The sequence below is a fragment of the Vulpes vulpes genome, chromosome 7, assembly GCF_048418805.1.
Source record: "Vulpes vulpes isolate BD-2025 chromosome 7, VulVul3, whole genome shotgun sequence".
Lineage (NCBI taxonomy): Eukaryota > Metazoa > Chordata > Mammalia > Carnivora > Canidae > Vulpes > Vulpes vulpes.
The window spans coordinates 49,921,237-49,982,722 of NC_132786.1; the positions used below are offsets into that span (position 1 = coordinate 49,921,237).

Consider the following 61,486-nt stretch of genomic DNA (forward strand, 5'->3'; position numbering starts at 1 on the left):
CTCATGTTAATAAGCTACAAAAGAAAAATCACATGATCATCTTAATAGATATAGAGAAAAGATTTGACAAAATCCATTATCCTGATAGAAACTCTCAGCACACTAGAAATAGAAGGGATCTTCCTTAACCTGATAAATGGAATCTATGAAAACCCTACAGCTAACATCATAAGGTCAGAAGATTGAATGCTTTCCTTCTGAGACCATGAATAAGTCATGGAAGTCTGTTTTCACCACTTCTATTCTAATATCATTGTACTTGAGCTTCCTAATTAGTGCAATAAAGCAAGAAAAAAAAAAGAAAAAGGAGGCAGATTAGAATGGAAGAAGTAAATATGCCTTTATTCTCAGACAGCATGGTCATCCATGTAGATAACCTGATGGAATCCACAAAAAGCCACTGGAATGAACAGATGAGTTTTGCAGGATGTGGGATCAATATACAGAAGTCATCTAAATTTTTACATAGCAGCAATGAACAACTGGAAATTTAAATAAAAATATAGTAGTGATAGCATCAAAAATATGAAATACTTAGGAATAAATCTGAAGAGATGTGGGAGACCTGTAAACTGAAAACTACAAAACAATGCTGAGTAGAATTAGAGAAGATTTAAATAAATAAAATGATATACTATGTTCCTGGGTCCAGAGACCCATTTAGGATGTCAGTTCTCCAAATTGATCTGTAGGTTCAACATAATTCTAATAAAATTATAGCAGACTTTTGGTACAAATTTAAAAAGGGGTTCTAAATTTCATAGAGAAATGCAAAGAGTTAATATAGCAAGAATAACCTTGAAAAAGAACAAGAGTTGAAGTACTAACACTACCTGATTTCAAGACTTATTATAAAGCTACATAGTCATATTGGCATAAAGAGAGACGAAAGATCAGTGGAACAGAGTAGAAAGACAAGAAACAGACCCACACAAAAACGGATTTTTTTGACAGAGGTTCAAAGGCAATTCAGTGAAGAATTGATAATTTTTTCAGTAAATCATGCTCAGACAACTGGATATCTTCATGTGAAAGAATAAATTTGGCCCCTTCCTTACCTCATACCATATACAAAAATTAACTCAAAAGGGATGATAGCTGTAAATTTAAAACCTAAGAACTATAAAACTTCTAGAAGTGAATATGAGATAAAACATTTGTGACTTTGGGCTACGTAAAGATTTTTGAGATATTATAGCAAAAGCACAATCCATAAAACTAGTTGATAAATTGAAATTCATCAAAATTTAAAACTTCTGGTCTTCCAAAGACACTGTTAAAAGAGTGAATAGGTCAGCTACACACTGGGAAAAATATTTGTCAATCATTTATCTAACAGAGGGATTATATCCCAAATATATATTTTTAAACCCTCAAAACTCAATAATAAAAGAAACAACCCAGTTAAAAAAAATCGGCAAAGGAGCTAAAAAGATACTTGAAGATACATGGATGGCAGACAGGCCCATGATGAAAAAATGCTCACTGTCAATAGTCACCAGCAGGAATGCCAATTAAAGTCACAATGAGATAGCACTGCACATGTCACAATGGCTAAAATTAAAAAGACTGATCACATTAGGTGTTGGCAAGGATGTGGAGCAGTGGGGACTCGCACGTGCTGCCGGTGGGAATACATAATATTACAGCCACTTTGTTAGTCCAGCAGTTTCTTAAAAAGCGAAGCATAACCTACTATCTCATTCAGTCATTCTATCTCTAGGTATATACCCAAGAGAAATAAAAGCATATGTCCACCCAAAGTCTTATATGGACCAGGGCTCCAGTGTTCCCAGTAGCGTTATTTGGAATAGCCCCAAACTGGAAACCCAAACACCCATCAACATGTGAATGGATAAACTGAGCTACATCCGTACAGTGAAATAATACTCAGCTCTGAAAGGAAATGAGCTATTGATACTTGCAACAACATGGGTGAATCTCGGAATAATTATTCTGGGTGAAAGAAATCAGTCAGAAAAGTATAGGTACTGTGTGGTTCCATTTATATAAAATTCTAGGAGGTGAAAACTAATGTAGAGTGATAGAAAACAGATGAGCAGTTGCCTGGGGATGAGAGTGACTTGGGAGAGAAAGGACCACAAAGATGGAGGAGGAAACTCTTGAGGATGATGGATATGTTTATTATCTTGATTTTGGTGATGGTTTCATAGGAATATGCATATGTCCCAAAGTTATAAGGTTATACAGTTTAAATATGTATGGTTGATGGCATGATAATTCTATCTCAACGCTGTTTTTAAAAATGCTTGTCCTGACCCACATGACAATAATCTGGAGGGTCATGACTGTTGGGACGCTTTGTCCTACTGTGTGCAGGGCTGTGGTAGAGAGTGGCTCTGTCACCCAGCTTCCCTCCATCTACCCTCTCCACTCCCTGGCTCCCCCAAAGCTGTCTTTCAGTCCTGCTAACCCCACACAAAAGCCTCTTCATTTCATTCTCCTCTTTACCTGGAGCTTCTCAACAGAATATTCTCTATCTCCTGCCAATGCTCTCAGATCTTTAACCTCTCACTGAATCAGTTTACAGTTACCAGTAATCTCCTCACCGTCAAACCCAAAGCCTTTCCTGCAGCCCCATTGCTATATGTGTATGTATATACTGTGGGTGAAATTCATACTGTCCATGAAATCGCAGATTGTGTCCTGTGTTCAGGTTTTCCCCAGGGACTGGTCTTGGGGCTGCATGATGCCTTCTGCCTCATGTCATTCTATGCTGTGGTTCATAAGAATATTGGCAGACTGTGCTGCTCTTTGTTCCACAGGAGGTTGATTATTGCTATAAATACAGATCTTAATTACCGTCCAATCTTGGCCTCTGAGGATTTAATGTTTGTGTTTCTCACTGTTTAAGAACAACACCAAAGGTTTATGAATGTAGTAATTAGCTGATAAATTTTTATTGGGGTCATAATGAGACCAATGTACAGGGAGTGAGTCATGTGACAGATGGGTGAGCTCTCATATTCCAGCACCACTGTGTGTAGACTCCTCCTTGTACATTTCTTAAAGGTAATTGTGTTCTGTGCTAGTGTTTGCAACTTGGGGAATGTGGAAAGTTCTCAGAATGTGTTTCAAGAAAAGGTAGCTATTATAGGGTATTTATTTCTATGGAAGGTTGACCTTTTCTTTTTTTAAGATTTTATTTATTTGTTTGACAGAGAGCACAAGCAGGGGGAGCAGCAGAGGGAGAGGGAGAAGCCGATTCCCTACAGGGCAGGGAGCCCAATGTGGGGCTCCATCCCATGACCCTGGGTTCATGACCTGAGCCGAAGGCAGACGCTTAACCAACTGAGCCACCCAGGCACCCCAAGGCTGACCCTTTTGATAAAGTAGGTGACATATCCAAGGTATGTCTTCTTTTTCTAATGTAAGGTCTCTCCAGCATCTGTGTTCTTTACTCTCTACTGAGTTGCTCTAGAGGGGGTGTTGATTTATACTCCTTTTACCTGAAAGAGCAAGAGCTCTTGGATAACTTCCTGCCTGAGCCCTTTAGAGCATCTCCTGGATGGTAGCCACTGACAGGAGGGTGTATTTCTGATTAATTGACTAGTGACTAATAATTCTGACCCCACGGAGTGACCAACACATGAGACTTTGCTCTCTGCAATGAGCTGTGGATTTCTTGTTAGAATGTTTAACCACTTCGTGTTGTGATGGTAATCAGATGAAAGGACATATGGAAAAGGACTCTAGATATTTCAGGTAGGAGCATAAATGCAAATGCAAGACTCTGCTGTGGTAGCCAGGATGCCTCTAGCCTAACCCCAAATCTCAGAAAGCAGGCCTTCCATTGTGAATTCAGGGCTAAACAGAGTCATCAGGATATCCAATAGAACTTCTGTACTATGGAATGGATGGAATCTTTAGTGAAGAAGGAAGAAAAGGAACAAAGTTCTCCTCCTCCACTTCCAAGGTATTTTCCTCCTCTACCCTGATCCTGCTCTTCTCCTGGGTGCATATATGTGGGCAGGGGATTACGTGAATTGCTTTTGTAGCTGTCAGGCTTGAGAAACTGTGGCTGATGCTTTGACAGGTGACCAGGAGGAGATCCTTCTTCATGGGAACTCACATGCTGTGATCGATCCCAAGCTGCACCTTGATGAGCTAAGTGCTTGAAGGAAACAGGAGGTGCAAACTATTTCATTTCCTCATTCTACTCTCAGGATTCCATGTTCACAGGGGGTGTCCTTGTGCGCACTCCTCCTTTCCTTAACTCTTTCTCCCCTAAACTCCATCTTTCTCCTCCAGGTTGTCTTCTTTAGGCCTTCCTCAAACCAGCATGCATACCTCTCCCTCCCTGGAAAGTTCCACCCCTCTGCACAAATTAAAGGAGCATACTACCCACTATTACCTTGTGACTTGCACTCTCTGCCAGTACAGGCTTTGGCTAGATCTTAGTGAGAATTTTCCACTGTACTGTTTCTGCTGGCAGGGAAAGCATATGGGTGCCCCAGTCCCATACGTGGGAAAAATAGAAAATTTGTCTCTAATTTGTCTTCTTTCCATCTACAATTGCTGAGGCTGATTTCCTTTTTAATTTACCTAGTGGAAAACACATTTTACCAACATATGTAATTTTCCTCCAAACATCAACATACTAGTCTTACATGAAACATTTCATGTTCTTCCTATGAATATAGCTTTGACTCTACTTCTTGCAGAAATAAAATTCCTGACATTATGTTGCCAAAGGAGTGCTTGCCTCCTTCCTGGGATTAATTTCACTGCAAATGCTGAGCCATCCAGGTTGAGTGGGTGGTGAGGGTGGCCTCTGATAATTCCATGATACTTGTAAGACTTGGTATTCCTTATGTTTGCAAGATCCTTGGTTCTAGACTGTAACTGGGCCCAGAGAAGAGGGAACTAAGGAGTGGCAATTAAGGACTGGTTCTGGACTAAGTTTAAGGGAAGGTATCCTTGAACATCCTACATTGCCTACCTCAAGATATTTAGAGTGACACACAGATATAGTTTTCAGGGAGCAACCAGGAAGCGAAAGTGACAGATAGCATCAGGGAGAGTTAATTATAAGGAAGAGCCTCAACATTTGGGAACTGCCGAACAAATACCTTAAGGGTAATAAACTACACTACATGCCAGGATGCCTTAAACATTTATTTTAATTGCTGGATTTACTCCCTAGGTGCTGAGAAAGTTTCACTAGTTCAATATCAGAAGGTTTATCTTTACTGCTTTTAAAGTTTTTAATAGGATTCAGTTTATATTCCAACATCAACAGAACATTTTTTCTTACATCAGGGCTCTATATTCTTGTTGTTTCTGTGTTTTGATTTTTTTAAGCAACTAACATTAGTTACATGGTGACTTCCATGGAAGGGTAACAGGTTGAATGCACCTCTTGCATCCCTTTCTCCTGATAGCTCCCTGAAACCACAATAGAAGAGACTTTTCCTGGCAAGGGGAAAATGGGAAAGGAAAAAATCAAAGCAAATGTTTGGAATCTGGAAAGCAAATAAACAAGTGCTGATTTAGCTGGTATAAGGAAGCTGAATCCTGAATCAGCAGTGAAGAAAGTGGATTGACACAGAAATTCTCTAAAAAGGCTGTGACCCAGTAACACTGAGCATCTCTGGAAATGGGAGTCATGGGAGAGGTCTAAAGAAGGAGGATTTGTTGAAAGCTTTTTAAGGAGCAATTTGATCCCCAGACCAACTTCTCCAATTTATGCAGACACTTGGCCTCCCCCACACTCAAATTAGAGGATTATTCTCTGCAGTCGAAAACAGAAGATCTCTGGGTTGGAAGAGAGTAGGCAGGAATGGAGGTGGGAGACAGACTATAGTCTTATTGGCTTCTGATACCCAAGTCCTCCCCATCTCCTTGGCTCCCAGAATACTGGCAGCCAGGCCATTGTCTTTCAAGTAGGAGACTGGAAAGTCCTCTGGAGAATCTGATGAGCCCAAGAAGAAAATCTTACATATATTGTTTATGATTTCCCCAGTGAAACAGCTCAGCGAGGTGACCTTTGAGTGAGGTTCGCTCTTGAAAAGCCCCAGCCACAAACTTATTCTTATGAGCATATGACCAAGATTCACACATGAGGAAACCCTAACGTGAAAGATCCAGACTAAGACAAATCGACATTAAAAAAGCAACATGAGAAAACCAGAGACAGTCAAAGAAAAGAAGCTCGAAAAGAAAGAAAAACCTATCAGTAGTATCTTTGGTGAGACAAGAAGAAATAATTCAACCTTGAAACAGCAACAGAATGGTAGATAAACGGAACTTTAAGAGAATGGAGTTTTAAGCATTCAGAAACAAAAGAGAAATTTTGAAAAACTTAATAAATTGGAGGATAAAATTGAAGAACTCTCCCTGTTAATAGAGTGAATGACGTAAAAGAGAAAAAAAGTAAAAAGTTAGAGGATGAATCCACAAGGTTTAGTATCTAAATAACAGGAGTTTTGGAAAGAGAGAAAAGAAAAAATGGAGTGCAAAAAAAGCCCACAAAGGTTCAAATTAAAATGTCATCAGTTTTCTCAACAGTAGTACGAGGGGCTGGAAGGTGAGAAAGCGCTGTCATCGACACTTGGGAGGAAAAACCACTCCTGCCTTAGAATCACAGAACAGCAATTACATGAGAATTGACTAAAGACATTTTAGAAAGGCAGTGTTTCAAAAATTGTATTTCCCTTGTGCCTTTACCAGGAATCTACCAAAGGGTATGCTTCACCAAAACAAGGGAGAAAACCAAGCACCAAAACCAAGCACCAAAACAAGGGAGAAAAACCAAGAAACCAATCTATTTCCCAAGATCAGGAATCAGGAGATCCAAACAAGAGAAGTGAAAGGAATCCTTAGGAAAATAGTGAAAGGCAATCCCTGGATGACAGTTCCACCCCAGTTGTTGAGAACAAACAATCCAGACGGAATCATGGCAGAGAATCTGGGAAGCATTTCTTGAAGATCAGATTGATAAAATATGGGATGCTCTAAATGTCTCCAGAGGACGTTTACATAATTGAATGAGAGTTTGTGTTTCAATTCGTGGTAAATGCTATGACTACTACTATACTAAATCTCCAGGGAAATTAAAAAAAAAAAAAGTTGTTCAGTTTAGTCAAAGTCATTGTAGTTTACTACACTTAGTTCAGAGCAGCATTTACATGGTCATAATGATATGAATTATAGTTACTGAAAAGATCTAACAAAAAGTGATGACATAACAGTATTGGAAGGATAAGGGGATAGGAAGAGTGAGATAAAAGATAAGCAGGAGAAAAACAGAAGTTGATTCATATGCACACCACATGGACACATGGGAGACAACCCAAAGACAAATGAGTAACTCCCACAGTGGCTTAAGAATTCCAACTTAAGGGGTGCCCAGGTGGCTCAGTCGGTTAAGTGTCTTCCTTCAGCTCAGGTCATGATCTCAGGGTCCTGGGATTGAGCCCCATATCAGGCTCCCTGCTCAGCGAGGAGTCTGCTTCTCCCTCTCCCTCTGTCCCCCACCCCCCCCAAAATAAATAAATAAATAAATAAATAAATAAATAAATAAATAAATAAAATCTTAAAAGAATTCCAACTTAAATGCCATTTTCATCGGGAAAGGGGAGGAGAACGTAGACCTCTTAGGAAAGGGGAGAGGAAATTATTTTTAGGAAAGATGAATGGGCCCTTGGAAGAATAGATAGGAGGTGTGATAGTTCATGACAAAGTTTGTCAGGGTGTGGGGTTGACTTCTAGGCTCCTCTCCTGTGACAAAAGTCAGTTCTCTCTGGTTAATGACACTCCTATGAGGGGATTCATGACAATTGAGTTTCTTCTGGAGGATCTGTCTTTAGGCAGATGAGGGGAGTTCAGAGAAAGCCTCTCTCTGCATTTGCCTACAGCTCAAAATCACCATTATACCAAAGCATCAGCCTTGGGGTGGCGTGTCCCAGGCTCCTATAGTCCTATCTGCAGTGACATATCCTGCTACCCTTCAAAAGCCATCTAAGCATGTTATTTAGAGGTGGAGAGGTCAGTATAAAAAGTATCAGCTCAGAAGCTTAAAAGTGGTTCTTCTAGAGAAGAGGTAGTGGAGGAACTATTATCCTAACAAATGTTAAAGAACTGTTTGGCTTTTTAAAATTCACGTTGTATTACTTTAATAAAAAGTAAGGTGAAAAATACAAACAAACAAACAAAAAAGACGAAAAGAAAAGAAAAAGAAAAATGAAAATCAAAGGCCCACGGGATAGGCCTCTCTGAACTGGTCAAAAAAACCAAGTGATAAATACTTTATAGCGTGATTCCAGTCGACACTGTTCGAGGCACTTTGAACTCAGAGCTAGAAAGTTCCACCTTTAAGTGAGAAAGGAGTCTCAGCACTAGCTCTGTGCTAGACCCAGACGGAGGGGGAGCAGCACCCCGACCCCGCAGAGGTGGGAGACGGCACATGCCTCCGGATGGCAGATTCCATCTTTATCGATGATTAAACACCAGCTGGCACCTGGAATTTCAGTTTTTTAATGTTTATATGCAGGGATGCTGAGAGAGAAATTTTGAGAACTGCGAAAAGTTGATTGAACGATTAAGCAGACATGAAAAGATGAGCTGATTTTGAAACCCATATGTTTACAACTTCAGAGTTGAAACTTTCAGATGTGGAACCAAGCCCAAAATAACGTAAAGCAAATATTGAGTAAGAGAGCATAACTTGAGAACTTCAAAGTGGTTTATCTGGCAGTTACCTACCCCCATGGATTTTAGTTTATGGTTGCTTTAATTCTGATCTTCTCCTATTGTTAATATATATTCCCAGGTGTGAAAGCATTGAACAGAAGCTGAAGAGTTAAAAAAAATAAAAAATAAAAATAAAAATAAAAGAAGCTGAAGAGTTAATAAGTAAACCTGTTAAAAGAGGCTCTCAGGGAAGGGGTGGGTGGAGTGGGGTGGAGGACAAACATATCACATTCCCAAACTCCAAACAAGTCCAAGAATTCACAGCTAGATATGGAGCATACACCTGAGCTGCTGTGAGAGCTGATTGCGAACATTTTCAAGAGAACAGGGAATGAATTGATTCCTGAGCTTTTTCTTTCTCTTTCTTTCTGTCTTTGCCAAAGCCCTATTTTGGTTTCATGTAGGCTTTCCCATAATCTGTTCAGACTTTAATTTCATGGTATAATTAATCTTTCCAGCTTTGGTAACCGCCCAGCTGCATTTTGAGCTGGCTGGTCAATAAACCAAATGCCGTCCAAGCTTCTCATTTGTCCTGCCATAATCTAAAACCCTGAAGAGATTAAGTGTAAAATTAATCCTGTACTCAGTCACATGATCTCGGGGGATGTTTCCCCCCTTTGAATAGTATTGCAATCGGCGTTTCAGTTATGAAAACCAAATGTGTAATTTGTGCAAACGTAATCACAATAGTTTTTTGAATGTAAGTGAGATTGGGGTCTGGGTGGCTCTGTTGGTGGAGCGTCTGACTCTTGACTTCAGCTCCAGTAGTGATCTCGGCATTCTGATCTCGGGGTCGTGGGATCAAGCCCTGCATCAGCCTCTGCACTCAGAGCACTAAGTCTGCTTATCCCTCTTCGTCTGCTCCTTCCTCCTCTCTCTCTCTCTCTCTCTGTCTCTTTCTCTTCCCTCCCTCTCAGATAAATAAATAAAATATTTTTTTAAAAAGACGTGAAATTTTCTAGTTGACAGGCAACCCATTTTCTAAGGTTTCTTTTTAAACGTACGTATGGTAAAATTCACTCTTTTTTTATTGTACCATGAGTTTTAACACACGCGCCCCCACAGCACACAGGACATGGACCAGGTCTAACATCCCAAGCTCCCTCGTGAGGCCTCACCGTATAATCCCCAGAAACCACCAAGTCTATTCTCCATCCCTCAGTTTCATTTTTTCTGGAACGCCATGTAAATGAAATCCAGAATGCAGCCTTTTGTGCCTATCTTCTTTCACTTAGCATGACGTATTTGAGACTCATCCATGTTATCATGTGGATCACATATGGGTGTGCATGCATGTGTGTGTATAAATACGTGTGTGAATAGACTTTGCATTTTGAAATAATGATAGTCCAAAAAAAAGAAGAAAGGAAGGAAGGAAGGAAGGAAGGAAGGAAGGAAGGAAGAAAGAAAGAAAGAAAGAAAGAAAGAAAGAAAGAAAGAAAGAAAGAAAAGAATGATAGTCACAGGGATTTGCAAAGATAGTGGACCAAGTAGTTCTTTGTACTGGTTCCCAAACCAGTTTCCTCCAATAGTTACGGCTTACATAATGATAGCACAAGATCAGAAGCCGGAGACTGACACTGATGCCACGGTGGCCAGTTTATCACATACACAGATTCCTGTAACCCCCACCACAGCCAGTATATAGAACTAGCTCACCCCCACGAAGATGTCCCTTGTGCTTCTTTATGGCCACCCCTACTCCTGCTCCCTTCCCCTATCCCTTGCCCATGGCAACCACCAATCTGTTCTCTGTCACTATAATTTTGTCATTTTGAGAATGCTATCAAAATTGAATCATTAAGTATGTGACCCTCTGAGATTGTTTTCACTCAGCATAATGCCCTTGAGAAGTTTCGTGTGCAGAAATTACGGAGACCATTACCTACTGTTTTAAGTGATGGATACCCGTTGTCAACTAGTTCCTATGCTGGATTTTAAAAAGTTGATCCAGTCCCCATTAATTACCTTAAATTTAAAAAGTCAGTTTTCTTCTCACTTCCCTGCAAAATGTATATTCCAGAAGCACAATGTGAACACAGCTGTGTTCCTTGCATTTCAAGAGCACTGAGAATACTCATTGTTTTAAGGAATTCCCAGAGGAATCCATTTATTTAAAAAAAGAAAGAAATGACAGGGTTTAGTGGAAAGACCACTGGAATGGGAATTTGGAAATCTTATTCTGGAAACAGCTTTAGCTCGTACTAACCGTGTGACCTTCAGCAAGCCTCTGGAACCTCATTCTCTATCTTTTCCTCTGCAAAAGGAGGGTTTGAACTTATTTGAGCCACATTTCCTGGCATGGATTCTGCAGAACACTACCTGTACCGGAGTAATACACATTGAAGAAGAGAAGCATTCTTGGGAAATGTTGAGTTGAACAAAGCTCAAGAGGTTTCTCAGAAGGAGGACTTGCCAAAACCTTGAATTTGCTAACATATATTTTTAATCCCCATGAACGGGCTATCATATGTAGTGTTTTCCAGATTCATTTGACCACGGAAATCTGTTTCTTTGAATAATACCTGGAATAGATGCAAATATATGTCCCCCTTTATTTTCCCTTAGAACTCACTTTGGGAAGTGCTGAACTGAAGCATTTTTAATGTCGCTTCCAAATCTAACTTTTTAATATTTTCCAGTCTTTTTGGTAAAACAAAACAAAACAAAAAAACCCAACAGACCTCAAACGCTCCCTAGCGACCTTGTTTGGAAAGTCTGCAGTGCACATGTCAGGCTTTGCGTAAAGTGTCTCCACAGTACTGTAAAATGACATGATTGTAGCCAAAATAACAGCAGGCTTGTTCTTGTGTGTCTGAGGTCAGGCTGGTTCAAACCCGCATAGAGATCAACAAGGTGTCAGGAACTTGGCAGGGCAGGCGTTGCTGTGATAGATGGAGGCACAGGTGAGGAGCCAGCCTGGAGAAGGACCCAGAAGCCGGCAGTATGAGTTTCCGGAGTGGGCCAGAGACATACAGCAAATCAGAGGGGTCAGCAGGTCAAAGGTGCTATCTGCTGGGCCATCAGGACTCTGGAAAATACATGGCCAGGTAAATGAAAGGTCATCGTCACATGTCAGACAAGAATAAGGAACTAAAAACTTTGTAGAAACCCAAAGACATGAGACATCACTAAAGAATTCTTTCCACTGAGGTCATTTTTTCACCCAGCTATGAAGCCCACCTCCCGCCGGGACAGTAGAACAGGTTCCCATCTCTGCTGGTCAGGGTGTTGGGTGTGAGGTGCTGCGTGGGCTGAAGCCAGGCTCGGGGATGGTGGCTCTGCAAGACAAGCTATTGATTGTCCGCCCTGGTCAGGAAGAAATCCATCTTGCCTCTTTCCTGGTCCCTCCCATTTTGGAGCACCACTTGGACACTTCGCTCCCTCTTACAGTTTTGGGGTACCCCGTGAGCCAGAAGAGTTTAGAATGAAGAGATGAACTGAGTATCAATGAAAAGCTGGAGACAGTCTAATGCAGTGGAAAGAGTATGGATGAAGAGTCAAGAGGCCAAGTTGAGGCCTTTGACCTGAGCCGTGGGCTTTGGTCTCCTCATTCTGTGAAAGTCGGAGGTCTCTTCTAGCTCAAAGGTACCAAGATTCTAGTCCCTTCTCCTGCGTGTGGGAGGGGCATAACCACATTCCTTCCAGGATGGGCAGATGAGAGGGGACCTCCTCTCCTCTCTAATCCAAGGTGGTTGTGGCCTTCTCTCAACTTTGTCTATGTCAAGGAATGGCAGGCACATTGCTGGCTTGTTCTGGAGGCTTGTTCTGAAAGAGACTGGCAGCGTTATGCAGGAGAAACCTCGGGATGGAGCCAGACCCAGGAGGGCAGTCTGACCTCATCAGAAGCCAGGCAGCTACACGTCCTATGGGTCAACCCGGGACGCGGGAAGCCGGGGAGCTGTCAGGAAGCACCAGACACAAACGGAAAGTCCTGCGTGGTGGGAGAAGCCGAGGCCACATGCGCTCACCCTCAGCTCACTCTCAGGGGACAGAGGAACTCTCTAGTAATTGGAAGGAAGGGAGTGTTTTAAAATTCAAATGGACATAGTAGGTACAAATCACATTGATTAGAGGAATGGACAGTCCTCACAGTTTGGCTCTCAGAAGAAGGTAGCGCTTTTGGTAATGAGGATGCCAGCTGCTTGCTTGCTGGTTGTTGGTTTGGAAATGAGCACTCCACAGGCTCCACCCTCTTCCTTCTCCTCTCCCAGAATGTGACTGGATTCCCTGCCCACTCACAGCCAGCAGAAGCCAGACCAACAGGTGGCCGCAGCCCCACACTGTAGAATTTACCAGATCCCATAGGCATAGGAGACTGGGATTCCCATGGGAAGGAAGGAAGGGGCTGGATATTGCTATTGTTTTTAATGGCAGTACTTACCAGGACACGATTCATCTTCTCCCATAGGAAAGGGGCTGCTGCATTCTTCCAGAGAAGGTTCTGGCACCAGGCCTGGATGAGATGTCCCTGTGGGGACACAGGAGCAGGGTCCTGCTGCAGGTAGAGGTACTTTCAGGAGAGACCAGAGTTCCTGAAAACATATTCCTATTGAGCACTACTATGGTGGTCTCCTCTGGGCGGGGTGGGGGGGGTGACCTTCCCAGGAGGAGGGAGGCTTCCCCACAGAGGGCACAGGCTATGTCATCAGTCCTGCCTGTGGCATAGAAGGTGATGGGTTACATTCAAGTAGTCATGACCCTAGTTTTCCTGTCCAGATTCAACGTAACTTTATACATGAGTATTTTTCCTGAGGTCAAGGTAACTGGCATTTCAACACCTTCTTTAAAAATAGAGTATCTGTGCGTCCCTGAGAACATTCCCTTTTGGTGTCTTCTAGTTTCTCCCTGGAAGGGCTCAGTGGCCTACTCTGTAAAGGTTATTAACTCCATTACTTAACACATGTTAAATCCAAGCTTTCAACAGTTAATTTTGCTGTGTATCAGTCAATAGATTATTGTGAATTCTTACTATCTCACGGAGGAGACTTGAAAGGGGGTTAGATCAGAGCCTCCATGATTATTCTCTTCTAGACTTTCAGATAATACATCAAAGAAAGGTCATCCATTGAGTTGTTTCCCCTACTCCTCTCCTTTCATCCAAGCTAAGGAAAAGAGACATCCACTTAGCAAAGGTGCCTCTGAAATGTTCTGCTGGAACTTCTCTTGTTCTCTACATTCCTGTTAGCAGATGCACAGTCTCCTGGTAAGTACTGCTATTAATAACAATAGCAACATCCACCTCGAGAAGCCCCATCTTGATTTGTACCCTGGCAAGGGATAAACTCCAGGGCAACACATGGGGTACCTGGGACTAGAGATCTACCCTAGCCCTCTGCTTCTTTTTCCTCCTTGATTTTCCTTTTCCTTTAGTCATTCCTGGAAACATGGAGTCAGAGGGAAGTTCAGAGATTTCTACAACCCAGCTGTCTGGACTGGAGTAAGATTATAAACCAAAGTTCTAGCAGAACCCTCCTGGGCTTAACATTCTCCAAAAAATTAAGGATTCCATAGCCAACCAGAGAGACCTGAACTGAGAAATAAGTTGCTGTGGTTGTGATTCAAGGTTTATCTTTCTTCTCTGGTATGCAGACACTTTTGAATGTTCCTCAAATCAGTTTTTATTCTGGCTTCTTCAGTGGCTGCCAGGTGGAATTTATCTCTAAATTAAGGTCCTTGCCTTGCACTGAAGTCTATATGGGTTTGTTTTGTTTTACAAAGTGATGGTTGGGTACCATCTGTTGGGGACCATTTGACTGGTGAATGCTTTGTAGGCTTCTCTTCATCACATTAGAGAATTTTATTTCCTTCTCCTTGAGGGAGGAGCCCATGGGGGATGTAACCAGAGGGAGAGTTCGGCCTGAGAACTGGAGAAGTAGGAATATTTTCCCCCCAGTAACTAGAGCAAAGATGGCAGAGTTCCACATTTCATGGGTTCAGGGTCACCAGGTACTCAAGAGGTTGATCTTATTCCAGCCAGTACCAGAGGCATAAATCTAGACTGCATGGCTCTCAGTTGGCTCCATTATACAGAGTCCTTCCAATTCCAAGAAATCCCTAGGGAGGCTGGGATTGGAGACGGGTCCAAGGCAAATCCCAGCCCTAAGGCAGCCTGTGTGCCATGACAACATTCTCAGGAAGCCCTCCAGCCAGGGCCTGCTTGCCCACTACAGACAAGGAAGCGGTCCCACAGTCCATCCCTCACTTCTTTCAAGCTTGGGTTTTTAGCATCCTGCAGAAGCACCTGCTGAACATCCTCCCTCCCCCTGAGCTCACCCATGGTGCCAGTCAGTGTTCTGAGAAGCCCTGTCTACAAGATAGATGACAACTGATTCTATTTTAAGGAACTGGAATGAGTCATTTGGTCACAGAATATTATATAAATGACCCTTCTGTGGTAACATGATAAAGAATAGGCAGTTAGGGGAAATTTTTCAACTCTTGAGAGATTAATTGATGTAGATGTAAAAAATAGAGCTAACTTCCTTCATCTTCTCAATGGTGATGTGTTTGAGCAGACATGGCAATTTTTTGCTGCCTCCATGGACAGAATCCTGTGCGTGGGATTAGAGCATTTCTAGACTAACTCTTCCTCCAGAGTAGGTTGTCGCATCTTTGCATGGTACCAAGGGACTGGCTCATCTGCCCAGATCTGAGTGTGTTTCATCCTTTGGGTTCAGTGGCTGGAGTTTTGCAGAGCAACAGGGACTAGCTGAGTTCTTTCTTTCTGAATTCTAGATCAGGGATCAACAAAATTTCCCCACAAAGAACAAGATAGTAACTATTTTAGGATTCGTGCACCATACATTTTCTAAAGCAACTACTCAACTCCTCTGGTATCACATGTATGGGAAAGCAGCCACAGACTGCATGCAAAAAATGTCTTTGGCCATGGTTAAAATGAAACTTTATTTGCAAAAACAAGTAGTGAGTTTGATCTGGGCCAACAGGGCATAGTTTACCCACCCCTATTCTGGAGTCAAAGATATGAGATAGTTGACCTTCCTTCACTCTTTTCAGGGGATGCCTGGTAATTCTGTGGTCATTCATTCAACAGTTATTTATCACAGAATCTACTATTGTGCCAGGCTTTGTTATGTATTTGGGATACAACAGAGAACAAAGCATACAGAGATCTTTAGAACTTAACATTGTAGTAAGGAGGGGCATGTTCTAGGGACAGTAAGACCAGTGTGACTGGACAGAAGGGTGTGAGGAGCATATTGATGGGAGGGGACAAAGTCAGGGAGTTAATGGAAACTGATCACATAGGGTGATCAGGCTATCATTTAAGGACTTATAGGCTATCATTTAAGGTCTTTAGCTTCTTCTTTGCATGAGATGGGGAGCCACTGGAGAATTGTGAACAAAGAAGTGACATGATCTAACCTAGGTTGAAAATAAATATAAATTGGATTTGTAGTGGATTAAAGAGTAGATGCAGAGACCCTGTTAGGAGGATATAGCAGTAATCCAGGAGACAGATGGTGGTGGCATGAACTAGAGTAGCAACAAGAAAGATTATGAGAAGTGTTTAGATTCTGGGTATATATTGAGGGTAGAATCGATATGAATTCCTAATGGGTGTGTAATGTGTGTGAGATAAAGGAATCAGGAATGTTTTGGGCCTAGCTGTTGGCATATGGAATTGCCACCAACTGAGACGAGGAATACCAAAGGTAGAAGCAGTATTAAATATGTTAACTTTGGACATTTCTCTTAGATATCTGAGTGGATATATTCATACTTGGCATTTAGGAGAGAGGTCTGAACTGGAGATATAAATGTGTTTGTTGTCAGCATGGGATAAATACATGATATTTAAGACCATGGGATTACATGAGATCACCAAGGAAATGAGAGTATGTAGAGGAAAAAGAGAGCCAAGATTCTTGGATACTCTAGTATTAAGAAAATTGGAGAGAGAAGGAGGATCCTGCAAAGGATATTAAAAAGGAGTGATGAGTGAGGTGGGAAAAAAAAAACAAAAAACAAGAGAGTGCAGGTCCAGGGAGTTTTTCTACAAAGAGAAGCAGCTTAATGAGTGATAGCTGTCGGGGGAAGTTGGGGTAAAAGAAGGCTTTTGTTCGTTTTTGTTATTGCTTATATGCAGAAAGTTACTACATAAACATTTATATGTGGGAATGATCCAGGAGAACAAAAATTTGATAACTTGGCAGATACAGGGAAGAACTGCCAAAAAGACATCTTCCAATAGGTGAAAAATATGGGATCTGATACACAAAAGGAGGTTTTTAGCTTTAGATAGTTATATAGAAGGCTTCAATTTCTGGTCATGAAGGAGGAATTGGTACTGGAATTTCCATAAAGAACTAGAACACTAGGAAGGAATATAATGTTTGAGAGAAGGGAAGTAAATGAGTGAACCCTGTAATTACCTAGACTGCCTGCTGGCACTTTCTGGTATGCAGGACAAAGGGAAGAACTCAGGCAGGGTAAGACAGTCATGCTCAGTTGAGGAGATAGAGTTCAGAGTTGGAAGAATTCAAGACATCTAGAGCAATTTGCAGGATGGAGTACCAGAGAGGAGGACACCATGAAGGTAAAGGGCTTTATAAATCTGCATAGGGATTCTGGTGAATCTTTGGCTGAATACTGGACTGTGGATGCCCAGTGTGAACCTCCAATAAATTGGACAAAGAATAACTATGAGGGAACAATGAATAGAAGAATTCTCAGAGTTCATACAGGGCTGGGAGATGTTTGAATCCTGACCAGTTAGAGTGGAAAGCCCTGGCTGAACACTCAGAGCATTCAACAGAGGCCTCAGAAGAGTCATACCTTAATAGTTAGGGTCAACTATCAAGCCTCAGTCACTAACTGGCCTAGATGAAAGTAACTCTAGACTTATTCTAGCATTTCTTAAATGCGTGACATAAAAGAATTAAACAAGTAACTTAACTGTCAAAATAAACTCTAATACTATTTTTTAAAAGATGACAAAATCTATACATACACTCAATGCAAACAAAATCCAATAAAAAATTACTAGGCATGTGAAGAAGTGGAATATTGTGTCCCATAACTATGAGAAAAATAAATTGATATAACCAGGAGTGAGAAATGACAGAAATGATGGAATTAGCAGTCAAGAATATTAAATAGCTACTATAACAGACCAAGAATTAAAGAAAAATATGAAGATGGGGAGAGAAATAGAAGATATATTTTTAAAAAGAAATAACTATAGCTTCTAGAGGTAAAAAATACAATATTTTGAATGAAAAATTCACTGGATGGGCTTCATAGCAAATTAGGCTATGAAAAAGGAAAGATTAATGAACTAGAAGATATAGCAATAGAAACTATCCAAACAGGAGCAGAGATGATAGATAGATAGATAGATAGATAGATAGATACCAGAAAAAAAAAGAAATGAACAGAGCCTCGATGACTGTATGACAATATCAAGCAGTCTAACATATTTGTAACAGGAGTCCCAGAAAAAAGAGGTGTGCAAAAATATTTGAAGGAATAGTGACTCAAATATTTCTGAATTTAATAAAAACTATAAGCCCACAGACTTAAAGAGCTCTCTTAACCCCAAGAAGGATAAATAAAAAAGAAAATCAGGCCAAATCACATCATAATTAAATATTGAAAATATCTGATGAAAAGAAAAGTATAAAAATAGAGAAAAAGACATGTTGCACACAGAAGAACAGACATAAGAACTCAACAGATTTCTTATCAGGAACAACTTAAGTCAGATAGAGATCAGAGTTTGAAGAGGCCAAGGCATTTAGAACAATTTGCAAGATGGAGTACCAGAGAGGAGGACACTATGAAGGTAAAGGGCTTTACAAATCTTCATAGGGATTCTGGTGAATCTTTGTCAGAGGACAATGGAATGACATCTTTAAGATGCTGAAAGAAAAAAAAAAAACTTGTTGATCTTGAATTCTATATCCAGAGAAAATATCATTCAAAGACAAGGCAAAAATAAAACACATACAGACAAGGAAACGCTAAGAGGATTTGTTAACAGAATGCTTATACTGCAATCAATATTAAAAGATGCCCTTTGGGACAGCCCAGGTGGCTCAGCGGTTTAGCGCCTGCCTTCAGCCCAGGGACTGATCCTGGGGACCCGGGATGGAGTCCCACGTCCAGTTCCCTTCATGGAGCCTGCTTCTCCCTCTGCCTGTGTCTCTGCCTCTTTCTTTCTTTCTTTCTTTCTTTCTTTCTTTCTTTCTTTCTTTCTTTCTTCTTTCTTTCTCTGTGTCTCTCATGAATAAATTTTTAAAAATCTTTAAAAAAAAAGATGTCTTTTGGGCTAAAGGGAAGGAGTAACAGGTGGAAATTTGGTGTTATAGAAAGGAAAAGGGTAAAAAAAAAAAAAAAAGAAAAAGAAAGAAAGGAAAAGAGTGCCAGAAATGATAAACATGTAAGAAGTTATTTGAAGACTTTCTTCTAGTTTTAAAATTTTTATTAAAAGACAATTGTTTAATTTTTTTAAATAAATTTTAAAACCCAGGTGCCCCTATATATTTTTTCATTACATATGCAATGGTATAATACTATTGTAAACTCTAGAACAAACACTAAAAGAACCCAAGTAAGTATAAGTAATTGCCAATAAAGAAGATAAAGTACTAAAAAATACACTAATCTGGAAGAAGGAAAACAAAGATCAGATAGAACAAATAGAAAACAAATATCAAGATTATAGATTCAAACTCAATCATACTGCTAATTACATTAAATGTAAATGGCCTGAGCACTCCAATAAAAAGACAGAGCTAAGAGCAAGGTCCAGCTATCTGCTATCTATAAGAAATGAATTTTATTTTTTTTAAGAAATGCATTTTAAATATACAGATACAAACAGATTAAAAGTAAAAGGGTACAAAAGGATATAGTAAGAAAGTGCTAATTAGAGAAGAACTCAAGTGGCTATATAAATATCCTATAAAGTAATCTTCAGGAAAAGGAATATTGCCAAGGATAAGAGAAATATCTCCTAATGATAAGTAAAGCCAGTATATCAAGAAAACAATACTTAATCTTAACTAAATGCAAAGACATCTAATAACAGAGTTTCAAAACACATGTAGCAAACCCTGATGGAATTGAAAAGATAAAAGAAACAAATCCTCACTGATGCCCAGAAACTTCAACACTCCTCTCTCGATGACCTTAGGATCGATATCTCCAAGATAAAGAATATTGCCAAAAATAAGAGAAATATCTCCTAATGATAGATAAGCCATTTATCAAGAACACAATGCATAATCCTAAATGCCTAGACATCTAATAACAGAGTTTCAAAGTACATGAACCAAACATGATGTAACTGAAAAGATAAATAAACAAATCCTAGGTTACAGTCAGAGACTTCAACACATCTTTCTTGATAACCTTATTACAATTAGACATAAAACCAGTGAGGACATAGATTTGAAAAATGCTATCAACAAATTTATCTTAGTTAACATTTATAGACTAATATTCCCAGTAACAGCAGAAAATATATTATCTTTAAGTGTATATGGAATATTTGCTAGGTAGACCATATTCTGGGCCATAAAACAAGTCTCAAAAAATTTAAAAGGATTAAAATTGTACAGAATGTATTCCCTGACCAAATCTCTGGATTTAAATTAGAAATTTGCAATGAAAAGATATATGGGGCATCCCTAAATATTTGGAAATCTAACAACTCCTTCCTAAATAACCTAAGGGCCAAAAAATAAAAATAAAAAAGAATCACAAGGAAAATTTTTTTTAATATTTTGAGCTGAGTGATAATAAAAGCATTAGGTATTTAAATTTGTGAGATATAGATAAAGTAGCATTTAGAAGGAAATGTATAGTTCCGTGCTTATATTAGAAAAGAAGAAAGGTCTAAAAGCGATGTAAGCTTTTACCTTATGAAGCCAGATAAACCCACACTAAGTAGAAAGAAGCAATATTTCAAATTAGAGCAGAAATCAAAATAGAAAATGGACGAAGAGTTGGGGGGCGGGGGAATCAATGAAGCCAGAACAGGGCACGTGGTGCAGATGCTACAGGGGCAGCTCTGGGGCAGAAGTTACTTTCTGACCACCTCAGTATTCTCAGTGAACTAGGAGGCAAGGTGGGGCAGCTGGGAGTGAGGATGGGATAGAGGTGCTAAGGAAGAGGAGGAGGGCAAGTGTGGCCTGAGCCTCTGAGACTGTGGGAGAGCAAGGGGTCCCCCGTTGTACACTAGCCTGGCAGTGTTAGGGCTCCTGGGAGCGTCAGAACATGTCTACTACTTGGTCTCCTACTTAATTGTATTAACTGACATCCTTGTACAATATGGATAGTATAGGTGCTATTATCCCATTTTACAGATTGAGAAACTAAAATATCAAAAGGTTAAGCTGCTGACCTAAAGGTCCTGAAAGGTGTTATAGCACTAAAGTGATGTCTAGAGTCCTTAAAATTACAGCCTCAGGTAACAACAATTAAAGTTATTTTATAGGAATAAGAAGATCTAAAGCTCTGAAGAGTTAAGTAATTTGCTTAAGTACACGTAACTGATTCTTCTGGGAGCCAACACTTGAACTCAGGTTAAATGACCGATTTGCTTCACCTTACCTTCCCTGTCAGGAAAAATGTACATGAGAACCTTGCATAATAAGTAAACTTAATTAAACAAAAAAAATTTTTTTGAAGTAGGCTCCATCCTCAGCATGGAGCTCAATGTGGACCTTGAACTCACAACCCTGAGATCGAGAACTGGGCTGAAATCAAGAGTAGGACACAACTAGGGCTCAGTGTGGCTCAGTGGTTTAGCGTTGCCTTCAGCCCAGGGCCTGATCCTGGAGACCTGGGATCGAGTCCCGCATTGGGCTCCCTGCATGGAGCCTGCTTCTCCCTCTGCCTGTGTCTCTGCCCCCAACCCCCCCCCCCGCCACTCTCTCTCTCTCTCTCTGTGTCTCTCATGAATAAATAAAATCTTAAAAAAAAAAAGAGTAGGACACAACTAACTGAGCCACCTAGCACCCCCCAATTAAAGTTTTATTTATTTATTTTAAAGATTTTATTTATTTATTTGAGAGAGAGAGCGCACAAGTTGGGGGAGGGAACAGGACAAGAAAGATTCCCCGCTGAGCAGGGAACCCAACTCGGGGGCTCAATCCTGGGACCCTGGGATCATGACCCAAGCCGAAGGCAAATTCCTACCCAACTGAGCCACCCAGGTGCCCCATAAAATGTTTTTGATTTAATTTTTTATTCTCTAGTCATGGAACAGATACGATTCTTTTGACTTAAGGAAGTATTTGCAATTTTCAGGTGGATTTAAGTAGGCTAGATTTGTCTTGTTACATAGGGCTTTTTTTTTTTTTTTAAATAAAGAAACTAATTTGCTTGAGATCTTTTAGACCAAGTTATAGATTCACCTGACTCAAACAGACTAACCAGTCTGCTTTGCACAAATGCCTTGCCTCTGTTTGTGCCCTGTGTCCAATATCTAAAGTTGTATGTAACCGGGTTTACTTATTGTAGGATAAAGTCTAAGCTAATTCATGGGTTGTTCATATAATAAATAAACCTCAGATACAATTCATTCATATGAATCAGTCTGTGTATTTAATTTTCTGATTCTCATATTTAGAGGACAGTAGGTTGTTCAAGATCTACAACAGTCAAAACTATTTATATTTATTTTTTCATTTATAGTTCTTTTATAGGCTTATATGGTAAATATAATTTTTGTTTTTTACTTGAAACATTTGGTTAATACTGTCCTTAAAATGAATCATCTTAAAAGATTTTATTTTATTTTAAGTCCAGTATAGTTAACATAAGTATAAGGTATAACATAACATAAGTTAACATAAGTTATAGGTATAAAATATAGTGATTCAACACTTCCATACAACACCAGGTGCTCATCATAGCAGGTGCATTGCTTAATTCCCATCCTGTATTTCAGCCATCCCTCACCCTTAAAAGTTTTAAAAAATACCTGTAGAATGCATCAAATATTATAATAGACTTTTTTTCATTTATTTATTTGAGGTAGAGGGCACAAGAGCAGGAGAGGGGAAGAGAGAGAAGGAGAAGAATACTTCCTACTGAGTGGAGAGCCCCACTTGGGGCTTGATCCCAGGACACTGGGATCATGACCTGAACAAAAGGCAGATGCTTAACCAACTGAGCACCCAGAACCCCTATAAAAGACTTTTAAAGCAATCTTGTGCAGTCGGTGTTATGACCCCCATCTTTGTTTTATGACCCCCATCTTATTGATGGTGTGCCTTAAGGTTCAGATGAGAATGCCATGCCGTAAGGGAAGGCCAGTACTCTAATTCTTAGCCCAGTGCTCTTATCACAGAGATACACCTTTTTCTAGAAGAATCATGACAGGTCAAAAGCTCAGGCTAACATGCTGGCCAGATCACTATCTTAGCACGCATCTGACTCTTCCACCCATTTCCACTTATTTTGTGACCCCTATTTTATTTAGGACTGATACCCAGAACACTAGTAGGGCCACTCTATAACCTTTAAGAGAGAGAAAGAGATAGGGGTCCTAGTGGGTGTAGTTGAAGAGACACCCAAATTAAAAAGTTCTTTCAGAGGTGGGTCTTTGGGCAAGTCAGATACAAAATATGAGAGAGTTTGGGATCTTGGAAAAAACACGAATATTGCAATCACTGTTGTAGGGGAGGTGTGGGATTTACCATCCCTCTGTGCTCAGCCTATTGAGCTGGCCTCTGAGCAATCACTTAGTTTGTGAGGTAGAAATTACCTTGTTCAACCTGAGCACCACTAAATTACTACTCGAGGCTTATGTGAAAAGTCAGATCAGAAGCTACAGACACAAATTGTCTATGTATTCATGGGAAAGGCTGGGAACATTTCACAGAGGACTGCTGGTTGCCTTAGCAACCCAACATCCCTGCAGGACAAGGCTCCAGACAGGAGGCAAGGCCAGCACAGCCAAGGTCTGTAGATATCCTGCTTTCTGTGCTTAAGCCTTCACTGACAACATTCATATTTAAACATGAAAGCCCAGGGACACCTGGGTGGCTCAGTGGTTGAGCCTCTGCCTTTGGCTTGGGGTGTGATTCCGGTTCTGAGGATTGAGTTCCACCCCACACTGGGCTGCCTGCGGGGAGCCTGCTTCTCCCTCTGCCTGTGTCTCTGCCTCTCTGTGTCTCTCAAGAATAAATAAAATCTTAAAAAAGAAAGAAAGAAAGAAAGAAAGAAAGAAAGAAAGAAAGAAAGAAGAAAGAAAGAGAAAGAAAGAAAGAAAGAAAGAAAAGGAAAAGAAAGAAAGGAAAAGAAAAGAAAAGAAAAGAAAAGAAAAGAAAAGAAAAGAAAAGAAAAAAAGAAAGAAAACCCAAGGCCATGTTCAGTAAGCCCATGTAACAGTCCACATAAGACTAAAACTGATCTGGTGCGATTTGCCTGAGTAGAGCATGTATTCCTTCCTTCCCTGACACAGCTCCACCACTTGGGTGGATTTAGAAGAAAACACACGGAGTCATGGTTCCTGTCCAACTAACTTGCTACCTCCTTGAAAAATGATTTAAAAAATCGTGGGAGATGATGGTATTTTTAACAAACATGCTGGAATTTACCTATCCATATAATGGCTATCCTTTGAGGATGTAGGGAATGGGGGGAGCTGTTGCCCTAAATATAAATAGTGCCTAATATGTTCCTTTTGGACCTTCACAGGGAATAGCTAGACATAAAAGAGAGTCAATCTGATTAGGGCTTTTTGGTCACACTTCAAGTTTGCTTTTAACTAAAAATTAAACTCTATATTGATATGTCTCTCCCTAACGCCCAGCGCATCCTTACCAGTCCACTAAAAAGTTTGGTAAATGTTCAGTTATCCATCTACCTCTACCCCTGGATTTCTCCCAAACTGAATCTACCTTTAAAGATTCACTACCACCAGGAAGTCACAGGGATATTCAATAGAGTCTAGATGGCTTTCCAAAAAGGCATCCTAGAAAGCTGTAAGCAGGGATGGTAGGATTGAGATAGGTACAAGATATCCCAATGAGACCCACTTTGAAGGAGATAGCATTGAGTCAGTGTCCACTTTGAAGGGGGCAATATTCACTGGGTGCCGTGGTTTTAAATCACAGCCACACATTCCTTGACGCTCTCCCCATGTAAAGTGGGATTTGTGCCTCTTCCTTGAAAGTGAGCGGGCTTTACTTCTTTGACCAACAAAATACAGTGAAAGTGATATGGGACTGCCAAGGCTGGCTCATAAGAAGTCATGCTGTTTCGGCCTTGTTGACTGGTTTACTCATTTGTAGAGCCTTGAACCACCATGTAAGAAGTACGATAGTCCTGGTTCCACCATGCGGAAACCAGGAACCATGCCCAGCTTCCTCCATGGCGCAATACCCATGGATAGGTCGGGTATAGATGCACTTAATCAATCATCTAAACTGAGCCGGCCTTTGAGGCAATCCAGCCCAGGCATCAGGCATATGAGTAGACATCTCCGGATGATCCCAGTGGCCAGCTGTGCAAGCTGCTCCCAGCGAGCTGAATCTCTCCAGCTGAGGGGCAAGTCATCATGGAGCAGAGACAGGCAATCCCCACTCCCAGAGAATTTGCGAGCCTAACAAAACAGTGTGCTGCTAAATTTAGGGTAGTTTCTTATGAAACAATAGATAACTGGACCACTTGGTTTAACAAGTACTGGATGTCTAGCAAAGTAAGTCATATTTTAAAATTGTACTCCCCTGGGACGCCTGGGTGGCTCAGCGGTTGAGCGTCTGTCTGCCTTTGGCTCAGGGAGTGATCTTGGGTTCCAGGATCCAGTCCCACATCAGGCTGACTCTATGGAGCCTGCTTCTCCCTCTGCCTATATCTCTGCCTTTCTTTGTGTGTCTCTCATGAATAAATAAATAAAATCTTTTAAAAAAAATTGTACTCCCCTTACCTGCCACAAATAAACTGAACAAAGACTGTAGGAAGTGGTATACTCATTTTACCATGACTCTGCCAAGGAAGGAACTCAAGTTTTCGGTTTCGTGGTATTTGCACCTCCTTTGTTGAGGCTGCCATGAGTGAGAGGTTGGTCTTTCTGGGCCGTTGTTTCTTCATCTCTACCATGATCTCCAATGATGTCACGATTCTAAGGTTTTGGGCATGAACTGGGTACAAAAAGTATTATTCCCACAGCAGCAACATTTACACCAAACAAAATAAACAAAATGTTGCTATAAACATACAATGGGATGGTATTCTGCTCCCAAAGGAAGGAACTACTTACACAGGCAGCAAATTGGGTGGACCTTGAAAACGATATCCTAAATGAAATGAGCCAGGCACCAAAGTACAAATATTTCGATTCCACTTAGAGCAAGTCCCTAAAACAGGCAAATTTGTGGAGACAGGAAGTAGAACAGAGGTTAACCGAGGGCTGGGGCTAGGAGGGCAGGGGAGGTCAATGTTTAATGGGTGCAGAGTTCCACTACGGACTGATGAAACTGTTCTGGACATAGACCGTAGTGAAGGTTGAGCAACACTGTGAATGTGCTTCTTTCACTGGATGGCACACTTAAAAATGGTTAAAACGCTAACTTATATGCTAGGCATTTTGTACCATGATTAAAATATATATTAATATATTAATATATTAATATATAGATATATATTTTAAGTTGAATTGCCAAAAAGCTTTGACTCTGGAGCCCTAGCCTCTTAATACTCTGAGGAATGAGGATGTATTTTCTAGCTCACCGTCACGGGGTCACGGAGAGTGCCTTCAGCCTTCTCAGGGGTCCCAAGAGAAAGCAGTCATCTCATCAGCAGAGATATTTCTGGATGCCCTTGAGGGATATCTGAAAGGAACCTTCAGGATTTTGTGGTCTAACACCCTCCCTTTGCAAATAAGGAAAGAGGAAAAACAACTCAAAGAAGTGTCTTCTGGGGAAATAAAGAAATCCAGCTAGATACCTTAAAGCTCTAAATAAACCAAGTGTGGCGTTTTCTCTTCTAGGATAATAATCTACTCTTCTCTATAAATCTCATCTTTAATTTGCTTGTCATTTTTGAGTTTGCTTCTAGGTCAAAGATGCTATAGAACCCAGAATAGATCTCCAGGAAGATTATTTTACTGAGGCTCTAAAACTTCCTGCACAACATAATCATTTTGGCAGTTATGACCAGTTTGTTAGAGTTGGCATGAAAGATGGAATCTATTTGCCATGGCTGTTACAATGCGCTTTATTGTGATATGGTGCCAGAGGCACTGGACCTGAAGTCCAGTGACCTGAATTTAAATCTAGGCTCATGCCATGACCTAGGGCGGTCATTAAACTTCTCTGTTCTTCAATTTGCTTCCTCTATAGATAGCGCGATTGGAGGAGATAAACCCTAAAATGCCTCCCAGTTTCTGTGATTCTATATTCTCTGATTCTGTGTTTATTTTTGTCTGTGCTTTGGAAGTAAGGAAGTGACCCAAATACTTGAAATTATCACTCATTGATCACTTCTATTATGTTTTCCATGCTTATGTAAAATTAGCCTTGGTGGGTGGATCGTGGTAGATGCTCTGTTGTCCTGTCCAGTTCTCCATTCCAGAGTGAAGGACTTACTCCTCCCACTGCTGGGTGTTTGCCTGCAGACTGCTGCCGTTGTCAGCCCTCTCAGGGAGTTGCTGTTGGCCCAAGAAAGCCACTTTGCCTGAGGCATACCGCCTTCCCAGAGGCAGCCCATATCCAGCAATGATCCACCTACGGGTCTAAAGACCTGGGCCCTCTACCCCAAACTCTGGATGACTCTGAAAGGTTCTATCAGCTTCAGAGCTCCCCATGGGTTGGCTGAGACTTTTGATGAGACTCAATTATAATCCAATTTCTCCCTCCTTCTAAAACATACAAACATGCTACTTTGTCTTCTCTCACCAGAGCTGATTGTGAGAGCAACCCCAGTAGAAGTCCTGCATGCTGACCCCCCTCCCCATCTCATTCAGAGTCCATGTCCCAGGTAACAGCTCATCATTCTTTGAGCTCTCCCACTGACATGATGAGGTAGATATAATTATTAAGAAGCTTCTGGAAGTAAGTTTCCATAAGCACCCTATTAGAAAATGATAGAGCCAGGACTTAAACCCAGCACCCCAGCTCTGGCCTTCCTGTTCTAAGCTACTATATCCCTCCACCCCTTGATTTCTCATTCATTTTTCAGAGTTCATTCAAGTCTTATTCAAGTGTACATTTAAAAATCATTGCTTAAGTGCATGTGTGTTTTCCAAGTATCTCATTTGTTTTCATGTTAGTCTACAGAGATGAATGTGAACTTTGAAGTAGATCCAAATAAAATGACTTTCAAAATTTAGGAAACTAAGATATAATCTGGCAATCCTAAATCCAGCCCTTCCCAAATTCTTATGAAGGTAGCAATGAAGAAAAAGGAATCCTGTTTGACATTCTGCTGGTTAAGAGGACTGAGAAAAGTAAATCCTCCAACGCTAGCCCTGTGGGATTATGCAAACAAAAGAGGTTGCCCTTTGAACACGCAGATGATCCTCTGTGGTTTCTACCTCTGTTGGGGCAATGGTCAAGTATGGACTGTGAGCATTCCCAGGCTAGTCCCAGGACCCCATGAACCCTCTCTCCCACCAAGCCTGCCACTTGCAGAGACCATCAGATGTAGAGACTTTCTGTCCTAGGGAGGGATGAACCAGGTTATTCCCAACAAGCAGGGACACCCATCAGAGGTGGATGTGTAGACTGTGTAGTGACAGTAGACGAGGGTTTTTAGGGAAATAACAGGCCTCACCCTGCCTCACTTGTCTTATCGGTCAAATGAGGGTAGTATTTGTTCTTTCTGCACATAAAGCAATTGTGAAAAACAAATGTGATAAGAGCAATAGCATTGCTTGGAGGTTACATGTAGTTTCCAAAACACAACATTACGCCCTCTGGAAACAGAGTGGAAAATCAGGATTACTGTTTGTTGGTTCTGAATTTAAAAAAAAAAAATTCCATACCCTTTTCTTTCACAGATGATTCACATCTTACCTGTATCACTCTAAATGGCTTCACATTTTTCTTTCCTGTATGAGGTCTAGCTGTGGATATAGATGGGCTTGGTAGTTAAGCCTCAGATTGGAGGTCAGTGGAACACATTCAGCTTGCAAACAAAATGGAATTGGATTCTGGGAGCATTGCAGTTATTTTTAAATTTTGAATTAGCTGACAATAAAAATGCAGATTTGCAGTTTTGTCCAAAAAAATTAGAAGTTCTGGCTTCATTATCATTGTGACATTAGGCTGGTGCAGAGCAACAGCCGCCCCCTTAGACGGGGGATAGAAACTCTCATTTGCCACAGTCCACACCACAGCCTATCGCCACCCTCTCTCAGAGACCAAGTATCCATTGCAGTTTAGCATCATACTGGCAAGTCTATTCTCCTCCCTTAAATCACCTGCCCTCCCAAAGTCTTTTTAATCTGTCATCGCTTATTCTCAAAAATGCCAGATTAAAGTCCTGGTCAGTAGACTCAAAAGCATCCTTTCTTTGGTAATGGAAAGAAATAGATTTGTGGTAATTCCCGGTGTTCTTCACTGTTTGGGTTCATATGGGAATGGGGATTTATGAGCCTAAAGGATTGATAGGCTATTTGCAGGTTTTACAACTTGGCTTTGAGACATCCTCAAATATACTTGAGCTCACTGATTGTTCTGTTAGTTGATAGTACTCTAGAGCATTCGTTAGAGCCTCCCACTGAATGTCTTTGAGTCCAATGCTGTCTTAGAATAGTCTCTGGGGTCTTGCTCTGTTTCCTCATTCCCGCTACTGCTGATAATCTCCTCATCCTATCCATGGAACATTACTCATTGGTCTTTTTGTCTCATCTGTCTTTTCTCTAGTTTATCTGCTTTACTGGAAACCAAGTTAACCTTCTAAAAAACCCAAATATAATCCATTCTCTCCTCAACTTATATACCCCTGCTGGTTCCTGTTTTCTCAAGGATAAATTTTGAGCTCCTTATGAAAGATCCTTCCCCATCTAACCCTAAACCACTACTTTGTCCCCTTCCTCACCACCCATGGGGATCCTCCATGTTCTCCACATACTGCCTGTCCTGTCCTGGCGGGATAGTCTTTGTATCCTCTGCTCCCTCAGACTAAAATGTACTTGCCCACACTCCTCGAGCCTTGGGATTTCAAAGACCAGTACATTTTTTTTTTTTTTTAATATGGAAATGTGTGTGTTGTTTGTATTGAGCCAAATAGGAGAGACTACAATTTGTAATAATAGCATCTATTAGCACCTTGATTTTGTAAGAGAAAGAAAAATGGCAGCACTCCCAAAGTAGAAAGGATATCATCTCAAACCAAAGTTCCTTTGAATTGAATAAATCTGGCTTTTTGAAAGAGGTACTGCCTTGCCCTTACTTTTCTCATTTCCCCTCAGACCAGTGAAAAATGAATCACCAGCATTTGTCCTGAGCTTGCTTTTGAGACCCACTTCCCTACCCATCTCTTTCTTTCTAGAAAATTCCTACCCATCCTTCAAGATAAAATTTGAATGCTGCTTCTTGAGTAAGGTCTTTTCTGACACCCCATGTTAGAGATGGTTTGTAGCCCTTTGTTCCTCCTGTTACAGTATAATACACATGGACTTTCCATGGATGTTTCTGGGCATCCATGAAAGCCCCTCAAAAGTCTTCTTAAATCTACTCTCTTCTCCCACCTTTCCATTCTCCATGGCAGTGGTGCTCAGTCTCTTTCTCTATAATTTCTCCTTCTGCCATTCTAGGTATACTCCTGTCTCCACTACCCAAGACCTTGCTGGAAGAGAGTTCACCAAACACTGAATCTGTCTCCAGCTCAAACGACAAGCAGCCCCTTAGCCCAGCTGCCACCTCTCCAACCACTTAAAGTTTTATGACCCCGAGAAGACCAGTAAACTGAGATACTAGGGTAAAAAGAAGTCATCCTTGCATGCTGTGCCTTATACACATGCATGTGCGTGTATGCACACACATATACACAATTTTAAAAAATGAAATTATGAGTGGATAAGTTCTATAGCCAGTATGGACACAGCCTATTAGATGCCACTGTTCTGTTCTCAGGGATACCCCTGGTGCTTCTCCCATTGGATACATTTCTTGTTCCTCTAACCACAGTCTTCATCTTCTCTACAGAATGGAGAAGAAAACCTATTTAAGACATTAGGGCAACTTTGCTGGGACACAAGTCTGGGAAGCCAGTCATTATGAAAGATATGATGCTGAAATGTCTCTTTTAAGCCCAAATTGAAGGCAGGGGTTTTGGTGGTGGAATGGAATGGACCCTGATGTACTTGCCAAATGGGCTCAGTGTGGATGGGCTTCTATTCCCTGCATTCATTGCTTATTCCTGTGACCCCTCTGGCCAGCCTCCTGGCCCTGGCTGTCAGTCTAGTTTCATAAGCCAGAGAGGAGAGACTTCATCTTGGCATTGGCCTGGAATTCTGAGAAATTAGCAGAATGACTGTACCTTGGAATTCCTAGAAATTGTCTACCAGTTAGCCAGGCCTGCTATGGGCAGCATCTTGTGCCAGTTATACACGCCACAGAAGCCACAGCTCAGCTAATGAGTAATGAAATTCTTGGAAGAATTCTCTTCACTCTTACCTCTTGCCAAGGATGGGCACTGTTGGTTCCCTGAGGACTCCTTAACAATTAACCTGTTGGAGGGACAAGGCATGCTTTGTGACACTATATGAATAAGACTAGAGGGGAGCAGAACATGTATGGCATGTTTGAAGGCATCTGTCCACTTGATCATTCCTTGTGTGTCTCACTACTTCTTGGGAATTCTTATAGGTTGTCCAGAGAAGGCAGTCTGTCTTTGAGGTGCTTGAGAGCAGAAGTACAGTTTTCCCCCTTTAAGAATACTTTTTCTCCCCTTGGGCTGTTTGTTCAAACCCACAGAGGAAGGGAAACATCACTTCATTTTCCCAAAGAAATGACATGATAACCCAATGATGAAAATGTAAAGGACAAATTGTGTCAGGCTGAGCCTATGAAGGCAGAGTTCAGGTGGCAGTGATTTGGGGAATAGAAATGGTCGAGGGTTGATGGAGACCTTCCTTCTTGTAGGTGAGTCTGTCATATGCCTTATTGCTGTTAGCATCTTCTGTTTTTGTTTGTTGGGATGGATAAAGGGCAGAGAACAGAAAAATGTTTAATTTTTATCAAAATCGTGTGGCTCAAAGTTTAGTTACTGCAAGAAGCAATATCCTTTGAACAGTTTATCTGAGGATAAGTGCAGTGATGGTAGACATGAGCCTCGTTTGAAGGGGTAGGCAGTGTCCCTGGGTAGATTAGGTTAGGAGGGGCCATGAGAAAGACTATTTTTAGTTAGAACCTTAGCATTCACTGTCTTCCATTGTAATTCTTCTTTTTTGGGGGGGGGTAAAAATATTTTATTTATTTATTCATGAGAGACACATGGAGAGAGGCAGAGACACAGGCAGAGGGAGAAGCAGGCTCCATGCAGGGAGCCTGTTGTGGGACACGACCTCAGGACCCTGGGATCATGTCCTGAGCTAAAGACAGAGGCTCACCACTGAACCAGCCAGGCATCCCCCTTTTTAGATGTTTTTATAGGGAAATATATATAACATAAGGTGTACCATTTTACTCTTTAAATGTAGAATTTAGTTGCATTAAGTACATTAACAATGTTGTACCACCAACACCACTATCCACTTCCAGAACTGTTTCAGCATCCCAAGCAGAAACTCTGTACTCATTAAACAGTAACTCCCCATTCTCCCTTCCCCCACCCCCAGGAACCTCTATTCTATTGTCTGTCTTTATGAATTTGCCAACTTTAGGTACCCCATATAAATGAAATCATATAGTATTTGTCCTCTTGTGTCTGGATTCTTTCACTTAGCATAATGTCTTTCAGGTTCACCCCTGGTGTAGCATGTGTCAGAGCTTCCTCCCTTTTTAAGGCTCAGTAATATTCCACTGTATGGGTAGACCACATTCTGTTTGTCCATTTATCTGTTGTTGGACACCTTTTGACTATTCTAAATAATGCTGCTGTGAACAGTGGTGGGCAAGTCATTGTAGTTCCTTTTTACAATTTCCCACATCTTGTGTGCTACACTGGTGGAGGTAGAAAAGGTCATGTGGCACAGGGTGAAGAAGGCTTGTCCTAATACCTTTTCCCAGGCTCTGGCTGGAGGACACCACAGCTCAGACTCCCACACAGCAACATGGGCATAGGTGGAAGCCCATGATTGCAAAGGAACATCCTTCAGGGACATTTGCAGGAGGGAAACTGTGGTCAGATGTCCAGCTACTTCTCTACATAAGAGAATGCTGTTCCCAAGGTGAGAAAGGGGTGTCTATCTCACATCTGTTTGATAACTGCATTTATAGTATATAGTCTGGAAAAATATGAACCAAAATGCTTACAGTGCTTATTTGGGAGGATGGAGTTATTGGTGATATTTACTTTCATGTTGGATAAAAATGGAATTATTTCTATTTTTAAGGGAATGAATGCCATGTTGATTACTCAGATAAAAAATAACAAAGTAATCTATTTTAATGCTTGCATTCAGAATGCAGCTATTGTCAGCGATCCAGTTCAACACTACCTTCTTTTAGCTCTGTCTAGCAGGAACATTTTTGGCCTCAGAACTGTCACAAATTTTATTCAGGTTTGTTTTTCTATGTCAATCTTAAAGACAGTGAATCCACAGCGTTAATCTAATAGCCATTGTGCATGCAATGCTGTATAGGAAACCACAAGCAAAATAGCTATATATTTATACTCTTGAGTTAATAGAAGTAAAAAAATGGATTAACTCCATGCAATATATAAAAAATAGAAGATCCAAAAATCAGTTTCCATCAATTTTATTTTATTTTATTTTATTTTTTAATTTTTATTTTTTATTTTATGATAGTCACAGAGAGAGAGAGAGAGAGAGGCAGAGACATAGGCAGAGGGAGAAGCAGGCTCCATGCACCGGGAGCCCGATGTGGGATTCGATCCTGGGTCTCCAGGATCGCGCGCCCTGGACCAAAGGCAGGCGCCAAACCGCTGCGCCACCCAGGGATCCCAGTTTCCATCAATTTTAATAAAAATGCTTCTATCACATGCTACATGGTGTTTGGAAGATGGAAACTCTTACGTGCCTCATGGACATCATGTCCTTGGTGTGCAGTTTTAGGGAGACCCAGAATGCCCTGCTGCTCCTCCTGATCTCTGCAGGCCCTGGAAACCACTGCCTCACAATGGACAGGGGCACACAGTTGCCTCACATGTCTCCATGGCAGGAAGTTAGATAATCAAAGCAGGAAGGATGTCAGATGGTGGCTGAATCATTCATTTTCCAAATGCAAACACTTTTAAGGGCGTGAAATGGGGCACTATTACCTTTTGCACAGGGCTAAATGGCATAGACTGGGACCATTCAGGTAAATCAGAATATATGCTCTTCCTAGACAAGGCATGTGGGAGAAGGGAGCCTTCTACTCCAACCAGACAGTGTATCCCTATCTAGAGGCGGTGAGATACAACATTCTTTAAAACAGGTTCAAACACACAGCCACTGATTTGCAATATTTGAAAGCAGATCCATCCCTAGCAGTTCCCCTAAGGGGATTAGAGCAGGGCATCCAGGCACATGCTTTCTTTAAGGTATGCTGCAGAAACCTAACAACTGACACATAAGAATCAGGACTCTCCCTTGTGCTATACCTGAAACTGGAAGCAACTGAAATGCTCAATAATAGGAAATGATTGGGAAAACCATGGTCCATTCATATCAGCTTTTACTGATAATGTCCTTAAAGATTTTGCAGTGGGATAGACAGAAATCTCATCATATAAGTTTGAATCCAAAAAGCTGACTATAAACCAGGATATAAAATGTACACCCAATTACGTGAGATATGTATCACACACATATACACATACATGAAAAAGATGTATAAAAATGTGGTTTGCCTCTGGGCAGTGGAGGTGAGCAATGGTGTTTTTTTTTTCTTTTCTAAAATTTTCATGAATTTTTAAGTTTAGAGTAAGCATATACTGCAGAATCAGAAAAAAACATCTCCCATGTATGTATGAAAGCTGATATAGATACACACACGTAAGTACGTAGTACATACATCTGTTTTCTCATATGATTTGTCCAGCACTAACTCACCTGGCCAGAGGGAGTATCCAGGGTCACATTCTTACACCTGGCCTCGAGTGGTAGTTCATGTCAGGATTGTGAGGTCCATGGAAGAGCCAAAAAGAACATTCCTATGCGTCAACTTTCTCAATTATCCCATTTCTGTACCTCCTCATCCAACAAAAAGGAAGATTTGTGTTGTTGCTGTTCTTTGTGTTAGAAGCAATTCCATTAGTAAGATCCTGCTACCTGGCCACAAAGGAGAGCCCTTCGAAGATCTCGGTCCTCTCTGGTTCTATGGGCTGCAGAAATGGGGAGGAGGCTATCCCCACACATTCTGTGTTGAGCTACTGATACCGTTGGATGAAAAGCCATCACATAGCAATGAGGCTGGCAAAGCTCCTGTGTCCTTCTCTTTGTATTCAATAGCAGTAATTGGCTTCTTTTTAAAAGAAATTTTAATTCCAATATAGTCAACATACAGTGTTAGATTAGTTTCAGGTGTACAGTACAGTGGTTCAGCAATTCTGTACAGTACTCAGTGCTTGTTACAGTAAGTGCACTTGTAATCATCCCCTTCACCTATTCCACCCATCTGCCCACCTCCGTCCCCTCTGGTAGTAACAAATTTGTTCTCTATAGTTAAGGGTCTGGGTTTTTTTGTTTGTCTCATTTCTTAAACACTGTATATAGGTGAAATCATATGGTATTTGTCTTTCTCTGATTTATGTCGCTTAGCATTATACCTTCTAGCTCCATCCATGTTGCAAATGGCAAGATTTCGTTCTTTTTTATGGCTAGGTAATATTCCATCGAACACACACACCCCATATTTTCTTTATCCATTAATTTATTGATAGACTCTTGGGCTGCTTCCATAATTTGGCTATTATAAGTAATGCTGAAATAAACATAGTGCTGCATATATCTTTTTGAATTAGTGTTTTCATATTCTTTGGTCAAATACCCAGTAGTGGAATTCCTGGATCATATGGTAGTTCTATTTTTAGGTTTTTGAGGAACCTCCATACTGTTTTCCATAGTGACTGCACAAGTTTGCATTTCCACCAATAGTGTGAGAGAGTTCCTTTTTCTTTTTTTTTTTTTTTTAAGATTTTATTTATTTATTCATGAGAGAGAGAGAGAGAGAGAGAAGGAGGGGCAGAGATACAGGCAGAGGGAGAAGTAGGCTCCATGCAGGGAGCCCGACACGGGACTCGATCCCGGGACCCCAGGATTGCACCCTGGGCTGAAGGCAGGCACCAAACCGCTGAGTAACACAGGGATCCCCAAGTTCGTTTTTCTCTACAACCTCAACAACTCTTGTTTCTTGTGTTTTTGGTTTCAGCTGTTTTGACAGGTAGGAGGTGATATCTCATTGTGGTTTTGATTTGCATTTCCCTGATGATGAGTGATGTTGAGCATCTTCTCATGTGTCTGTTGCCCACCTGCATGTCTTCTTCGGAGAAATGTCTGTTCATATCTTCTGCCCATTTTAAAAAAAATTTTTTGGGGGGTGGAGGTGGTGCTAAGTCATATAAATTCTTCATATATTTTGGATACTAACCCTTATTGGCTCTGTGAATTGTAAATATTTCCTCCTATTCAGTAAGTTGCCTTTTATTTTGTTGGTTCTTTATTTTGCTGTGCAGAAGCTTTTAATTTTTGATGTGGTCCCAATAGTTTATTTTTGCTTTTATTTCCCTTGCCTCAGGAGACATATCAAGAAAAAAGGTGCTATGACCGATGTCAAAGAAGTTACTCCCTAAGCTCTTTTCTAGGATTTTTATGATTTCAGGTCTCATATCTAGGCTTTTAATCCATTTTGAGTTTATTTTTATGTATGGTGTAAGAAAGTGGTCCAGTTTCGTTATTTTGCATGTAGTTGTCCAGTTTTCCCAACACCATTTGCTGAAGAGACTTTCCCCCCATTGCATATTCTTGCCCTTTTTGTCATAGATTAATAGACCATATAATTGTGGCTTTATTTCTGAGGTTTCTATTCTGTTCTATAGACCTATGAGTCTATTTTTGATTACTGTTTTGATTACTACAGCTTTTTAGTGTTTCTTGAGATCTGGGAATGTGATACCTCCAGTTTTATTATTTCTCAAGATTGCTTTGGCTATTTGGGGTCTTTTGGAGTTCCATACAAATTTTAGTATTATTTGCCATAGTTCTGTGAAAAATGCTGTTGGTATTTTGATAGGGATTGTATTAAATGTGTAGATTGCTTTGGGTTGTATGGACATTTTAATATTTGTTCTCCCAATCAATGAGCATAGAAAAATCTTTCCATTTCTTTGTGCGTTTTCAATTTCTTTCATCAATGTTTTATAGTTTTCAGAGTATAAATCTTCCACCTTTTTGGTTAAGTTTATTCCTTGACATTTTATTCTTTTTGGCGCAATTGTAAATGGTATTTTTTTTTTAACATTTATTTGTTTATTTTAGAAAGGGAGAGCATGAGCAGAGGGGAGGGACAGAGAGAGAGGGAGAGAGAGAATCTCAAGTAGGCTGAGAGCTCCTGCTGAGCATGGAGCCTGAACAGGACTCAGTCCCACAAACCTGAGATCATGACCTGAGCCAAAATCAAGAGTTTGATGCTTAACCAACTGAGCTACCCATGTGCCCCAGGGATTCTTTTCTTAATTTCACTTACTGCTGCTTCATTATTAGTGTATTAGAATGCAGTAGATTTCTGTACATTGATTTTGTATCCTGTGACACTGCTGAATTCATTTATTGATTCTATTAAGGTTTGGTGGAGTGATTAGGGTTTTCTATATAAAGTATCATGTCATCTATAAATGTGAAAGTTTTACTTCTTCCTCGCCAATTTGGATGTCTTTTATTTCTTTTTCTTGTCTAATGGCAGTACATTTTACTTTCACATTTGTACTTCATTAGAAAAGGCTTTGAAGTGACATAATGGCATTTATATTTTTGGGGTTTGGTTTCACATATTAAATTTATAAGTTTTGCCTTTTGAAAATTTATACATTAGTAAGATTTTTTAAAAAGAAAAAGAAGAAGGAAGGAGATAAATCAGAGAAAAGGGAAAGTAAAAGTAGAAGATGAGAAGACCAAGGAAAAAGTTCATTGTCCTCACCCAGGATACCTTTGGTGAGGTCCTGCCCAGTTATTAAGGTTGGACGGGACACTTAGCCTGGAGTTCCCAATGCTTGAAGAGAATCCCAAGCAGGAGACTCACCTTATAAGTGATTCAGTAAGAGGACCATGAGGCAATCTTCTTTATGATTCTAACCATTTTATATTTATTTATTTATTTATTTTAAATATTTTATTTATTTATTTATTTGAGAAGGGAGAGTGAGCAAGAGACAGAGCTAGTGTAGCAGGGGAAGAGGCAGAAGGAGAGAGGAGAAGCAGGGCCCTCATTGAGCAAGGAACCCATGATGTGGGGCTCGATCCCAGGACCCTGAGATCATGACCTGAGCCAAAGACAGATGCTTCACTGACTGAGCCACCCAAGTGCCCTGATTCTAACCATTTTAAAGCACTTAAACCAATAGTTCATACTATGTGCTTGAATCAGTGCTGAAGGAAAGCTGCTCATGTACCAGAAATTTATATTAAACATGTGGGGCTTTTCATGTGTCCTAGCAGCTAAACTTAACAGACCCTAGAGGAGAACTGATTGCACAAATTGGGTTACCTTTCTGTATGTTTGAGTGCCTTCTCTTCAATTAGACTGCAAGTTTCTTTGGAATACTTTCTTTTCTTTCTTTCTTTTTTTTAAAATATATTTTCTATCCCCAGAGAGCCTAGCATAGAACCATGTACCTAGTGAGCCTTTAATAAATGCTGTATGATTGATTTGATCTAATAGGATGACATGGAGAATTTTGGTTTGTTTTCAATAGCGCCTAGTATACAATTATGTGCTATTAGTCACTTTTAATAAAGGTTCTTGCCCTTAAGGAACACGTGAGCCCACATATTCCTAGAGAGTGGGGATCTAAGGGAAAGAAATAAAATTGGTATGTCCAAAAATGCATTTAGGATTTCACTGAGAGATACGTATTTCTTTAATCCTGGAGGTTATTGAATGAATGGGGGCTTAAGGGGATCTGAAACAGGGCTGTGAGCTGGGAGGAAGCTGGGGCGGGGTGCGGTGGACGGTTGTGGCCCAGCTCTGCCACAAAGCGTGTGCCTTCCATGTCCTTGCCTTAAAATGACATCAGTAGTTCCCAACTGAAATTCTATGGATTAAGGCACATTGACTACTATTTGATTACATATCTATCTGTCCCCCATGTGCTTTTTATGTGCAACCAGATTTGGGAACTAGGACATTAGGTGGGTAGGTGACCTTTCCTTTCTTGACTTAAGAGGGTAAATTTAGAACTGGAAGGAGATGTAGGATTGAATGATCTGTATGGGGGGGAAAAAGCAAAAATGCATGACAACCACCACAAAACACCGTTAGCTAGTCCAAAGATGAAAGGGAAAAATAAACGTTGGCTGGCTAGAGGACATATCTTCTTTGACAGGATATGAAAGAATTCATCGAGTGTTATTAAACAAGGAAGTCGAAGTTCCAATCGCAGGAACTTAATAAATATTTGTTGATTGACTGATTAATGAGCTAATTCAAGCAAAGAAGGAATTTTGTTACTGTTTTAAAGTAAGAATTTTTAATTGCCCATTCGGGATAAAAATATTTCTTGTGTTTCCCTAAGCAACCCAAACTATCTATTCCATTATTCAAACAAACACCCAAAAGGATTTAATGTATCCTTTGGCAACCAAAGATAAAACTCCACTTAAGCTTCTTTCAAGCAATATTAGTGGTTATTTAGTTATTTTAGTTATTGAGAAATATTAGGTGATCCATGCCCTGTGTTTGACAAAGTAAGTTTGAATTCTGTCCCCACTCCCCACCCCAGGAATTTCAAGCAGAACTTCTCCTTTGAAGGTGGCTTCTTTCCCTACCCCTGGGTGTTTGTCCTGCTGCTAAGTGAAACCCAAAGGATTTGCAAAATAAAAAGGATCCCAGGTTCCCTCATAAGTGCAGCCATCAGAAGAACTATTGATTCTGAAATTGAGCAATTTCCAGTAGTACAAAGAATTGGCATATTATAGTCATTAGCCTATGTCTTTTATTCAACACATTACAAATTATTTTCTATTCAAACATATTCAAAATGTATTTTTATTCAGTGTATTCAAAATGTTCGTTCTTCAAAAAGTATTCCCCAATTAGCCAGTAGCCCCCCTCCCACTCAGTTGTTCCCACCTTTATTCTCAGGACTGAGAGGCCACTTGAATGTTATTTGCTCTAAGTTGTCCTCATTGGAACCATGCACTCACATTTCATGTATATCGGAATTATGTAAATTTTAAATACTATTATGTATAAGAGTAATAAAATCTTACTGAATAGGCAGTGTTTATTTATTTATTTTAAAGATTTTATTTATTCATGAGAGATGCAGAGAGAGAGGCAGAGACTCAGGCAGAGGGAGAAGCAGGCTCCACGCAGGGAGCCCGATGTGGGACTCGATCCCAGGTCTCCAGGATCACTCCCTGAGCCGAAGGGGGCGCTAAACTGCTGAGCCACCTGGGCTGCCCTGGATAGGGAGCATTTTTTTTTTTTTCATTTTAAACAAGAAGTTTATTTAAACAACAAGACGCTTGACTTGAAGGGAAAGCTATCTAGGATTCATTTCTTTTAGAGTAATTTATCCCTACTTAAAGACAGATTGCCCTACATGTAACAGCTACATACAAAAAAGGTATAAAATTGTCCTTGGTTTTACAATGATAAATGAAAAACATTAAAATTCTCCAATCGAACAAGGTATGCAAGGATTTTTATGTTGTTCTTTTTTTGTTAAACAGTGAGAGCAAAAGAACTTACTGGAATATAAAGATAAGAGCTGACTGAGCATGCCACTAATGGAGAGACAGGGTGTTTTCACAGAAGCAGTATTTCCCCCCATCCCATCTCCATTTGATGTTGATCAAAACATACCATTGGCCATTAGTTTAAAAAAATGCAATCCTGCTTGTGCACATACACAGTTACTTTATGTACAATAAAGGAATGGGAAAGGGGAAAATGAAAGAATAGAGAAAACTATACTGTAGTAGTCAGGATGTGGTGGAACCAAATTACGGCTTTCTATTTGAGGATGTCTTCTTGGTCTGGAGGAACAGAGTTCTGGAGTAAAGTAGCAGATTCCCTTTTTAGTAGACACCTCCTGTCTGCTGCTGGAACACATCAATTGTATCTTCATCCTCCATTTCCAACTGTACAGATATGTCTGTTTCATTGATCGGCTGCCCATCAAATCGGAATCTGATCTGCCTCATTGACAAACCCTGTCGTTCACAATAGGTTTTCATTAGTTTACTAAGTGGTGTATGCCTCTTAATCTTAAACTGCACCACAGAACCATCCTGCCCCGCCACCTTCAAATTAATATGATCGATGTTCTCGGTCTTCACTCCTTCCTTGGGCTTTTGGCCGGCCATGGCAAGTGCCGGAGTCTCCTCAGCTGCTGCTTCACAAAAGAGGTACCAGGTTCGCACCGAACAAGCACACCAGGAGCATTTAATATAGTGCAAATTCCTCCAAATTTATATGATTTCTCCAGAATGCCATAACAGAGCCAGAGCACCAATGTAGTGAAATTTAAGCCACTTTTAATCCCTTGTCTGGTGGCCACTTACATTAGCAGTAAACAGAAATCCCCACAGGGCTTGGTCACCATCATGGTGAACCATGGTGGGAATCTGGGGCACAGACTTTTGTGAGTGATTTTGGTGACAATAATGCTGTTATTTTATCATGCATCTTTTCTGTGCTATGATCATACCATCTAAACTTTTATAAAGTAGGGGTGCTAAAAATGTGCCGTAAGTTACTATGAAATGAAGCCAGATGCAGTAGATAAAGAAGGCCTGGCAGTGGCCATGATTCTCAGTGCTGTTAATTTCGGGAAAGACAGCAAAAGGAATGTTGTTAGGACTTTTTGGGGGGGAGGGCGGGGTAAAGATTTTATCCATTTGAGAGAGAGAGAGAGAGAGCGCACGCGCACAAGTGGAAAGGCAGAAAGAGAGAGGGAGAAGCAGACTTCCTGCTGAGTAGGGAGCCTGACTTAGGGCTTGATCCCAGGACTCCAATTTCTTGGCCAGAGCTGAAGGCAGTTGCCCAACCACTGAGTCACCCAGGAGCCCCTATTGCTAGGTCTTAAAAAAAAAAGCAGCATTAAAACAAAATTATGCCACTATTATTACGGATTTATACACTCTGAGAACACATCTCCTGGCCTATTTGTGATTATAAGAAGGATATACTTGAATTAGTTTTACATGATGTAGTTCTTCAGGAACTCAGTTGTCTTGTGAATATAGTGTATACTCCCCCTAGATTGCAATCTCTTGAAGAGGAAGCCGAAACCATCTGTTATTTCTATATTCCACACTCCAACCACCTAATAACAATCACAATGGTCACATTGTTGTAGAAGGTGTTTACAAAACAGTTGTCTCAACTCACCCTCCTGATGACCTTGTGAGGTGAGTTTTCTTATTTTCCCCATTTTATAGACCCCCAAGAGGTGTAGAAAGAGTCATTGATTTGCTCATGTCAGTCAGCAAGGAGTGGCATTAAGAAAACTTCCAGCTGGATCATGGAACCGGGAACCTATGACCATCCAAATGGACTTGCAACATTTGCCTCAACTCTGAAGTGCTAGGTCAGATTCCTCCTTCTGTGTATAGACATGTTCTAGAGATAGGGAGGATGGAAACCTCTGTTAGTTCACAGAGTGAGGAAGGACCAGAGAAAGAGGCAAAACACCCCAGATTGGTAGGTGATTGTTTATATAAGCAAGAGAACTTATTTACAAGGACCATTTTGGGTGGCTACAGGAAGAATAGATCTCCATACTTGGCTACCGGATCTTAAAAGTTTATAGAGAGGCCTTAACTGGGTTCAGTCAAAAATACCATCCAGATGGTCTCAACACCACATCAAGGCTATATGTTCTTGGGGAAATTTCTAGCATGGGGAACATGCTAGAAGCAGAACATGCCAGAGGAGGGGGTGAGGAGTTCATGAACTCTGATTGCCTGAGTTCAGTTTATAGGTCAACCAGTGGTCACATCCTCTCTGTGACCTCCTCCAACACTATCCTTATGTCCCTATGTCCCTCCTACATTATCTGTGACTGTGGCCCTGTATCTGTTTTCTTAGAAAATTATTTAGTTAAGAAAGCAGTTTCATTTGGGGCTGGTTAGTGATCAAGAAGTTTCCCTTGTGTGCCTTGAAGTGTTCAGTGTATGGAAATGTCTCTTGGGGGAGATGGTAAGGAGAGAGGGGTCACAAGCCACATCAGAGCAGAACTGTTGTAGCTAAGGGTTCCAGCGAGAATGGCAGAGAAAGTCAGGAGATAGCACTCTGTTTCTCATCCTAACCAACCATGAGATCTTGGACAGGCCCTTTCACCTCCCTGAGCCTTAATTTCCTCATTTACATATTACAGAATAAGAGTAACATTTGTCTAAACTACAAAGATTGTTGTGAATGGTGGGAATATTTTCTTTCTAGTGCATGCCACCTAAGGCAGGGCAGATTCAAGGACTTGATGTGAGCAGGCCAGCAAGAAGCCTCCCCCACTATGCCAACACTGCCCCCATCCACACACTCCCTGGTGAGCATGGGAAGGATTTGGTTATTAATTTTGAAAAAATAAACTCACCTTTTTGCATTTAGAGGACAAATAACAAAAATGATAGCTGGTTAAAGAAACTGAAATACATACTTTATTAGTTTTTACAGGTAGGAAATGATGTCTCCTCCCAATCCATAAAATCTATACAATTATCCAGGTATAAGGAATGAAATCAATTCAAAAGAATTTATTTCAGAAATGTCCAGAATAGGTAATTTAGATGCACTGATGAGAAATCACCTCTCCTTGCCCTGAAATGTGCCTAGGGTAGAGTTTTGTTAAAACAAACTTGGGTAGACTTGTCCTTGCCATCCAGACAAGTGCAAGTAACAGAAGGGCATGTCAGTCAGGCCTGAAAAGGCTCAAAGCTCCTACAAGCACAAAGCCCTGGGGAAGGAAGTGGACAAAAGGCAATAGCACCTTTTGTCCTTTGCCCATGTCACTGCCCGACGGTACCTTGTCCCTTGGTGCCAATCCCCTCTTCCACAATACTGTAGCATGCTTGGAACCTCATGAGTTATATATTTGGGTAATGGTTATATGCAGTGGGATTTGCTCCAGGGAAGGGGAGCAATAAGTTTTATCTTGTCATCAACTGATTTCAGGCTGCCTGCAGTGTCATGTTGAAAATGAGTCTCATGCAAGATCTGAGGGGGCAAAGAGTAATGAATACCCACTCCACATAGCTTCATCCCTTCTCTCGGGCCTCATGCTCCCTTGAGATTGTCTTTGCTGGCAGTCTCTGGCAACCAAGCTTCTCTGTTTTGTTCTAGACACACCAGAACTGCAAGCATATATAGAGCACTCTCAGAGAGAAAGAAGAGAGATTTGTTATAGGAATTGACCTATATGGTTATGGAAACTAAAAGTTGGTCTGAGAATTGGGGGTCATTTGTGTAAATCTTAGTCTGAGTCCAAAGGCCCAAGAACCAGGAGTACCAGTGTCTGATGGCAGAAGATGGATGTCCCAGCTCAATGAGAGAAAGAGTCTATTTGCCCTTCGTCCACCTTCTTTTTCTATTAGAGCCCTCAGCAGATTAGATGATGCCCATTATTGAAGGCAATCTTCTTTACTCAGTCTACTTAGTCAAATGCTAATATCCTCTGGAGTTACACTTATAGAAACACCCAGAAGCCTGCCATCTGGGCATTCCTAAGCTCAGTCAAGTTGACATATAAAGTTAACCATCACTGGTGTGTGAGTCTGTGTATTGAAAACAATGGCCTTCCACTTTATTCATTGTATAAGTTAATTGTGTAAGTGTGGTAGTCACAAAATCCTCAAGTTCTAGACACCACTCCCCCCACTACACACATTTAGCACCTTTAGTTTTCACCATTCTGAGTTTAAGAGAAGAGGCTCAGGGAGGTCACTTGACTTGTCTGGGGCCACCAAGCTAATTAGTAGAAGAACCAAGACTAGAACCATTTCTCTGCACCCCTCTGTCTTAGGATGTGGCTCACATGACCTGGTTACTTCTCAAGTGGGACAGACCACAAGGATCAGAACTGGGGACTATGTATACTTAGCAGAATGGGACAGACACCTGGAGAACACACCGGGAGATCTTCGCTAAGAGCGGGTACGGCCTGCTAACAATGAGGTCTCTGAAGGTTGTGGCTACAGAAAGAGGTGGTATAACCAACAGCTATTGGAACCTAAGGACAAGCTGGGAGCGGGTGGTGTTCAGTGCCCTGGTGGTAGGGAGCAGGTCCCAGGCACTGGGCCATTTTCAGGAATAGATGTCTTGCCTCTGGGAGGGCTAGTGGCAACTCAGGGAAACTCAGAAACTCAGTCCCACAGGGACTAAAGTGGTTGGCAAGTGACAACCATGGACATTTAAGCTTAAGAAATAGGGCAGGAACCCAACGATCAGGTGAACAATGGGGTTCATTTTGGGGAATAAAGGAAGAACATACAAGGCAGGGGCCAGAAAAGAGTGTCATTGTTGGGCTAAATTCACTGGGTTGTGACAGGACTGGCCCCAGAGGCCAGATGGAGGTTGAGCCTGCAGATTTGGGGTGTTCAATGAGGATGGTACAGGGACAAAGGTGAGGGCTGCTGACCCAGCAGAATGTTGCCCTGACTTTGAGCCCAGTGCTCTTTTCTATTAAATATTTATCTGTTAGCAGTTCTGCAGAGCTGGAGACTTTTCACCCTTGTACCTAGAAACCACAAATGAAAGAAAGGGTAAAGAGATGAGCTTCAGATCTGCTCCTGCTAGTTTGGGGAAAGCAGTTGTCTTACCCAGATTTGGGGATTGCGTATTAGATAACTCAAGCAAAGGAAGGCCATAGGCCTCAAATAGATTCTTCCAGGGTCAAGCTTCAAGTTCTGCATAGATCATAGGAAAATGGGCACTTAAAAAATGTAGTATGTCACCCTTTTAAAAGGTCAAGCAGGGCATAACATGTGGGGATTTAATCAGATGATTGTCATGTGTGCTCATTGCTCAAGAAGAGGGGAATTGAGACCCATATCTGAGGCAGGACAGAGGAGGGAGAAGAAAACTGGTCTTGGCGTCAGAAGATCCGGGTTCTGAGCAAGACTCTGTCCTTGCAGTTGCTCCAAGCAATGTCCTCATCTATGACCTGGGGACTAAACCCGTGAGAGGGATAAGGATTAAATGGAATCATGCCTTTGCAAGTGCACTGAAGGAAGTTGCAGAGAATTGGCCCCCTATAATTTAAGTCCACAATCCCTTCCTTCTTTTTTCAGCTATTCAGATATTCTTGACGGAGTCGAGGAGAGAATACTCCACTTGGTTGAGTGTAGATTGAGCCTTGTGGCTTATTTTCCACAATGTTCCAAGAACATTTCAGCCATGTCCAATCCCACTCACTCTCTTAAATTGGTAGAGAAAGGCTAAAACTCCTCTCACTATGTATGTACTTAAAATTATTGGGATCAAGTCATATCAAACTAGGAGTGAGGGAAGTTGTCGAGATCCAAGAGAAGAGAATGAATGAAGTTCACATGGAATCCCCATAACTCCTTTGTGACTCCCCCATGTGGACTCTCTCTTATCCCTCATTCTCTTGCAGACACATCAACTGTCCGCCCTTGTGGGGCAAGTGGCTCAAGCTGTACTCAGTTCTGAGAGTTGTCAGGACATTGCTCTTTAGAATGGGCCAAAGCCCACAGGCCGGAAGGAATTGACTGTACTAGACCTGACATGGTCCAGCCCAGGGATCAGAGAAGGTCCCAGTGGGCCCTTTCGGGGAAGATAACATTTATTTCCCGGGCAGTTCTATTTATCTGGCACTGTGCAATCTGTTTTACATATATGTCAATTCTCACAAAAACCTTGACGGAGGGTTTGTTATTATAGAAGATGAGACTGGTAGAAGCTAAGTGGCTTGCTGAATGTTGCCAGCTAGGAGATAGCAGAGGAGAATTCAAGCTCAAGTCATCTTGAGAGCAAAGCCCATGCTGTTTATTTGACACTACGAAATGCTAATGACCTTGGCTGGGAGAAGGGGGGGTGGGTGGCTATGTGCTAGAGCAGAAGAATGAAAGCTCATTAGATGAAAGCCAAGAGTCCAAAATTGACGACTCTGATCCCCCCTTCCCTCTTCTCATTTTGCTCCTCCTCCTTGTCTCCTTACCAATCCGGGAGACCCCTAGGTAAGGGGAGCTTGGGCTGGGTCTGGAGGTGCCTCCAGAGAGTGAGGCTCTGTAGACCAAACAAATGAACCAGAGCTGTGAATACAATCCAACCAGGAGTCACTGAGTGTGCACCAAGGACTCAGGGCAGACAGCTTGTCTCTTCCTTAGGGAGCAAGATATTCACCCCGAATTGTGAAATAACAATCAGGACTGTGTATGACCAGAGGTCAGAAGGAGGGCTTCTGGCCGCAAGGGCTCCGTCTGTGGTTGAGATCAGAGGAGGCAAGGTGGTTGAAGGAAAGGGCTCCCAGGAGGTGTAGGGACCCCATCCAACTTAGTCCTGTGCCCTGTCTGGCTCAGAGTAAATGTTTGTTGAATGAAAACTGAGAGCTGAAGGGTGATTTGAATTCAGATAGGAAGAAGTGAGTTGAGATGACACCCTGGGGAAGAGGAAAAATACCAAAGAACTCTTAGAAGCAGGAGTGTAAGTGGGAAGAGGGGAGGCAAACAGCGTGGTTCATTTGGGGAAGGAGCCGGGACACTGTTGGTAGCTGTGCCATATTGATCTATCCCAGGCGTGGGCACCAGCGAAGTGTATTCTATCCCTATAGGCATGTCCTACAAGTCAGCCCTCTGGCATCTCCACTTGGGTATAGATTTAATAAGCGTCTAACTGAACTTGTTTCAAGCTGAGCTCTTGATCTTCACCCAAATCCCACTTTTTCACCTTGTAGTTTACAAGAAATCCATCCTTCCCCCTAGTCTTGGAGGCATTCTTGACCATTCCATTTCTCTCACCAACTACACCCAACACAGTAGGAAAGAAGATTGGCCCTACTTCCACACTCAGTCTAGATTCTAGAATGCAAGCCCTTTTACCACTCATGTTCCACTGTTCAGTGGCATTCTCAGATATCTCTGTAGACATCCATGGAAGGCAAGAGGGGAGAACATGGGATTCAATGGTGACCATGAAAATGTTTTCAAAAGAGCTATTCATTTTCAGAGCCCAATAAACAACTTTGTATGTTCCCCTTAGCCAGCTTTTCCTCAGCATTTATTTCTAGCCTGGGCTGATGTCACTGACAAAATGAATGGAGAGATGAGTCAGTGGTTGAGTAGGGTGATAGGCCCTTAGTGGTAGCTACAAAATTAAGCTAGCTGTAGCCTCATAAGATCAATGTAAAAGCAGAAATGGAGAAAACAAATATCATGGAAAGGAAGAGACCCAGAGGAAGATAATTTTTGGTGTCTTAGAGAACAGACTTGTGCTGAGGGGCCCAACATAATACATAATTGACAGGCTTCCTGTCAACTCTGTTACTTTAATCCCAGCAGAATTACATGTCAGTTGTGTAAACTGCTATAAATAATTATTGGTTTTGCAAAAATTGTATCCAGACAAACTGCTGGAGTCCTGTGGGAGACCCGTCTCTGAGATAGCCAGATTTGGCAACAGGAATAACAGCCTCCAAAACCTGCACCACAGTCTGCAATCACTTAAGTGTTGCAAGAGTACAAATGCAGGCACCCCCGCCCCCTTTCCCTCCCAAAATGTGTGTGGTAGGGGAGCCACATAAGTCTAGACAAGACACATGTGAAAATGGCAATCTTATGAAGAAATCTATGCCACCTCCCACTCAACTCAAGAAATTAGAATATGACCCAATGAAAGAATTTTTTTTTATTTTATTGTTTACCAATTCATTCAACATACCCTATGAGAACATACTACTACTCAGGGGCTAGACCCTAGGGACACAAGGCAGACACTGTTCCTGCTTTATAAAACTTAGTTTCAGATAAAATACTTGGAAAGTATGGTAAGAACTGTGAAGGAAATGGAAAGTAACAAGAGCATTGAACTGTGAGAGAGAGAGAAAAAGAAAGAGAGGGAGGGGAGAGAAAGGAAAGACCCTTTGAAAAGGGAAAAATGAGGCCTAACAAATGAGGAGGAGCTGGCCATCTGAAGAGTAAGAGCAAGGCCATTCCAAGCAGAGGGAAAAGCATGTGCAAAGGTCCTGAGAGGGGAAAATGAAATGCCTGCTATTGAAGCAGAGGGAAATATAGAGATACAGATCTGCAAGTTAGGCAGAGAATTATGAATCCACAGACAGCAATTTGCCAAACACCATTATTTTATCTTTTCTAAACTTTAAACAGTCTTATTAGTTTCTTTAGAGTCTCACAGCAAGCCAGTGCAAGAACTAGAACCTAGAACTCTGTACTATCCTATATTACCAAACCCTGTTGACAATGAAACAGAACAATCTGAGTTTGCTCAATTTTGTTCTTCCAAGATATTAGGAGCTCTGTGTGTCATACAACAAGCAACTTGCAGATTTGGAAAAGATAGAAGAGGTCATTTTATGTTATTGCCTTCATTCATTCATTCATTCATTCTTTCTTTCACTTACTTATTCAGCTGGCCAAATGATGTCCTCAGGGAAGCTCATGTGCCCACATCTTTGCTATTTCGCTGGCCACTTTGCCCTTTGTTATGCTGTCCTTACATCCTGTGTGCTATCTGTAGCTTCCTCGGACCCAGAACTTCATGAAGAAGTCAGAATCTATCCTGCCTCAGTGCTTAGCCCAGCACGTAAAAGGTGCCCAATTCATATCGGTGGAAAGTTGAATGCATGCCTGAATGGATGGCTGAATAAACGAAGGCTGAATATCTTCCGTTCTTAGTTGGAAAATTCATTTGTGAGAATGTAGTTACATTCATGCATGCCTCAGTCTTGTTTTCAAACATCACCAATAGGGAGTTGATATATCATTAAATGTTTATCTGCCATAAAGATCTTAAAATCCAGTAGTTGATTTTACAGTGATTGTGGTATTCACAAATAGTTTCTAAATTTGATTTCTCATTGTTTCCAATAGGTGTTTTATATATATATATGAAATAATATATATATATATGATTCCAAAGTCAAAGAAATATAACAAGCAGTACTTTGTGAAGTCTTACTTCCACCTGTCCCCAGGTACTCTGCTCCCCATGCCCCATTCCCACCTACTAAGTAGATATGGTGGGGAGGGTGACCCTACAGATTGGTTTGTCTAGGATAGTCCCAAGCTGTACCTACTTTCTTGGTATAAATATTAATGGTGATCGCTTTCCCTCTCAAAAATATTCCATTTAGACAAAAAATAATATGGTTACCCTATCTATAATTAATTATTTTCACTACTTCCTTCAAACTCTTCTTTATACAGAATCAAGCAAATGCAAATATATATTCCTGATTCCCCCTCTTTATGTTCTTTTCAGCATCTTGCTTTTCTATGTTCTGTAACAGGACATAGAAGCAGTCCCCTCCCTCCCTCCCTCCCTCCTTCACTCCCTTCCTCCCTCTCTCCTTCCCTCTCTCTCTTATTTATTTATTTAGCAGCTGCATGGCCACCATTGTGTGGATGACTATGACTTATTTAATCACTCTGCTACTGGTGGGCAATTGGGTTGTTCCAGTTGTTTGCTATTATAATAAATGCAGCACGGCTGTATCATTTAAGTGCGTGGAGTTGTGTCTATAGGATTCCTGAGTCAAATGGCACATGCATCTATACTTTTGATAGATATGCTTAATTTCCCTCTACTGAGGTTGTGGCATTCTGCAATCCTAAAACAGGGTATGAAAGATCCTGTTTTCCTACAACTCTGCTCTTAAATAACTCACATATTATACAACTTGATCCAATATTAGTGACTGTGATCTAGAGGAGAATACTGTTGATTTATCTCTTCCGTAGAACTTGACCTGGCTCCCTAGAGCTGCCAAAGAAATGCTAGCATATTAATATTTTGTTCTAATAAATGATAAGTTTTAAAAGCTCTTTAACTCATATACCTTCAGAAATACTAAGACTCAGTATTTTCCATTTTTTCTCAATAATTAACAGTTTTTCTACTAAGTCTCCTATTAAAGTGGTTGCTGGCCAGGGGTGTTTCTTTAGTCTGATACACAACGATTTTTAAGAACTGTGGAAAGTTGTTCTGTCAATAAATATGTTAGGGGTAGAGTAATTAGGTATGTAGTATTTAGTAAGTACTTAACTGTTATCACATTTTTTAGATCCTTTGAGTCATTAAGATAAATCGAGGTAACTGCCCACTTCCTACTGTTAGAGTGGCCTTTCTAGAATAAAGGAAATTAGCCCAATTGAAAGCTAGAAATCAGACCATGTTCTGTAACTCAAGAGTGAAGGATTTTTCAAACTGTAATTCTTGGGCCACCTACTTTGAATCAACTGAAGCATGTGTTAGAGGGTAGAGTCCCGAACTGACTACATATCTATGGTTTCTCTGTACCAGTCTTTTCACATGTCATTGCTCTGATCATTATCACTGTCATCCATAGTTACTGACCAAAAACCATGTATGGGAACCAGACCAATGCTCTGTAGGAAACTCCCAGCTCCTCTCACTCTGAATTTTAGAGATTTCTTTTTTCCTTTCTTATGATTTCTTTACTGTCTCATGATTTTTAAAAAGTATTTTATTATGAAAGTTTTCAAACATAGGTGAAAGTAGAGAGAATAGTAATAACCTCCACATATCCATGATCAGCTTGAACAATGACCAACTCATAGCCAGCTTGGTTTCATCTATGTCCCCAACCAAGGTCTCCCCATCCTTGGAAATCCCAGACATCCTCTATTTCATCTATAAATATATTTTAGCACGTATGAAGAATTCTTCCCACCCCCACAGAGGAGCAGCTGATAGAGGGACTTGAGAGGCGCGTGGTATCCGCCAAGGGAGAGCATCTGAGCCGGGGGGCGGGGAGGATGGCCCAGCTAGATGTCCAGTGTATCTCCTCTGGCTGGCTATTAACCTACAAGGAATTTATACTTGGCACATCCTGAGGTCCCTCCTGGCTGTAAGACACAGATTTTGTCCTGTCTCCTGGGGAGCTCTCCCTGCTGAGTTGTTGGAGGGCCAGACATGAGGGTGTTCACTGAGGTGAGTGCTGGGCTGGGGAGAAGACATCCTGATGGGACACCATTGAACACTGGTGGCTGAAGGGCATTTTTGTTACAAGTCAAGTGCTTCATTATAGCTTGAATGTTTTGTCAGACTTTCCCCACCCTTCAGTAGGTTTGTTTCTCAATGTCATCAGCATTTTGCTGGCATTCGCACAAGCAATTAATTCCAGAAAGCATTCACTCCTCTGCAATACTCAATACCTGCTTGAATTGGAAGTAGCTCTTTTTCTCCCCTTTTAAAAGAAAAGGTGACTACAGAGAAAACCCAAGCACTTCACTGACTGTGTGGTAAAATGCCACTTTGTGATTTTGTAGCCACAATAGGCTATCATTTTGCAACTGACCCAAGCAAGCCTGGGTGCCTAGCAGTGGGGAAACCAAAGCTCCTACCACTTCACATCAGTAATAGAGATAGGGAGAATAAACCACCAACTAGAACTGCAGGCACTACAGAAGAAACTTTTTAATCATCTTAGAGTTATAAAGCTTCCTACTAAATTGTTAGGAGGGATGAATGAAGAGTAGGCTCTTGATTAATCTTTGGCCTAGAAAGCAAAGGGCTTCCTGCTGTTGGAATTGCTTTTCATGAAGTTGTGAAGTTAGCAATTTCATATTCTCATTTCTCTGGTTTCTGCAGGGGTTTTTTTCCTCCCACCATTCCCCAACAGCAAAAGTCTTTCATCATTACGTGAACTCTGTTTAAAAGAGGTATGTTTCCTCAGCCTTAAGACATTATTCTGCTGTCTTGTGAAAGACCATGGGTTCAGAGCAAGAAGCAAAGGGTCAGGACACAGGCTTAGATTTCTCAGCCTACTTTGTGCCCCCCCCCCCTTTTCTTTAACATTTTATTTAAATTCAATTTGCCAACATATAGTATAACATCCAGTGCTCATCCCATCATACTCTGTGTCTTGTTGTGTGACCACCCAGTTGTTTGGGTTCTAAGATACTTGTAGAAGCCTGTTGGATAAAATCTGCCACCATACAAGTCACCCTGGGCAAAGAAGCAGCACTAGGTTGCATTTTTCTTGTTGCATCTTTAACAGCTTGGTAAATTGGACTTGAATAAAAATGTGAAAGACATAAGCAAAGAAATGTAAATTTTAACCACAATAAGCTACCTTTTTCACCCAAATAATTGACAAAGATTTCAAAGAATGGCAATGCCCTAAGTTAGTAATGGTGTAGGAAAAGGGGTAGTTGATAAAGGGAGTATACGTTGGTAGGATATTTCTGAAGAGCACTTTGGCAGTACACATCAAAAATCCTTTAAAAGCATATCCTATAATCTACCAACCTCTCTTCTAAGAATTTATCTCAAGGAATAACCACACTGCAGTTCAAAACTATTTACAACAGATGTATATGATAGGAAAAAATCCAGTGTCCAAGAATGCAGATTGGGTTCAATGAGTTGTTATAAATTTATAAAATGGAAATCTCTGAAGTCGTAATTTTTTATGTAGAGCTATATTTATTGACATGGAAATAGTTCACTTTTTTTTTCTTGTGCATATATTTCTTGTCTATTTCTCTCCTCTTCTTTGCAATGATGGGTGCTCCTATCAACTAGAGCTAATAGTTGGGTACTCTACTCCATTGTGATCTAAATAGACACTAGAATTCCAAGAGGATGTGAGTATTGTTACAGAACAAGGAAATCTGCTGGTTCCTTTAATGGAATCACACTCAGAGGTTATCATGGAGGTCAAATCTCTATTTGGGAAAAGGTAGCTGGACCATGTGATCATGGATGGCTTTTATCCTCAGGTACTCTTCTTCTGCTACTATCCTTGGAGGGGTCTCGGGAGGGAACATTTCCTTATCTGATATTTTTCACAAAAAGGTCTTGATGGAAAAATGAAATAATACAGCTGAAAACTAGAAATAAAATGACAAAATGCTAATTGAATATTGAAGTAGGTAAAAAAAAAAAAGAATATTTCTTTTTATTTTAAAATCTTTGGGGGTGCCTGGTTGCCAACTCTGGTTGGCAGAGTTGGTTAAGTTTCCAACTCGGGTCAGGCTCAGGTCATGATCTCAAGGCCATGGATCAAACCCTGCCTCAGGCTCCATGCTCAGTGAGGAGTCTGCTTAAGACTTTCTCTCCCTCCGCCCCCCCTCCCCAAATAAATAAATAAAAATAAATAAATAGATAGATAGATAGATAGATAGATAGATAGATAGATAACTTTGAACCTAAAAGGTGTGTTTCTAGACACTACCTGCAAAGGGAGAAAAATGAAGAGGAAGCATGTGAAGTGGGAGGAGAAAATGCTTAACAAAAATGAGAAATTTGGTCTAAATTCTCCCCAAACAATGGGAAGTTTATTTATAAGTGTACAAATTTGTTCCTTAAACAGACATGTATCAATCACTTGTAAGGCAACAAGATGAGCAATGCAGGCTCCCCTCAAAGAGTTCCCAGTCAACCATGACTGTCCCGGATTTGGTAGGGGGACTAGAATGCCTCTCAGTTGTGTTCTAGGTGGGTAAGCCCCCTTCCACATAACCCTCAGTGGCCCCTCTTCAGTTAATTTGTTCACAAATATAAACAAATTTCGCTCACTGGTTGTTTCAGTGTCACGTGCATAAAACCTATTATCTACATGTTGGGGTGTCCTGGGGCTCAGTCCTGGGACCCCTTCTCTCCTTTCTGTGCATTCTTTCCCTAGTAATCTCATATGGTGTCGTGGCTTCAAATATTACCCATGTAGGATGACTTCCAAGTTCGTCTCAGCAGCCCTCACTTTTCCCTTGAGTTCCACAGTCAAATTTGCACTGCCTATTTGACAACCCCTCTTGCACATCTCAGGCACTTCTCAGATCTCTCCGGGGGTAGTGGCCCAGGTTCTCTGCTCTGCCTGACTAGCCCTGTGTCACCGGGGTTAACCTCTGTTGATGCCACTGCTCCACACAAGAAGGGGAAGAATGTGGAGTCCACCTTCCTCAGCTGCTCATTTACCAAGTTGTGTATTGACTCAGTTACTTCTGCTCTTTGTTCCCTTGACCCTGAGCTTGAGGTTCTCCCGGAAGGTCTCCTGGACACTAGAACTACCTTCCCATACATGTGTTTTGGGTTAGGGTTTCCTCCATTAATAGGATGCCATCCGCTTTTCATCATTCGTGAATTTTCTCAAAGTTTGAAGCTTTCTGATTGTGTTCATTTTTTTAATCTCTCTTTTTAATTCATCCTTTTAATGATTTAAGGTATTTTTTTCTGGACGCTTTGGATGGGAGGCAGAAACAAACATACGCTCAGTTTTCTGTCTCAATTCAGTATCTGTTCTTTCTTATAGCTTCAGAGTTGTACTGAAATAAGTCAATTAATAATTCAGTTATTTTCTTAATTATCATTATGTGCTCTGGGACTATAATACTTTCCGGGGCTGGGATGTACACTACTTCACCCAATCACTGTGACCCCCCAATCTATTATTGAAGAAGTAGAAAGCAATCAGAGGTCTCAGGGTTATTGTTTCTTTTAGCTATGAAGTATCACTTCTCACTTCTTTCAATGTATCCTTCTATTATAATTGGTAGTCTATGTTTTTATACAGTTGCTTTTCTTTTAGACAAAAAAAAGGAAGAAGAAGAAGAAGAAGAAGAAGAAGAAGAAGAAGAAGAAGAAAGAAGAAGAAGAAGAAGTAGAAGAAGAAGAAGAAGAAGAAGAAGAAGAAGAAGAAGAAGAAGAAGAAAAAGCATGTGTGTTACAGAAGTTTTTGCTTCTTAACTCTCCCTTAAGGGGAGACAATTATTTCTGTTTTTTGGAATTACATTCTATAAGAAGTTTCTCAGATTATTTCTTTTAAAATATGTGATGTTTTACTATAATTCTACTTTTTAAAAAAACAACCTTGGAACAAAATAAATTTGGTTTGTTTAAGCTGGACCCTGTATTTGAAGAGTGTACTACACAATGTAGTTCTCAAATTGTTGTCTCATCTTCAGGATATGGGAGGAAATAAAAACCCACAGCAAGGCTATGTAATATCCTGTCCTCTTAAAATATAGTATATTCTTCTACCTCTCTAGCTAAGCAAGAGGGTTGTGATGATTAATTTTATGTGTTAACTTGGCTGGCCCATAGTGTCCAGATATTTGATCAAACATTAATCTGGATGTTTTTATGAGGGTGTTTATGGATGAGATTTAAATCTGAATCTTTGGACTTTGAATAAAGCAGATTGACCTCCATAAGGTGAGTAGGCCTTATCCAATCAGTTGAGGGTCTTAATAGAATTAAGACTCATCTCCCCAGAGTAGGTCTGCCAGCAGATGGTCTTTGGACTTGAACTGCAGCATCAGCTCTTCCTGAGTCTCAAGGCTGCAGCGTCATCATGCAGATTTTGGACTTGCCATCCTCCATAATTACATGCTCCCATTCCTTAAAGTAAATCTCTTTATAAATATAAACATAATATTAAGTAAAAATACATAAAACATAAATTTGTAGAAATATGTATAAATATAATATTAAATATATATTTTTTAATATATGTACCTAACTCTAAATTGACTTGGAGACCTTGGATCTTTTCACACTGAGGGGTAGATGTTACAGAAATCAGAGTAAAAACTATACATATTAATGTATCTGCTTGGAGAATAGAGATTAAATTCCTTCTCAAGAGACCATTTTGTGGATCTACTTGCTACTACTGCTTTTGTAGACACCCCTGGACTAGGAACTCTATTTGTCTACTACAAACCATGACGGTAGCCTTGCTTCTAGTCCACTGGGAGCTTCCTGAATATTGGATTCAGTTCAACTACCCGAAATACTATGTCCAGCTATGTCTTCATTCCTTTGCTGCATTTCTAGAGTTTGCACTGGTGGTCTTCCAGTCTTCCTGGACTTTTTGGTTACTGGATTATACCTTCATGTCCAATTAAGCAAGATTCACTCATTTCCTCATTAACCAGACCCCTGGTCTCATCCAGTCCAGCTGTTCTTCTGTGCTTCCCACACAACGACCATAATGAGTGCCACAGATCTTACACTGAGTTTTTCCTAATTTTCACAGCAAGCTGACAAACTGGCAAATGTCTTTTGTTTTAATTTCCAATGTAATTCATATGTTTTAATATTATATTTTATAATGTAAAGTTAGCCTCAATAGGAAGGACACAATTTTACAAATAGGATTATTTTTAAAACATTCAATACTAAGTATATCATCATAAGCTAAAGTTAACCTTTGAGAGTATAATTGAGACTTGATCATTCAAATAAAATAAATAATAAAATAACTGAGTTTAACAGACAGAATTTAATATAAAGTATTATTAACTAGGTAATGGTAGTAGGTTTCTATTACTACTATGACAAATTACCTCACATTTAGTGGATTGGGATAACACAAATTTGTTACCCTACAGTTCCAAAGATCAGAAGTCCAAAATAATTTTCACTGGGCTAAAATCAAGGTGTCAGCAGAATTGTGTTCCTTTTGGAGGTTCCAGAGTATCTATGCTTCTTTGCCTATTCCTGCTCCCAGAGGCCACCTACATTTCTTGTCTCAGGGGCCCGCCCATCTCTCCAACCTCTGCTTTCATTGTCACACCCACTTTTCTGAATCAGACCCTCTGCCTCCCTCTTGTAAGGACCCGTGTGGATAATTCAGGATGATCTTCCCATCTCAAGATCCTTAACTGTTTAATTTCTTTTGCCATGTGAAGTAACATATTCACATGTTTTGGGGATTACATATGGATGTCTTTAGGAAGGCTATTATTCTATCCATCAAAACAATGGACAAGACAAAATGAAACTAAGGTATCTCATCTTATAGACTGAATTGGCAACTGCAGGAAGCAGCGACTCCCCTAGGGTTCCAACAAAGGGAAGATGTTGGAATGTTAAAATTTTAGAAGCTTAAAGAAAAGGCCCACAGAGCAGAAACCTACACCTCTGAGGGCAAGACAATAGCTGCTAGTGGTGGCATCTCTGATGCGACAATGAGGCAGGTGCTCCCAAGGTTAGGTGGACTGCAAACTGCTTCCTCTGGAACAAAGTGCAGCTCCAGGGGGGAGGAAGCAGGGCCGACCAGAACAGGAAGCTACAAAAAGGAATGGGTCCCTTTCCTTCCTCCTGCCTACTAGTCTTCCTCTAGTGCTCCTTACTGGCACTCCAAGAAGGAGCCAGCTGGCACAAGAAAACTATAAGTAGAGTCCCAGCCTCAGCATTACAAAATTGAGCACAGGAGACAATTGTTTTACAGGTGGCACATGACTCAACGTGATGAAAAGCAAAAAACCTAAATCCACCAATTGTTTTGATCATGTATCCTTGAAGCAAGACTTTTACGCTCAATTCATTGTTTTTTTTTAAATATGTTGTAGCTTCAGATCACTTTAAGACACGTGTATGGAAATTATAGTGTTTCCAGATATACTCTAGATAATGCAATGATTACCACACTTTTTAGAAAAGATGTACTCTTGGGTTATTTTGTTTTAAAACACCCCATGTGATCTTCTAGTATATATTTAATTTGTAATTAAAGCAAATTAAATCAATTAATTCATTTGGGGCCCCTGGGTGGTTCAGTGGGTTAGGCATCTGCCTTCAGCTCAGGTCATGATCTCAGGGTCCTGGGATCCAGCCCGTTGGAGTGGGGGTTCCCTGCTCAGTGGGGGTCTGCTTTCCCCTCTGCCTCTGCCCCACTCCCCTGCTTATACTTTCTCTCTCTCAAATAAATAAATAAAACCTTTTAAAAATAGCTATTAATTCATTTGGGGATTTCATATCATTCTTTGAAACAACTAAAGACAACTTAGGAGAACTCAAAATAAAAGAATTTCTGGGGCAGTACAGTGGATGGTTGCATCAAACCTTTTCATAACAATAAGTAAAAAGAAACCCATTGAAGAAACATCCTGAGTCAGAAGTTCAGGTGAAGAAAAATATATCCTAATTTGCAATCTTTGCAAAAGCGCAAAGTGCAATCTTTGCATTTTCATTCATATTCTAACCTCATATTTTGCTGGATTGTGTGAAATCTTTCTGGACCTAGTTTTCAGTTTTCAAACACCAGATTTGTGTTCTATATTACTATAAATGTTCTCTAATAGACTCTCCATATTATCAAGTTGTTCTTCAATTACAAAAGCAAGACTAAAAGAGCTAAAGATTCTCATGTCTATCTAGCATTATATGCTCATGTTGAGTTCTAGGATGTACCAGGTTTGAGCACCTGCAGTTCTGTTCTCAGTGCCATCTTTCATTCTCAACTAAACTAATTGTGAAACTCTTAGGTCCTACCCTTGGTTGGCCAGGTTGGCTTTCAACCTCATTCAGTACACTTTCTTGTCCTAATAACCAAGAAATAACTTCAAGCTAAAATATTTGTTTAACTGCTTCTCATCCTCCTTCTTCCTCAATAATTGTTTCCTTTCCCCTCCCACATTTATTTATAAATGCATTGTTTGACTTGGTAAGGTGGCACTAAATTGCTGCAACTCTAGAGTTGTACTTCAAGTCATTGATTAGCCACTTCACTGGAATCCTTTTATAAGCATTTTTTTTTTTTTTAAAAAGTAACCAATGCAAGGAAAACAAAAAAATAGACTTACAGATATCCGGACACAGACCTTAAAATAACTGTACCTAATATATTTACAGAAATAAAAGACATAATTGAGAATTCTGGCAGAAAACAGGAAATTATTTTTAAAATGAAACTTCTAGAACAGAAAAATTTGATAATGAGCTTAACAGCTGGAGAGAGAATTAGGGAACTGAAAGGTCACTAATAAATATCCAAAATAAAAGCACGAGAAACAAAAGAATAGTACTGCTATACATAGTAGTGAACTAGTGATATCTGTAAGAGAATGAATAAATAGCAAAAAATGATGGTCTTAATTCAAACACAAAAGACTACAAAAACAAACCTATAATAACAAAAATTGGGTCAATAGTTGCCTGAGAATGAGGTAACTTTTTAGGGTGAAGTAAATATTCTATATCATGATGGTTACATGGGTGCATACATTTGTCAGAACTCATCAAACCATATGCTTAAAACAGGAACATTTTGTGGAGTGTCAACTCCGTCTTAATAAAGTTACTTAAATTGACAAAAATATGGAAAAAACAGCATCTAAGTTGGGTAAGAAGGCATATACAATTAAAATGCTACAAGGCCCTAGTATTGTCTAGGAAGAGATATAAGTATTTGTACTTGATGTTAATTTTTTCAAAAAGGGGGTATGTAGGGTAACTATTAAAAGAATAATAAAATAATATATTAATACCGGAATAAGTGAGAAAATGAAATAACAGAAACAATCAATTTGAAAGGAAGAAAAGAAATATAGGATCGATGGGACAACTAGAAAGTGAATGGTAAGACGGTAGACCTGGATTAAGAAAACAACTATATGCTGCTTACAAGAAACACATCACAAAAATAAGGACACAAATATTGAAAGTAAGGGAATAAAAAAGAGATGTACCATGTAAACATCAGACAAAGTGGACCTTAAGGAAAAAATAACTAGTAGAGACAGACTATTTTATAATAAATTGCTTAATTTACCAGAAATATATAGTGATCCTAAAACTCTATGAACATAATAATCTCAAAATGTATCAGGCAAAAAAAAATCACAAGCCTTACTCATTAAGGAGACAAAAGAATATAGATTTGAATTTCACAGGTAACAAATCTGGGGGCACCTAGGTGGCTCAGTAGTTGAGCTTCTGCCTTTGACTCCGGATGTGATCCTGGGATCCAGGATCGAGTCCCACATTGGGCTCTCTGCATGGAGCCTGCTTCTCTGCCTGTCTCTGCTTCTCTCTCTATGTGTCTCTCATGAATAAAGAAATAAAATCTTTAAAAAAATTAACAAATCTGACCTAATTGATATATAAAGAATATTTTACCTAATACTGTAGATTTCTTTTTCAAAATTACACTTGAAATATTTATAAAAATTACCACATGCTAGGTTTAAATCAAATCTCAACAAAAAACAAAGCATTGAAATCATACAGTTTGTTGTCAGGCAGTGGTGGAAACACATTAGAAATAAATTATAAGGGCAGCCGGGGTGGCTCAGGGGTTTGGCGCCTACCTTCAGCCCAAGGCATGCTCCTGGAGACCCGGGATCGAGTCCCACATGGGGCTCCCTGCATGGAGCCTGCTTCTCCCTCTGCCTGTGTCTCTGCCTCTCTCCCTCTCTCTGTCTCTCATGAGTAAATAAATAAAATCTTAAAAAAAAAAAAGAAACAAATTATAATATCATTTGAACAGATTTCCAAGTATGGAAATTAAGGATTATCCCTTCCAGGGCGCCTGGGTGGTTCAGTTAGTTAAGTGACCAACTCTT

The 61,486-nt window shown here is 40.5% G+C and overlaps 1 long non-coding RNA gene and 1 pseudogene across 1 annotated transcript; one reads left to right on the forward strand and one right to left on the reverse strand.

The window, feature by feature from the left end:
- Positions 1 to 40,448: 40,448 nt before the first annotated feature.
- Positions 40,449 to 41,359, reverse strand: LOC112934758 (small ubiquitin-related modifier 2 pseudogene; annotated as a pseudogene).
- A 10,606-nt stretch (positions 41,360 to 51,965) lies between these two features.
- On the forward strand, positions 51,966 to 56,039 carry LOC140599494 (uncharacterized). Its single transcript, XR_012002380.1, has 2 exons — positions 51,966 to 52,124; positions 55,723 to 56,039. It is a non-coding gene; the product is annotated as an uncharacterized lncRNA (long non-coding RNA).
- Positions 56,040 to 61,486: the final 5,447 nt, after the last annotated feature.